A 63,453-nucleotide genomic window follows, 5' to 3' on the forward strand; every position below is an offset into this window, starting at 1 on the left:
TATAGATATTAGCTGAGCTCCAAGGGCACACAGGTAGTGTATAGTGGGAACTAAATCCTACTCCTGTCTCCTTACTTCGGATTCAGAGGAGGGGGCCGGCGGGGAAAGATGATGGAGAGCAATTTGAAGATATAGGGCGTAAGGCAATGGGCTCGGCTGCAGTGGAATGGTACTTTAGTGGGTGGACTAGGGAGGGATCCGGTCGGCTGGGGTGGAGTTCGCAGCCCCAGCAGGGAGGGCACAGTATTCCTCTCCCTGACTCAAGCAGCTGGAATAGATTGCAGCACCATCCCCCAGCCCTGGAGCCAGGGAACCTCTGACCCTGGGAAGAGGAGACGGGTGTTCACGGGTGTTCGGGTCAGGTGGCTAAGATGACGTTAATGATGACATGTTAGCAGGGGGCCTGCCTCTCCGTTGCTATGGCAACCGAAGCTTGACTACTGGGGCCTTGCAAGGTTGACCGAGGCGGGGGTCTTCGTTGTTAACTCGAAATTAGGGAAGGGCATTATGTGGTGTGTATGTGGATGCGCGCCGTGGAATAAAGACGAAACAGAGGTATGTTCAAGACCCTGTTTAGCTCACTGATTGATCCACCTCGGAAATATTAGAATCATCTGCGCAGTTTTAAAAAATCCCGATGCCTATAGCGTCCCCCGGACCAGTTAATTCCATCGCTGGGAGGGCAACTCGGGCATCACTATACGTTTGCGCTCCCAGGTGATTACAACCGAACCCAAAGTTGCAAACCCTGCTCGTTGGTAGTGGGTGAGATTCCTGCGACCTTCCCAAGATGGCGGCTACCGGGCCGCTTCCGCTTGGACGTGCGCCGGCAGGAGGAGGGCTTTCCGGGCGCGCACGCGCGTAGCGTCACTTCGCCCCTGGAGCCAAGCTCCCTTTCCCCCGCCTCCATTTTGTTCGCGGACGCTGGGGACGGTGGGAGCGGATCTATTTCCGGGTTGGCAAAAGGGGCGGCGGCGGCGAGAAAGGGAGCTCGCCGGGCGGGGGTCGAGCAGAACGGGACCCAGTCGGAGAGGAGGCGGCGGAAGGTTTGCTCCCGGAGCCGCTGTGGCCAGGTCGGAAGCGGGCCGGAGAGGCTGGGTCTGTCGCTGAGATGACCTGCGGACCTGAGTGGGAGGGAGAGCCGGGGGAGGGGGGATTGGGGCGTGGCTTCCAGAGAGAGAGGGGCATTGGAGGAGGGGCCTGAAGGAGAGAGGGGGCCTGGGGGCGGGGCCTGAGGGCGGGAGTCCTGGGCTGGGGCCGGAGGACCTGGGGGAGAGGGGGCGTGGGGAGTCCTGGTGGGGGGAGTGGTCGGGGATGGGTGTGGGGCGGACGCTGACCGTGAAGATGGGGAGGGAGGTTATTGAGAGGCAGGAATTAAGGGGTGGGGGTCCTGAGTTTTGGGTAAGGTGAGGAAGACGGCAGTTCTGGGTGAGGAACGACCTAACCGTGCGCAAAATGAGGGAGCCGGGGAGGGAAGACCTGCTGGGAACCGGTAATTAGCAGGATGCTCCGGGTGTCAGGAGGTCAGTGTGACATTTTGGGATTGAGTTGAGTGAAAACTAATGGTTGAGAGGTTTGACTCGGGAAACTGTGGACTCCAGAGGGGACGTTGAGGGCGTTAGTTTAGCAGGAATCACAGTTGAGTCCAGGTTGGGATGGGAAATGTTGAGATGGACCTGGCCGCGACCTGGAGTGGCGTGTTCTGCTTGGAGGGGGTGCCGTGAGGGACGGTAGAAAGCTTGGAGCGTTAAACGTGGGCAGTGTGTGCGGTTGAGTTAGACTGATCAGGAAGGAACATTCTTAAAAAGATAACACTGGGGTGACAAACTGGAAGAACTGGTGTGTACTGCAGTTCGTAATTTGAAAGGGATTGGAATAATCTGTTACTGCTTTGGGCTCTCCCAAGATCCACCTCCTTTTTCATGCTGTTATTTTTTTGCCTTAACAGTTTCTGGTTCTGAATGACTTACTGAGTGATTTCGGTGATTTTTTTTTTTCCTTTCTCCTTTTACAAACCGCAGAAGAACCGCAGGGAATAAGGACTGTTCTAGCACACCTATGGATTTACTCAGTAACTTTGAGGCAAATTGTTAAACTGTCTCATTTTTCCCCCCTTTGAAATATAGGTTTGGTCCCTCACGGCTCCTACAAGGTTGTGTTAACCAAATGAGATATTTATTTTTTAAATTTTAGTTACTGGTTTTAGAAAGAGAGCAAGGAGAGAGAGAAAAACACGGATTCCACGTATTTATGCATTCAGTGGTTGCTATTCTTGTATGTCGCCCTGACCAGGGCTTGAACCCCCAACCTGGGCATCGTGGTATGACGCTAACCAACTGAGCTACCAGGTCAGGGCTCCCAAATGGGATCCTTAAGTGGTTATAAAGAAGTGATCTCTGAAAACAAGATTGAGAGATACTGCTATTTAGAAGACATGTCTTTCTCGGTTTCTTCCTCTCAGCCCTCCTGCATTTCTGTGCTAGGGAAGAGTCGGTGATTTGATACATGTCCCCCTCATTTCCCCCCCCCCTTTTTTTTTAACTTTTCTCATCCTCAACTTTTAGTAGCCATAAATTTCATATTATTGTATTACATTGTATTGGCTGCCATCAAGATAGAGATAAGGAAGTTAGAGTTGGGGTGAATGAGGTCTGTTGATGGAGAATAGGGGAGAATGCAGTCTAGCCACCCAGAATAGTTTACTCTTTAAAAAAAATTTTCCCCCCATTTCTTAATTACTTTACTCTTGACAAACACTGATTTTCCTCATGATCGCTTTGAAAATTCACTGAAGTGTAATGTTTTAGACGGTTGAGCCTTTTGTTTTGGTCCATTCTCTTTGGCCCTGTTACCAGTTGGTGGAGACCAGTGTGCTTATGGCCAATTTGAACTTTATTGCTAATCCTCTGAAATCTTGACTGTTTTAGCTTTTCCTTTGGGCATAATACCCTAAATACTTTGCCCATAGGTGAACTTGTTTGGTGTAGAAGTGTTCCTGAAAGTCTTGGCATTTCTGCGGTCTGACGTGGATTTGCTTAAGGGTGGGCAGTTCCCAATTCTACTGTACACCTGATATCAGTGTTTACTTAGTTAATACTGATTAGTTATGTCATGTCAGCACAAAGGGGAAATGTCGGGGAAGGCGGAAGGGGTTGAGAACAGTGGAATTTTCAGATGTTACTTTTAAGAAGGGAAGAGAGGAATCCTGTTCCTATTAAGGAGAAAATTGTTAGGTGTTCTTTCTTGACCTCTTGAGCTCTTTGATAGTCACCAGGTGTACTTGAGTCTTTTTTCCTATTGCTCTTGAAGTAATTCTGAAATTTGTGGCTTGCTGGTTCAGGCAGTTCAGCAAACCATAGTTTAGGGATAGAGAGTTAGAAACATCGATGAGAGAGAAACATCAATCAGTTGCCTCCTGCACGCCCCCTACTGGGGATGTGCCCGCAACCAAGGTATATGCCCCTGACCCGAATCAAACCTGGGACCTCTTAGTCCACAGGCCGAAGACGCTCTATCCACTGAGCCAAACCGGTTAGGGCTGGGAAGGCTTTTTAAAAGAAATACATTTTTATTAATTTCAGAGTGGAAAGGAGAGGAAGAGAGAGATAGAAACATCAATGATGAGAGAGAATCATTGACCAGCTGCCACCGGGGATCAAGCCCTCAACCTGGGTTTGTGTCCTTGACTGGAATCGAACCCGGGACTCTTCAGGCCACAGGCCAACGCTCTATCCACTGAGCCAAACTGGCTGGGGCAGAAGGCTTTTAACATAGCCTGCTTGTTTAACATAATGATTTCCCATTTTTTTCTGTCCTGTTATGTTTTTCCATCGCTCTACTTGAGCCAGTCCTAAGTGGAAATGGCAAATTACATATTTTCCCCCTCCTTTTTAGTCTTTGGTGGACATCCTGTCTGTGTCACAGTTTGATACCACCAAATTGAAAGGATTCTTGATTTCTTCAAATGGGGTGGGTGACAGAAGCTGAGCGGGTTTCCTGGCCAGAGAATGGATTATGTCAAAGCAGAGAATAGTTGCAGAAACACAAACCGGCATCTTGAAGCTGTGACTAACATTTTGGCAACATACTTCCCTTTGCCAAATAACTTCTTTTCTTCTTGAGTGTGATTGTTGATCTCCTGCTCAAAGTAGGCTCTTGTTGCTACTGTTCTTCACACAACTCCCAGCAGAAGTTGGCAGAGTTCCAGTTGACTGTCTCTTGAGGGATATGCCCCGGATTAGAGTAGATGGAGTGTTCCATGTCAAAATGAGGTTCATTGGCAGAGCCCGAGACCTGCTCTGCAAGGAAATAGAGGCAGTACTCTTCACTGAATGTTTTTGTGCTCCTTTATGTTTTTCCTAAATTCAAATCTGTTTCTTATTCATCTGGTGATTAAATGCAGAATCATTGCCTTTGTCTAGCTTTGAAAGACCAGGGTATTGAGGAAGAGAGAGAAAAAGAGATTTCCGACTTGTTTTTCGTCCACTCTCCCTCCCAAGCCTTTGAATTTGGGGAGCCACAGGCTAACCTCACAGGCACTGCTTGGTATATTACAGAAAGGTATTTAAAATACTGCATAGAACTTTATGAAGAAAAACAATGTTAGTAGGAAAAAAAGGTGATATATTTGCTAATGTCTGTGTCAATCTTAGATTTTGACTTAACATGTGGAAAGAGCCTGTGGAGGCAAATAAGTTATCAAATAGAGCCAGGAATTGGCTTCTAACTTGCCACTTAGGCTTGGCAAAGTTATAACAATTTAGAATGGCTGTACTAAATACTTTGTTCTACTTAGTAAATGCCCTTTTCAGTATTGTCTACTTAGTAAATACCCTTTGAAGATAACAGTGCCTCTGATAGGTCTTGGGATAGATTATTATGATCATTTCTTGTACTATATGACAGTGGTTCTTGTAACATTGGAGACCCCAAGATAAATCCTCCTGTTGGTGGCCCTGGATTTGGCTTTCTCATGCCATCATTATTCCAGTGTATTCTGTTCCTGATATGCAGGTTTGGGAAACTCAACAGGTTCGGATCCAAAGGTTTTATTTTTGTGTGTGTGTTTTTTAAAAATCCTCATCTGAGGATATGTTTATTGATTTTTAGAAAGGGAGAGAGAAACATTGATGTGAGAGATAAATATCAATTGGTTGCCTCCCGTATGCCCCCCAACCAGAGACTGAATCCACAATGTAGGTATGTGCCCTGACTGGGAATCGAACCTGTAGCCTTTTTGGTGTACTGGACGATGCTCTAATCCAGTGGTCGGCAAACTCATTAGTCAACAGAGCCAAATATCAACAGTACAATGATTGAAATTTATTTTGAGAGCCAAATTTTTTAAACTTAAACTTCTTCTAATGCCACTTCTTCAAAATAGACTCGCCCAGGCCGTGGTATTTTGTGGAAGAGCCACACTCAAGGGGCCAAAGTGCCGCATGTGGCTCGCGAGCCGCAGTTTGCTGACCACTGGTCTAACCAACTGAACCACCCAGCTGGGGCCAGATTCAAAGGCTTTAACTCTGGTCCAGGGCTTTGATTGTGGTAACAAATGTGATTATTAGAGTTGTGTTTAAACAAGTCTCAGATCTTTCTTTCCTGAGGGTATCTTGAAGTTTGGCGAATCTGTATTTTTATTTATTTATTTTAAAATATATATATTCTATTGATTTTTTACAGAGAGGAAGGGAGAGAGATAGTTAGAAACATCGATGAGAGAGCAACATCGATCAGCTGCCTCCTGCACAACCCATATTAGAGATGTGCCCGCAACCCACGTACATGCCCTTGACCGAAATCGAACCTGAGATCTTTCAGTCCGCAGGCTGACGCTCTATCCACTGAGCCAAACCGGTTTCGGCTGTATTTATTTTAATTTAAATTCTTTTTTTTTTTTAATGTATTTTATTGATTTTTTTACAGAGAGGAAGGGAGAGGGATAGAGAGCTAGAAACATCAATGAGAGAGAAACATTGATCAGCTGCCTCCTGCACACCCCCCACTGGGGATGCGCCCGCAACCACGTATGTGCCCTTGACCGGAATCGAACCTGGGACCCTTCAGTCCGCAGGCCAACGCTCTATCCACTGAGCCAAACCGGTTTCGGCTGTATTTATTTTAATTTAAATTCTTTATTGTTTAAAGTATTACATGAGTCTCCTTCCCCCCCCCATTGGCCTCTCCCTGGCCGCTCCCACGCCCCAGCACATGCCCTCACCCCCCTACTCTCTGTGTCCATTGGTTATGCTCATGCATGCATACAAGTCCTTTGGTTGATCTCTTACCCCCCCTTCCCCCCCGCCACACCCGCCTTCCCTCATAGATTGGACAATCTGATGCTTCTAAGTCTCTGTTTCTATTTTTGTTCATCAGTTTATGTTCATTATATTCCACAAATGGGCAAATCTGTATTTTAAGGAATGTGTGTAGCTTTCCTCCCATTCTTGTAATTGATTAAAAAAATTTTTTTTAGTTTTTTTGAATTTGTGGATTCAAGTTAAGCTCCATTTAGATTTTTGAGGCCCCTCAGTGGAAATAATTTATCTTTAGTCAGTGCTTATAATATGTCATTAGTACAAATTCACCAACCTACTTTCTATGCTTATAGGGAACGCTGAATTCCATAATCCCTTTTTTCTCCCAATAATCCCTCTAACTGTGAACCCACAAACTGAGTATGTGCCCTGACTGGGAATTGAACTGAGGATCCTTTGCTGCACGGGATGATGCTCCAACCAACTAAGCTATATGGGCCTTGGCACCCTACTTTTGCCCACCCCATATAAGTAGAGTTGCTGAAGCTGATTTTTTTGGGAGGGGGACTTGTTATTTACTTAATTGACAAGAATTTTTTAAAAATATATTTTTATTGATTTCAGAGAGAAAGGAAGAGGGAGAGAGATATAGAAACATCAATGATGAGAGTCATTGATTGGCTGCCTCCTGCACCACCCCACTGGGGATTGAGCCCACAACCCGGGCATGTGCCCTTGACCAGAATCGAACTTGGGACCCTTCAGTCCACAGGCCGATGCTCTATCCACTGAGCCAAACCGGGTAAGGCTTGACAGGAATTTTTGAGCTGCTATGTGCCAAGCACCGGGCTAGGTGCTGGAGTTATAGCAGTGAACAAAACTGACTCAGCCCCTGCACTCATGCAATTATGGTCTAGTGGGGAAGATCCATTAAACAAATAACTACTTTTGCTGTGAATGCTTTGGAGCCCTCGCTGGTGTTTCTCAGTGGTTAGAGTGTTGGCTGGCACACTGAAGGGTTGCACATTCGATTCCTTCCCCCCACCCCTCCAGTTGGGGCATGCAGGAGGCAACCAATCAATGTGTCTCTTTCACAAGGCTGTTTCTGTCTCCGCCTCTTCCCCCGCCCCTTCCATCTCCCTCCCTCCCTTCCACTCTCTAAAAATCAATGGAAAAATTATCCTTGATTGAGGATTAACAACAACAACAAAAGACTTTGGAGACAGCTAATTGGAAGTCTAACCCAGGCTGATTGGGAAAGAGGGTAGGTAGGGAAGGTCTGTGAGGAATTGATTTTTTTTTTTTAATTGAGTTCAGAGTGGAAGGGAGAAGGAGAGAGAGATAGAAACATCAATGATGAGAGAGAATATTGATCGGCTGCCTCCTGCATACCCCACACTGGGGATCCAGCCAGCAGCCCAGGCTTCTGCTGCTGGGAATTGAATCGTGACCTCCTGGTTCATAGGTCGATACTCAACCACTGAGCCATGCCAGCTGGGCAGGAATTGATTTTTAAGGCTGAAACCTAAAGGATGAGGGGAGAACAAAAGACTGTTTTAGGTAGTGGACATGGCATAGGTGAAGATTCTGAAGGAGGAAAGAACGTGGCTGTTTTGAAGAATTGAAGGAAGTTGCAGTGTGTCGGGAGCTTAGGGAGTGAAAAGCAGAGCGGTAGGAGGCAAGGCTTCAGAGAGTGTGAGCTCTCCAAAAATGAATGAACAGCTTAGTGAATTTTGAGTGCAACCTTTATGGTAGAGATTTCTTTCTGTCAATTCTTCCCACAGATATTAATTTACTGGTGTTAATGTTAAACCATCAATATAAATAAACTTCATGCTTATATAGTGGAACAAGTTTTCTATAAGAATTTTCCTGGATAAATCCTATTTTAGTGTTGATTTTTTTTTAGGTCCTGCAAATTAAACTTGTGTGGCTGGATTAGGTCTTAAGATTTTAGGATCTTCGAAATTGGTTTAGATATTAGTGATTATTGGGGAACAATTCTTTTATTTTTAGAGAGATAGAAGAAGTGGGGGAGAGAGAGAGACGTTGATTTGTTGTTTCACTTATTTTGCATTCATTGGTTGATTCTCCTATGTGTCCTGACCAGGGATCGAACCTGCAACCTTGGTGTATGGGGACGACACTCAACTGAGCTACTAGGCTAGGGCCTGGGGAGCAATTCTTAGATTATGGGGATGATGGAGTGTTAGTTTGCTAAACCTACTATTTAGGAAACAAAACCTACTTCTAGGGAATACTGAGTATTTTTTTGGTTAGCCTTATGGGACTAGAGAAAGAGCACAGATGTTCTTATTATGAACTGGTGAATATAATAGTCTGTCATACCCTTCATCTAGACCATATGTCTTAACGTGACACATGGCTCTTGTTGGACATACAAATGAATCAGTAGCCCAAGGGCCATTATGAAAAAGCGTGAAAGCATTTTTATCTGCAAGTATATTGACTTTTTTTCAGAAATCACAGTACTCTTCCTTAAAGCCCAGATGGGTCTGTTTGATTTAGTACCTTTATTATGTAATTGGATCAGCTTGCCCTATTTTCATAACTTAAATTAGACTCTTGGTTTAGCTGCCCATCACTAGTGATCAAGGAATGAAAAATGTGCAAATTTTTCTAGCATTTCAGCCAGGAACATCTGTGTATTTGATGGCTTAAGGGTATTAGAGTGAGAGAGAAGAGACTCCTCAACAATAAAAGTCACAGCTTTGTTAGTAGATTATCTGTGGTGAGTTGGGACTTAATATATTATCTTTGAAACAAGGCATGACACTTCTCTCCATGTGAAGTCTGGATCAACATTTCATGGAACATCTGTTTAAGTTTTCTTTCAGGCCTTTTCATACTGGAGACTGTCATCACTGGATTTGCCTTACTTCTGACTGCTCTCGGTATATGCTTTCCTACTTTTACTAGAGGCCCGGTGCACGGATTTGTGTACCAGTGGGTTCCCTTGGCCTGGCCTGTGGGGATCGGCCGAAACCGGCTCTCCAACATCCCCCTGTGAGAGGGCGCAGGGCTTCTAGTATGCATATAAGATCTTCAGTTAATCTCTTCCCACCCTCTCCCCTCCCCCTTCCCTCTGAGATTCATCAGTCTGTTCCATGTTTCCAGACCTGTGTGTTGAATGTCAGCCCCCTGGTGGTCAGTGTGCGTCATAGCTACTGGTTGAACGGTCGATTAGGCTTTTATATATATATAGATTAGAGGCCCGGTGCATGGATTTGTGCACAGGTAGGGTCCCTCGGCCTGGCCTGCAGGGATCAGTGGACCTTCATGCCACTGCAGCCCAGCCTTATCTGCCATCTCATTGGGCTCCAGCCCACTGTCCCCGTCGGTCCCGCACAGCACTACGTAGTGCACAAAGTGGCAGGTGGCTGGGGAGGAACCCGAGCCCAGGCTGGGTGCCATGCTGCTCCTGCTCATCCCAGCCCTGCTGCGCCCGCTGCTGCTCAGGCATGCAGGGGGAGTGTCCGCAGGAGAGGCTCGTGCTGCCGCAGCTGCGCTCACCAGCCATGAGCCTGGCGCCTGGCGCCCTTCTGTCAGCTGAGCGGCACTCCCGTTGTGGGAGCGCACTGACTACCAGGGGACAGCTCCTGTGTTGAGCATCTGCCCCCTGGTGGTCAGTGTGTGTCAGAGCTATCAGCTGATCATCCGGTCACTTAGGCTTTTATATGTATAGCTAGATATTTGGGGTGTGCTAATGAAGAATGGCACATTGAAGTTGAGGGCTAGTAATATGATGAGATTTGGCTAGCCTAGAGTGAGAAGAATTTTTTTTTTTGTCATCAATAACTAGGTGTCAGCTCATCTTGCAATCACCTTTTCCCCCTCCCCCTTTTTTTTAAACCATATTTTTATTGATTTTAGAGAGGAAGGGACGGGGGAGAGAGATAGAAACATCAGTGATGAGAGAGAATCATTGACTGGCTGCCTCCTGCATACCTCCCACCTGGGATCAAGCCTGCAACCCAGGCATGTGCCCCTGACTGGAATCGAACCTAGGACCCTTCAGTCCGCAGGCTGACGCTCCATCCACTGAGCCTAATCAGCCAGGGCTTGTAATCACTTTTTAACCTAATTAATAGTTTCTTAGAACTTCTAAAGATGTTTGCTAACAGGTATTGGTTATTTTCTGTTTTTTAGTTAGTGCATTAATTTGAAAACAAGTCCTAATAAGGATCTAAGGTAACTTATTTTAAGATTTACCCCTCTATTTTTGTGCTTACCTTTACAATTAATTCTGGTCATGACCTGGAAGTTCCTCAGATATTTGACCTGTGGTGTAGGGTAAGCTCTGGTGTGGTAAACATTGTTTGGTTACACCCAAGTGGCAGAGATTCAGGTCACATTAGGCAGTCTGCTTCCATTAGCATTGAATCAAGTGTTATAGCCCAGGATCTCTTTAATGGTTCCAGGAGTTTCTAGCTAAATATTGGTACTGCATCTGTCATGCAGTGTGGGGAATCTCATCAAAGTGAATATTTCCACTGTGCTTAATGTTTTTTTGCTTCTGTCTCCTGGCAGTTCTTTGAGGGCTTTGATGATCAGGGCAGAGGCAGAAGGCTCTTCCTCAACCTCGGTCTGTTCTAAATGGTCAGTTTCACTGTAATCCTTACACCCTTCCATTCACGGGTTGCTTTGGCGATGTCATCACTAATCTTTTCTTGGAGACAGGCCCAGGGGGCCATTCTTAGGGGTCAGGGCAGATGTGGCACCAACTTCCTCACCAGTGCACCTCAGGTATATGACTTTGATCCTGTTGGGGCGGAACTTTAGTGGCATGGATAGTGGAGGTGGCTTGTGTTGGATGAACCCGGACTCAGGATGACTAAAGAAAGTTGCACCTAAGCCTCCTCTGAGCCAAAAGCCGAGAAGCTCAGAATTTTATATATACATATTTTTGTATGTTGTCACAAATTCTGTTTTGTTTACTTTGATTCCTACTTCTATGTCAGAGGTTTTCTTCATATGCCTGGTAATTCTTGTCTACCTGTTCATTTTTTAAAATGAGACGCTTGTTCTGAGTATGGAGCCCTGGCTCATCAAGTGGTGGGCGCCACTTCAGAGTGAATTGGTGGCGGGTCAATTTCCCCAGAGAGGATCCTCCACTCTTGCCTAGAGAGTATAAGCTCAGCAGCGGGTGTTTTTGGAGCCAAGGCAGAAAAGAGAGATGGGGGAGAGGAGAGTAAAAGGTAGATTTTTATTTGATCCCCCTATTTTCAACTTGGCACTCCTGCCCTTAGCTGTGACTTGTGCCTTGGTTCAGAGGCCTTCTGATTGAATTTCTCCAGTCTTCTGCCTGGCAGTATGGGCAAGGGAAAGAGGACGGAGGAATCTATTTCTTATATAGATTTTCGGCCAGTTCTCCTGTTCTAGCCCCTCTTCTTTTCCTCCATCCAGAGGTACTAGGTGCCTCCAATTTCTGAGCCTTTTCTGAAATTCTGTGATAGGAATCTGCTTCTTCCCACTGCAAGTGTTTAGCATTTTTCTTTCTGTAAAGTTATTTATCACTAGTGCTTCTGCTTTCCAGCTTCCAAAATTTTGTTGAGATCTCTCTTTCTGGTGTTTCTCCTTTCCTACTTTCTTTGTTTTTATGTGTGGGTTTTGTTTGTTGGTTTGTTTATGTCTTTAAGAAAAATATCTCTCAGCATAATTTTTTTTTTTTTAAATATATTTTATTGATTTTTCACAGAGAGAAAGGGAGAGAGATAGAGAGCTAGAAACATCGATGAGAGAGATACATCGACCAGCTGCCTCCTGCACACCCCCCACCGGGGACGTGCCCGCAACCAATGTACATGCCCCTGACCGGAATCGAACCTGGGACCTTTCAGTCCGCAGACCGACGCTCTATCCACTGAGCCAAACCGGTTTCGGCTATCAGCATAATTTTAATGGTGTTTTATGATAAAAATTCATGCAGCATATTCATGTTTAGCCAATATACTCATTAGCCTTTTCTTGCTGATAGCTATTCAGATAGTGTCTGTGCAGTTGATTACTAATACTCCTTTAGTATTTTCCAGACTTCCCTACCATCAAGAATTGTTGAATATCAATTCTCTCTTCTGGGAAACTTATGACTTTAGAAGGTCAAGGATTAGGGCACAGGAATCTCTTTGTGTTTTGTTTTGTTTTGTTTTTAACAAATGCCTTAGGTTGTGTGTTGACTTCAGACAAGTTTGGAAATTGTTTTATTTTTTTTTATTTTTGGAAATTGTTTTAGAAGGTACTTCTAAACCATTTATTGCTATCTTAAATCTCCAAGGCAAACTCCTTATGCTTCCCCTAATTTTGCTTTTGTATTCAGACTATGTTTTAGTCTGTCTAGCTTTGGTCTGGATTTCTTTTTTTTTTTTTTTTAATATATATTTTATTGATTTTTTACAGAGAGGGATAGAGAGTTAGAAACATCGATGAGAGAGAAACATTGATCAGCTGCCTCCTGCACAACCCCTACTGGGGAAGTGCCTGCAACCAAGGTACATGCCCTTGACCGGAATCGAACCCGGGACCCTTGAGTCCGCAGGCTGACGCTCTATGCATTGAGCCAAACTGGTTTCGGCTGGTCTGGATTTCTAAATTAGCATGTGTGTTCTTCATTTGATTAATTCCTCTCTTCTCTAGTTAAGTGCTGGCTGATGGTAGTAACTTTGGCCTTGTGTGACTCCATTTTTTAGCCAACATTTCTAAATCCACTGGTTCCTGGGATGTGTGGGTGGGGAGGAAATATTAGTTATGAACATTGAGCTACTTTCTGCATCATTTCACTGTCCAAATCCAGGAATCTTTTTTTTTTTTTAACACTTAAAGATTTTGTTGTTGTTGTTAATCTTCACTCGAGAATATTTTTTCATTGATTTTTAGAGAGAGTGGAAGGGAGACACAGAGAGAGAGAAACATTGGTGAGAGAGAAACATAGATTGGTTGCCTCCCACACAGGCCAACCGAGGCTGGAGATTAAGCCTGCAACTAAAATACGTGCCCTTGACCAGAATCCACCCTTCAGTCTGCAGGCCGATGCTCTATCCATTGAGCCAAACTGGCTAGGGCTGCCATCACTTTAGATAAGAGGATTTGGCTCCTGGGTTACCCTGTATTTGGGGATAACCTGTGGTACCTAATATTTACCACATCAAGTAGTATGTGAATAAGTAGATTCCTGACTTTACATTTTTAGGGCTTTTAAAAAGTAATTTGCGCCAAGACCGGTTTGGCTCAGTGGATAGAGCGTTGGCCTGCGGACTCAGGGGTCCTGGGTTCGATTCCGGTCAAGGGCATGTACCTTGGTTGCAGGCATGTCCCCAGTCGGGGGGGTGCAGGAGGCAGCTGATCGATGTTTCTCTCTCATCGATGTTTCTAACTCTATCCCTCTCCCTTCCTCTCTGTAAAAAATCAATAAAATATATTTTAAAAAAAAAGTAATTTGGGACGAGAGGAAAGAGTCATGGAGAAAAGCTGCATTATTGGGATGTATACTTATGTTTTTATTAGAGAAATTATATGTGAAAGGATTTCATCATGTAGTTATATATCATTGTTCGGCTTCCTTCCTTTTGTCTTCCAGGGTTATGTGCTGCTTGTAACTGAAAAATCATTGATCTAAAGAGTAAAACATCCAGGTTTAGTTGTAGAAGTCCTAGGATTTTCAGTTTAAAAATTCACAGTGGGTATGTGATTTTTTATTACTTGTTGGATCAATCAGATTTGCTGCATAGTTGAATTGTCCATGATTGAAAAATGCCTGCAGTTGGAAATACGACTCCCCCCCACCCCCCTTCCTGGAGTAACCTTGAAATTTTAATTAATTCCATCATGATAGAAATCTGTTTCACTAGAGGTTTGACTGAATTGAATTTCAAGGGGAGGTAGCACCTTCTCCATTGAGAGAAGAGTGCTGAGGATTATTTTCACATTATACAAAGCCTTTGAGGGTGGGGAGGGTAGTAAACTTTGTATAACATGGAAGTTATTCTAGTCTGTTTCCTTGTGTTTTAAACCAAAAATGCTTTAGTGGAGACCCTCTACTGCATTCTGCTGTAGAACACTTGGAGGAGTGTTCATAATTCTGTGTTGACATCAGTTCCCATGTAATTGTAGGGATCTGTGGCTCCTGCTGTTGGTTCGTCTCCTGGAGTGGCATGTGAATACTCTTAGGCACCTTCTGGCTCTTCTCCCATGTTGCGGTTCTTTAGCTTAGGAGCTGGATGCCATTATGCCTCTGTGGTAATGAGCTTCTGCCTCCCCATGCTATACTGCTTCTCAGGAGCAAAGTTGAAGGGCAGGTCAACAGGAAGGCAGATTATCATCAGGTAACTTTTAACCCTGGAAAGCTTCCAGTTGGTACATAGGTCCCTAGTTGTGCTTAAACCAAAAGATCAAGAGCAGTCTGGGATTAATGAAATCACTGGTTGAATTTATGGTTTCCTATAGGTGTGAATCTGTTGGTTCGTTTAGACTTCGGGGTATTATAGGCATGTTAAATGGAGAAGGATACTACTTTTGGATTTGGAGGATGACCTGTAAGGCCTCAGATTTCATTTCCTGCCACTCTTTTCACTGTATTCTAGCTACCCTGGCCTTCTTACCAGTTCTCTAACACACCAAGCTCATCCCCATCTCAGTGGCTTTTCACTTGCTGTTAATTCTTTTTGGAATGCTCTTCTCTCAAATGGTCATAGAGCTTGCTCTGCTCATGGAGACACTTCTTTGATGAGCCATCCACTCGTCTCTGGCCTCCTCTCCCTGCACTTCTATCTAAAAGAACACTATACTTCACCTTATCCCTACACTCTCCCTTTGTGGTTTTCTGGTGTGTGTGCTTTACTTATCAGTAACTGGGATAACGAGATTATATTTGTTTCTCTCTTCCACTAGATTGTAAGCCCAAGATTGTAGAAACTTGTTCAGCTTCTAGAACAGGGTTTATTCACCTTAGCATTATTACTAGTATTAAATATTTTTATTGATTTCAGAGAGGAAGGGAGTGGGAGAGAGAGATAGAAACATCAATGATGAGAGCACAACCTCTTTTTTTTTAATATATCTACTGATTTCTAATCTGATATTACTAATACATTGTGAATAGCTTATCATTTCATTAAATGGTTAATGATATTAAAATATTTTTACTGTACTAAAACTATGGGAAAAAATAGAGAATACCAATAAACATAGAAAATGTTACAAGTATAACTTTTGTTAACATTGATTGGCTGCCTCCTGCACACCTCACACTGGGGATCGAGCCCACAACCCAGGCATGTGTCCTGACTGGGAATTGAACCATGACCTGCTGGTTTATAGATTGACACTCATCCACTGAGCCACACCAGCTGGGCAACCTCAGCATTATTGACATTTTAGCCTGGATAATTCTTTGTTGTGGGGAGGGGGCTGTCCTATGTGTTATAGAATGTTTAGCAGCATCCTGTTTTCTGTTCACTAGATGCCAGTAGCATCCCTCATTGGTATCAATCAAAACTGTCTGTAGCCAAAACCGGTTTGGCTCAGTGGATAGAGCGTCAGCCTGCGGACTGAAAGGTCCCAGGTTCGATTCCGGTCAAGGGCATGTACCTTGGTTGCGGGCACATCCCCAGTAGGGGGTGTGCAGGAGGCAGCTGATTGATGTTTCTCTCTCATCGATGTTTCTAGCTCTCTATCCCTCTCCCTTCCTCTCTGTAAAAAAATCAATAAAATATATATATATAAAAAAAAACTGTCTGTAGACATTGCTAATTGTCTCCTGGGGGACAAAAATCACCCAGCTGAGAACCACTGTTACAGAACAACTAGAGGCCCGGTGCATGAAATTTGTGCACGGGGCGGGGCGGGGGGGGGTGTCTTCCCTCAGCACAGCCTGCACCCTCTCGCAGTCCGGGAACCCTCGTTCCTTACCGCCCACCTGCTCGCTGCTCTTTACTGCTTGGCTCGCTGCTCCTTAGCGCTGCTGCGGAGGCAGGAGAGGCTCCCGCCACCGCTGCTGCACTCGGCAGTCGTGAATCTGGCTTTTGGCTGAGTGGCGCTCCCCCTACGGGAGCACACTGACCACCAGGGGGCAGCTCCTGCATTGAGCGTCTGCCCCCTGGTGGTCAGTGTGCATCATAGTGACCGGTCGTTCTGGTTGTTACGCTGTAAAGGTCGCTCAAGCTTATATTATATAGATAGATGCTTTGGCATCTGATGGGTGCTCAATAAATATTTATTGGATGGTAGGTGAATTCATGAATGAATGAATTCAGGAAGTTAACAAATTTTAGAACACTGAGCTGTGTGCATAGCCTCATATTTCTCTAGATACCGATTCTTCTGTCTTTTCTGTTTCTGACACATTGAGCCACTACACACCTATTAGAATGGCCAAAATCTAAAACACTGACAACACCAAATACTGACAAGAATGTGGAGCAGCAGGAACTCTTCATTGTTCTTGGGAATGCAGAATGGTACAGCCACTTTGGAAGGCAGTTTGGCAGTTTATTACCCTGTGATCCAGCAATCATGCTCCTAAGTATTTACTCAAATGAGTTGAAAACTTATGTCCACACAAGTATGTTTATAGCTGCTTTATTCATAATTGCTAAAATTGGAAGCAACCAAAATATCCTTCAGTAGGTGAATGGATAAATAAATTGTGGTACACCCAGACAGTGGAATATTACTCAGCGCTAAAAACAAATCAGCTATCCAGTCCTGAAAATACATGGAAGAAACTTAAATGCCTAAGTAAAGGAAGCCAATCTGAAAAGGCTACCTATTATGATTCCAACTATATGACATTTTGGAAAAGGCAATTCTATAGAGACAATAGATACGTGGTTGCCAGAGGAATAGATAGATCACATTATTTTAGGGCAGTGAAACTCTTCTGTATGATACTACAGTGGTGGGTAGTTGTCATTGTACATTTGTCACAACCCATAGAATGTACACCAGGAGTGGACTCCAATGTGAACTATGTACGTTGGGTGATAATGAGGTGTCAATATAGATTCTATTGTAACAAAGGGACCACTGCAAGGTGTAGATAGTTGGGGAGGCTTGTGTGTGTGTTGGGTGGCAGGGGGAGGGTACAGGGGTATATGAGTGCTGTTTGTACTTTCTGTTCAGTTTTGCTTTGAACCTAAAAAAATAAAATTTATTATAAAAATATTAAAAACAAAAAGAATAATAGGCATCAGAGACTGTATGCGCCTTACAAAACCTAAAATATTTATTATCTGGCCTTTTATAGAAAAAGTTGACCAAGCCCTGGACTATATCACAGTGGAACTAGTAAATGAGGTGCTTAGTTTCCCTGATGTCAGGCCCATTCCCCTCGTTCTCTTGGTACTCAGTGTCTGTAATGGCAAAGTTCTCATGAATTTTTATTTAATTTGCAGGTATATGAGTGACCTAAAGCTGCAAATTAAAACGGAGAGAGAGCAGTGTCAACTGCGAGCTGGGCAAGGATGCCAATTCCTCCTCCCCCTCCACCCCCTCCTGGTCCTCCTCCACCTCCCACTTTTAATCAGGTGGGTAATCCTTCCACTCAGCTATCTCAAAACCTTAATGGATATTTAAGGCTTCCTGGTATAAGCCATACCTTACTCTCAAAGACTTGTGGTGCAGGAAGATGGAGAATAAACAAGTCAAGTCTTATCAATTAGTTCTGATTTTTGAGAAGTCTTCTGAGGACCATAATAGCTTCTTGTTTTCTTGTCCTGGGTCAGTCTAAGTGGATATTTGGACAGGTGGCATCAGAGTAGGAACTGATGTTTCCCTCCTAAAACTTAGTTCTTAAAGGTCAGTACATCATTTCTTTGGCATCTTTGAGAAAAGGAGTAGCAATTTCTGGTGGATGATTCTTTGCTACCATTTCATCTTCTCCAAATCAGTTCATTTTAAAACCAAATCCATCAAGTCTAACACCCCATCAAGAAAGAAAGGAGTTTATGGAATGTATTAGCGAGAAGACTTAAGTGTCAGTAATGAGATGTTTAAAACCAGTGGAGCAGGGAGAGGCGGAGAAGCCCTCAGGGCTGATCGGGGTGGCAGCCGGGTACCCGCAGCGGGTGTGAGTGGCAGCTCCAGTGCCGGCTGCGGGTGCGAGTGGGGCTGGTGCTGGCAGCAGGTGTGAGAAGTGGCTGCCAGCCCCAATCGCCCTTCAGGAGCTGGGGGAGGTGGAGAAGCCTTGAGGGGCGATCAGGGCCAGCAGCCACCGCTTGCACCCACTGATGCTTGCACCCACTGACGGCGTCAAGTGATCGGGGCCAGCAGCGGCACCCCGGTGGGACTGCAGCACACGGGAGCAAAGAATTTTCAGTAACCACCAGAGGCTCGCCCCTGGTCTGGCCCCCTCTCCTCCCGCCCCCACCATTCTGCTCTACCATCCCACCGCTGCTGATGCCCGCCATGTTCCGTGCTCTGTCATCTGCTGCTGATGCCCGCCATGTTCCATGCTCTGTCATCTGCTGCTGATGCCCGCCATGTTTTGCGCACGCCCCCTGGTGGTCAGTGCACGTCGTAGTGACCGGTTGTTCGGTTGTTCCGCCATTCAGTCTATTTGCATACTAGCTTTTTATTATATAGGAGATTATGGGAAAACTAGAAAATACAGATAAACATAAATAATTCTTACCAGAAGTTAACTTTTGCTAGTATCAGTGTGTATCCTTCCAGAAATTTGCTGTGTGTGAAATGAAATCTAGCTACTATGCATTGAACTTTTTTGTTTTGTTTTGTTTTGTTAATCCTCACCTGAGATATTTTTCCATTGACTTTTAGAGTGGTAGGGAGGGGAGAGACAGAGAGAGAGAAACATTGATGTGAGAGAGACACATCAACTGGTTGCCTCCCATAAGCTCCCTGACCAGGGCTGGGGATCTGAGAACAAGTCTACAACCAAGGTACGTGCCCTCGACCCTTTAGTCCAAGGACCTACGCTCTATCCACTGAGCAAAACCAACTAAGGCCATTGAGCTTTTATTATACACCAGACACTGCTAGGCTCTTGAAAAGTATTGTCATTTCTAAAAACTACCTTATGAGATAAGTTCTTAGGTTAATATAGAAGAGAACACTGGAATCACCCTATATATATTGTTTTATACTGTTTTGTACTTGATTGTGGTAAACATTTACTATCATGAAAAGATATTTACTTCTTTAAGAGCTTATCTGGCATCCCATTGTATGGTTATCATAGTTCTTTTTGGTTTAACTTCTAGATTATTTTCAGTTTTGTGCTATTATAAACTGTGTTTTTGCTATAGTATTAACATGTTTGTGCACTTAATCAATTGTTTTCTTTTTTAAAAAAATATATTTTATTGATTTTTTTACAGAGAGGAATGGAGAGAGAGAGAGAGAGTTAGAAACATCGATGAGAGAGAAACATCGATCAGCTGCCTCTTGCACGCCCCCTACTGGGGATGTGCCTGCAACCAAGATACATGCCCTTGACCGAAATCGAACCTGGGACCTTTCAGTCCGCAGGCTGACGCTCTATCCACTGAGCCAAACCGGTTTTGGCTCAATTGTTTTCTTAAAGTCATTTCCTAGAAGTAGAATTCCTGTGCTAGACTTTTAAAAGGTGTTTAACACACAAACCACTTTCTAGAAAGATCATACCAATTTATCTAACTGCAGGTAGTACAAAAGAGTGCCTGTTTCCCTGAATCCTTATGACCACCATTGGGCAGTTAGTTATACTACACATTTTTTGAACATTTGCCAGGTGCCAGGCACTGTACATCATTGCTCACTGTGGTTCCTGCCTTCAAAAAACTAGCATTTTTTTGTTTGTTTGTTAATCCTCACCCAAGGATATTTTTCCATTGATTTTTTTAGAGAGTGGAAAGGAGAGGGAGAGACAGAGAGAAACATCATTGTGAGAGAGACACATTGTTTGGTTGCCTCCTGCATGCACCTCAATCAGGGCCAGGGAACCTGCAACCAAGGTATGTGCCCTTGACTAGAATCGAACCCAGGATCCTTCAGTCCTCAGGCTGACATTCTATCCACTGAGCCAAACCGGCTAGGGCAAAGCTAGCATCCTTTTTAGTTACAATTTTAACCTTCACCAATGTCATAGGTAGATAATGATAATGTGTTTTACCTTGTACTTTTTTATTGTTGTTGGTTGTTGTTGTTTTTTCATTTTTGCTGGCTTTTTTATTTCTTTTGTTTTAAATATATTTTTATTGATTTCAGAGAGGAAGGGAGAGGGAGAGAGAGATAGAAACATCAATGATGAGAGAGATCATTGACCGGCTGCTTCTTGCAAGCTCCTCACTGGGGATTGAGCCAGCAACCCAGGCATGTGCCCTGACTGGGAATCGAGCTGTGATCTCCTGGTTCATAGGTCGACACTCAACCATGGAGCCATACCAGCTGGGTTCTTTGATTTCTTTTACATAGTGTTGTTCATATTCTTTGTTTATTATCCTGTTGATTCCTAAGTCATCTTTTTATGTTAATGCTCTATAGATTTAGGACACTATCTTTGTGTCTATCATATGTTACATTTGTCACAGATGATTTTTCCTTCCAGTATATCACCTGTTTATTTGCTTATATTCCTAATAAGTAATTTGTAGTAAACAAATCTGTTGATCTTTTCCTGTATTATTTATTTATTTATTTTTCTTTTCTTTTCCTGTGTTTTAGTTGTCATGTTTAGACTGTTCTTCCCTTAGCAATTTTTTTAATATAGTACTTCTGTAGTTTTTACACTTAAATATTATAATTCAGCTAGAATTGTTTGAGAATAAGCTGTGAGGTAGGAATGTATTTAACTTTATTTTTCCCCCCAAAATTACCAGTTGTTATTAACATCTTGTATTTAATAATCTATTCTTTTGGTTATTTCTTATATAGACCTGGGCCATTTATCTTGCTGCCTCTCCCTGTGCTCCTGTTGTAGTTCATCATAGCCTGTTTCAACATTTAAATGAGATAATGAAAGTAACGTGCTTAGCACAATACCTAAAGCCTGGCAGGGGTTCAGTAGATGTTTGCTTGATGATGCTGATACATCTAAAGCATCTAACACACAAGCCTAGTGCATTAGGTATTCAGTAAGTATTAGTTGCAGGCCTCCAGTCAGAGACATCTGAATAAGAGGTACAATAGGAGCAAAAGGACTAACAAGAATGGTAATGTACATTACCATTGCGTGAGGTGTGGCATATATATCTGATTAAGTTAGATAGGTGTCACATGGAACCCTCAGTTCGGCTTAAGGCATTATCCCAAGCTTGTGATGAAGGGGACTGTTTATGGTGAACTTCTTATCTATTCCTCTTCCTCTAGGGAAACACAGAGCAGATCAAGCTGAGTAGAGATGAGCAGCGGGGTCGAGGCGCCCTCCTACAGGACATCTGCAAAGGGACCAAGCTGAAGAAGGTGACCAACATTAATGATCGGAGCGCTCCCGTCATTGAGAGTGAGTCTAAGCCTAGGACTGATTTGGAAACTTGGCGGGGCTGTCATTTTTTTGCTGGGTCTTGAGTGGGCGAGTTTTTTCCTGGGATGTCCCTTGAGTGTCTTCCCGTCCCTTAGGAACATCTTTTTGACTTTTGGGAAGCATTCTCAGTAAGACTTCCATCTCCTACTCTCACTAGTGCTGCTTATGCTTGTTAGGGCACATCCTTGGCTGTTCTCTGAGGAGACAGGTCCCTTTGTTACAGGCCTAAAAACCGCTCAGCTGAAGCCAATGATGATTTCATAATTGCTGCAAGTGTCCATTCTGAAAGGCCACTGGAGAGTTTGTTCACACCTGTGTTCCTGGCCATTAGACCCCTTATAATCCCAGACTATGAGAGCAGAGCCCAAAGAACTCTGTTGAACATGTCTTTATCCAGGTTATCCCTCCGGCCCAACCAAATAAGGGAAGGTTGGCTCCTTGTTCCTTTCGTTTTTCTTTCATCAGAGCAAAGACTTGCGTCCCTTCATGAAGCTGTGGAGCAGAGAGGCTTCACTTTTATTTTTTTAATGGAAAGGCAAAAGCAAGATTGGTTTGTTTGCAAATTAGAACCCAAATAGAGGAGGAGTTTCTCCTCAGGATTAACTTGGTCACCAGCTTGGAGCATATGAAATGACAGCTCTAATGGTATGCTTTCCAGAACCCAAAGGAAGCGGTGGTGGTTATGGCTCCGGAGCAGGTGCCCTGCAGCCCAAGGGAGGTCTCTTCCAAGGAGGAGTGCCGAAGCTCCGCCCTGTGGGAGCTAAGGACGTTTCAGGTATCTGATAAGTACTTTCTTACAATATTTCCCAAGTGCATTCATTTCCTTCTGGTCCCAGGTGGTTCATCTGGGGTTGAGGAATGTGGTAGAGGTGGGAGGAAGGAAAGGGAGCAGAAGTGGAGTTACAGAGTATATTAAAGCAAAGGCATTACATAAAAATGTATTCAACTTATATCAGCAATATTTTTTAATGGGCCAGATTAAAACCCAGTACTATACAAATACTTCCCCTGCTGCTGTGCAAGGAAATGAGGCTGGGTGACTTAGAGATACTAAGCAACAGATCTCTAGCTCTATTGACCCAGCGTGCTGTCTGGTCTGTTTGTAGAGAACCTAGCTGGTAAGCCAGCCCTGCACGTTCCCAGTTCTCGAGCTGCTGCCCCAAGGCCTCCGGTGTCTACAGCCAGTGGGCGCCCTCAAGATGATACAGACAGCGGCCGAGCCTCACTCCCAGAACTGCCCCGGATGCAGAGACCTTCATTACCGGACCTCTCTCGGCCTATCACCACCAGCAGTACGGGCATGAAGCACAGCTCCTCTGCCCCTCCTCCGCCACCACCAGGGCGGCGTGCCAACGCACCCCCTACACCTCTGCCTATGCACAGCAACAAAGCCCCAGCCTACAACAGAGAGAAACCCTTGCCACCCACGCCCGGACAAAGGCTTCACCCTAGTCGAGATGGACCTCCTGCTCCACCCCCTGTCAAACCACCTCCTTCCCCTGTGAATATCAGAACGGGACCAAGTGGCCAGTCTCTGGCTCCTCCTCCGCCGCCTTACCGTCAGCCTCCAGGGGTCCCCAATGGACCCTCTAGTCCCACTAATGAGTCGGCCCCTGAGCTGCCACAGAGACACAATTCTTTGCATAGGAAGACACCAGGGCCTGTCAGAGGCCTAGCACCTCCTCCACCTACTTCAGTCTCTCCTTCTTTACAGAGTAATAGGCCACCTCCCCCAGCCCGAGAGCCTCCCAGTCGGGGAGCAGGTAAGTGCCTGCAAACACCTTTCTTTTTCCTAACACACTGGGAGTTGAGCTTCTCTTTTCTCTTCACTCTTTCCCCCAGAGCTCTCCTTTAGTGATTGAAGATAAGAATTCACTTACTCATTCAACAGGTTTATTGAATGCCTTTTTGTGAGTCAGACTTTATTGTTAGGGAAGCAGCAATAAATAGAAAATGTAAAAAAAAATCCTGTTCTACGATATAGTCAAATAAATTAGTAAAATATATTTAAGCCCTAGCCGGTTTGGCTCAATGGGTAGAGTGTCATCCTGTGGACCGAAAGATCCCAGGTTCAGTTCCAGTCAAGGGCATATGCCCGGTTGTGGGCTCCATCCCCAGGAGGGGGTGTGCAGGAGGCAGCCAATCAATGATTCTCTCTCATCATTGATGTTTCTATCTCTCTCCCCCTCTCCCTTCATCTATGAAATCAATAAAAATATATTAAAAAATATATATATTTATTTTAAAATATATATATTAGTCTGTAAATACATAGTATGTAGGTGCTTTAGAGAAATACAAAGCAGAGAAGGGGGATAGGATAAACGGGTGGGGTAGGGTGATGATATTTCCAATTGCAGGGGTGGGGATGAGGTTAGGGTCAGGGAAGGCCTTACTAATAAAGCAACAATTTGGTAAAGACTGAAGACAGTATGGGAATAAGCTAAGCAGGCACTGAGAACAGCAAATGCAAAGACCTTGAGACAGGACTAGAATGAGTGAGGAGAAGAGTGGCAGAACATAGGATCAGAAAGCTAGATTTGCATGGGAGAACATTGTAAGACTTTGTAAAGACTTAGGGTTTTACTTTGTTTAATATTGGAAGCCACTGGAGGGGTTGGAACAGAGAAGTAGCATATATTTACCTTTAAAAAGGACAGCTTAGTCAAGCTGGTGTGGTTCAGTGGTTGAGCATTGACCTGTGAACCAGGAGCAGTCATGGTTTGTTTCCCGGTCAGGGCACATGCCCGGGTTGTGCTTGATCCCCAGTGGGCAGAAGGCAGCCAATAAATTATTCTCTCTCATCATTGAATTTCTATCCCTCTCTTCCCTCTCCCTTCCTCACTCTGAAGTCAATAAAAACATACGTTAAAAAAAATAAAAATAGCAGCTTTTATGTTGAGAACAGACTGCAGGAAGAAGGTGGCAAAAAGATGCCACTTATGAAGCTATTGCAAGAAACTGGGCAGGTGGGTAGGACCACAGCGGGTTTGGAGGAAGATACTCGGTTTTGGACAACTCAAGTTTGAGATGCCTGTTAGACTTTCAAGAGGAAATAATTGGTGATTGGCTATCAACTTAGAAGTTCAGGGGAGAGGTCTAGGCTAGAGAGAGAAATTTGAACGATATTGAAAACAACTGAGTGAGATCACCCAGGGAGAGAGTATAGAGAAGAGGTCTAAGCCTGGGGGCCCTCCTAGATTAGAGGTCAGAGAGATAAAGACTGCCAAGCAGGGCAAGCTGCGAAAGATCCTCTAGTGAGGAAGGAAGGAGGGAAAGGAAGAAAGAGTGATGGAGAAATTCCAAGACTGAGTGAGCCAAAATTCCTGGATATGAGAAAGCCCCAGACAGCTGTCCTGGTCTCCCTCACTGTGTGCTTTCATGCTATTTTGTAAAGAGAATACACAATCTCATCTACCTCTTCTAGGGTTGTGTCCAATGCTACAGCTAGGTCAGTTAAGTTGAAGCCCGAGATGACATTGGTCCCAACAATATGGGAGTCATTTTGGGGGACTCCAAACAACATGGGATCTTTTTGGGTATTAGTGGAGTGGTGGAGGGAAGGTGAAAGTAAAAGTCTAATTGGAATGAGTTCACAAATGCAGGAATGAGAGAGGACTTGGAGATAAAAATATGGAAATCCCTTAAGGGAGTTGGGGGGCATCGACCTATGAACCAGGAGGTCATGGTTTGTTTCCAGGTCAGGGCACATGCCCGGGTTGTGGGCTCGATCCCCAGTGGCGGGGGGAGGGTGTATGTGTGTGCAGGAGGCAGCTGATCAATGATTCTCTTTCATCATTGATGTTTCTATCTTTCTCTCCCTCTCCCTTCCTCTCTGAAATCAATAAAAATATATATTTTTAAAAAGTGACATCCCTATAAGTGCTTTGGGAGACCAAAGAAGGAGGAGTTCGGAATAGAGTAGATTGCTTTGGGAAAGCCTTGAGAAGATGAAACTGGAGTTGAACCTTAAAGGAGAGCTAGGGTTTGGTAGTAAGGGGAGAGGGATGGCATTCCCGAGTGTTGTGGAGGAGTCACAAGAGCAAAGCATAGGTAATTTGGTGTGTTCAGCAAAGGTTGATTGAATGCCTGCCATCTGCTGTACATTTGGTTGTGGTTGGGTACTTAGATGAATGGACAATGCTCTGACTTTAATGAACATACAGTATATCAGGAGGTGGCACATCTAATGAATAAGTATAGTACAATATAGTAGAATGGTTGAGATACAGAGGTGGGAGTGCAGATGAGGGGTACCTAACCCAGCTTAGGAATCAAGAAAGGAAGAGGAGAACTGGCTGGCATTGCTCAATGGTTAGAGCATTGGCCCGCATACCACAAGGTTGTGGGTTTGATTCCAGGTCAGGGGCACATACCTGTGTCCGAGTGCCTGCAGGAGGGAGGCAACCAGTGGATGTGTCTCTCTCACATCAGTGTTTCACTTTCTCTCTCTCTGCCTCACTCCCTTCCACTCTGAAAAGCAATGAAAAAAACATCCTCGGATGAGGATTAACCAATAAAAAAAAAAGGAAGAGTACCAGGTGAGATCAGACTCACTGAGGTAAAGGGTTACTGTATAAAAAAGGAGGATAATTGGGGGAAACCCAATCGGATTGAAACTTTATGATGTAGGAACTGCAAAGCTCTTGAAAAAGTTTGAGCCAAGTTGGGGAGATGAGTGAGTTGATGGTGCACACAGTGGATTGGTATAAAAGATTAGAAGCAAAAAGAACATTTGGGAGGCTTTTTGTAGTAGAACAGACTAAGTATGAGACAGTCCTGAATTAGAATTGTGGAGGAAGACATGGAAAAGCAGGACAAAAATCAAGAATACAGAGAGTTCTTAACTGACTTGTCATGGGAAATGAAAAAGAGTCACACATTTATTCTGAACTTTGGTAGAGCAGGGATGGGAGGAAGGTGAATATGATATTTAACATGGTGCTCAGAGGCTCACACAGCCTCTACAGCCAAACCTAACTGCATTGGATTTTAATTGCAGCTCCTCCACCCCCGCCACCCATGATCCGAAATGGTGCCAGGGATGCTCCCCCTCCCCCACCACCATACCGACACGGGTCAGAACCTCTGAGCCGAGGAAAGCCCCCACCTCCGCCCTCAAGGACGCCAGCTGGGCCACCACCTCCTCCTCCTCCACCCTTGAGGAATGGCCACAGAGATTCTATTACCACTGTTCGATCTTTCTTGGGTGAGTAGCTAGCTGTTGTAGTCTCATAGTTCCTGTGGTGACTTACTAATTCCAGTAGAATGGGAATGGTCACTTATATCTGTTGTTCACAGCAGTTCCTCTCCTGACTTTACATCTGACTTCTAATCCCTATCCATTGATGTTCCTTCCCTTTTGTAAATTCTAAGCATGGGTTGCTTTGGGATAGATTGAAGTAAAATCAGCAGGTGTCATGCTAACTCTAAAGCCATTCTCTTGCTCCCTAAGGATCATTAGCTGTGGTTACCTTTAAGTCAGAGACTTCATCTTCTTCAGGATTACTCAGACAGGAAGTGAGTATTCCCCTAGGAAGGAGAGCTCCTTTCTGGCCCTTTAAAAACAAAATAAACTTTCTTTCCAACTTGGGCCTGGCATAATGGCTCCCACAAAGAAGGGTGGCAAGAAGAGGGCCCCTCTGCCATCAGAGAGTTAGTGACCATCAGCATTCACAAGCACATCCATGAAGTGAGTTTCAAGAAGCACTCGAAGAGATGCAAAAATTTGCCATGAAGGAGATGGGAACTCCGGATGTACACAGTGACACCAGACTCAACAAAGCTGTCTGGGCCAAAGGAATAAGGAATGTCCCATACCATAGTGAGGATGAAGATTCACCAAGCAGTCTCTGTATGTTGGTTACCTACATACCACTTTTAAAAATCTACAGTTAATGTGCATGAGAACTAACTGCTGATTGTTGAAGAAAGTTATAAAACTGCCACACAAAAAACATCCCACTATGTAGAAAATATTTACCTAGTAATCCAAAGCCACTAACTAGCTGTGTTACTTTAAGGAAGTTGCTTCACGTCTCTGGGCCTCACTTCCCTTATCTGTGAAATGAGGAGGTTGACTAAATCAGGAGTGTGTCAGATGAACTTTTCCAAGGTTATCAATGAATCTTAGGCCCCACCTAAGATAATTTTTTTAACCTACCTCTCTAACTCGTATTTCTTCTCCTTAACTTCTTTAGTTATTTATTCTTAAAATCTTTATTGTTGAAAGTATTCAATATGTCCCCCTTAACCCCCATTGATCCCTTCTAGCCCGCCCCTCGCCTTCACCACCCTATTGTCTGTGTTCATGGGTTATCCAAAGGTATCATTAGACTCCTGGGAAGATCTGTACAATCCCTTTCAGACCTAACACTCTTGTCTACCCTTGCTCTCTAGTGTATTCTGACTAGACCAGCATTTTTGCTTCAAGTCCTTTGGAATGTCATCAAGCCACACCCATAGAGCATTTGAGCCTTCTTATAGAGGGGCCATGGAAAGTGGGCCCGGGGGCCGTGAGATGGCTATCCCAACTGTGTTGCAGAATTATATGAGGGTAACCTGGGCCAAAAGGGAATTATCTGGTCAGAACTCTCACTCGTTGGTGACAAATATTCCCATTTTAGGTTAATTTCTACCAATTCGTAGATTCAGTTCAGTTGGTATCCCATGGTGATAGTCTCTAAGGTAGCTGTGTTAAAGAATTATATTTTTTTCTCCTCCCATTCAAACAGCTGTGCTCCTTTCTTGTTACATGCCTGATTTTTGGTGGAAATACTTTTAAAAACCAGGTCAAGCCCTAGCCGGTTTGGGTCAGTGGATGGATCATCGACCTGGGGACTGAAGGGTCCCGGGTTCGATTCCAGTCAAGGGCACATACCTCGATTACAGGCTCCTCCCCGGCTGGGCCCGGCTGGAGACAACCAATCAACGTGTTTCTCTCACATCGATGGTTCTATCTTTCCCTCTCCCACTCTCTCTAAAAATAAATGGAAAAATATCCTCGAGTGAGGATTAACAAAACAAACAAACAAAAACAACCAGGCCAAAGACTAATCCCTTAATGTAGAGAGCCTTTGAGCACATCTGGGCATACAAGGCACATAGAGCGATGCTATTGCTGTCCTTAGAAACCTTGGTTTAGTGGGCAAGGCAGGCCCTCACGTACATCAGAATGAATGGAGACCAAAAAGGGGAGGGTCAGAAGTGGTACAGAGGGTCAGAAGTGGCACAAAGAAGGGTCAGAAGGGTGAAATGAATTAATATTCTGTTTCTTTTGTAGATGATTTTGAGTCAAAGTATTCTTTCCATCCAGTAGAAGACTTTCCTGCTCCAGAAGAATATAAACACTTTCAGAGAGTATATCCCAGCAAAACAAACCGAGGTGAGACGAGTAGTCATGAAAGTTTTTTCATAATTGCATAAAAAATAGAATCAGTGTGCTTTTCTTAGAAATTTTCTTAAAATTTGTTTCTCCTCATCTCCATTTTCTTTAAAAACAAAAACGAAACCTAATCCCTCAGTGTTAAAGGTTAGCTTAGAGAGCCTGTCTCTCATTTTAGGAATGTTTGGGTTATTCAAGATCTGGTGGGTAGTCTTGTGTACGTGGTTTTTATTGTTAATGTTTTCCAGCTGCCCGTGGAGCCCCACCTCTGCCACCCATTCTCAGGTGAAGCCTGGGCGGGTCCTGTTCCTCAGGAAAAGGCTGGACCCTCTCCTCCTCTCAGATGGTCCCTCCCATTCCCCCGAAACCTGCATGAGAACTCCTCACGTGTTTCTCCAGTGCAACCAACCTCTAGACTCCAAGCGTCCGCCCAGCTCGCCTCCATCTATGCATCTCGTCTTCTGGACTTGGTGATTGGACTCTGTATTGACAGTAGGGTCTCAAACCCTGCGTCCATCCCTCCCTCTAGCAATCCCTGCTAGCCAGATGAGGAAACAGCTTCATGTCGCCTGCTTTCCTCGTGGGGAAAGGTGCCTTGTTGTGATGAATTAACTCATTGTTGGGGCAGGGCGGAGAATGGTACTCCTACCTCCTCCTACCCACTTTGGGGGAAGCTTGGCGGGTATATTTTATCATTTAGGAGGCTGACATGGCCAGGACTTGGGGGTTGGGGACATTTTTAGTGAAACAAGAAAGGAGTTTGCAGAGAAGTGATCTGTTTTAAAGGTCAAGTTTGAGAAAGGACAAGGGAATGGGTCTGCTTTATTTTCGGGGGTATTTTGGTTTTGCTCTTACCCTACCCCATACCCTCACTCCAGAGATAAGTTGGATATAAACACTAAATACTAATCAGTTGAACTAAACATCTAATAAAAAGGGAGGGTAAATAAACTGGCGAGCCTTTTAGTGTTAGTCAGTTTCTCTGCAGCAAAGGGACCTGGAGCCATTTGAGTCCTCTGGGACTCTCTTTCCCCCTCCTCCCCCCCATCTCCATTTCCTCAGGGTGCTGAGGCTGAGGGATGATGTTTCCTCCCACCACCACCCAGGCGCTCAAGAGGAAAGTCACTTTTGTTCATTCCACGTTCACAAACTCCAAAAACTTCTGGTGGGAGATAGGAAGATAGGGCTGGGGTCTTGGTCTTATGTAAGACCTTGCGTCCACCTCGGTCTTTTCTGGCTGGCCCTGAAGGACAGGGATCCACTCAGTCCTGTCCAGAAACTACACCCCTTGATGGGTACGCCATGGTGACAAAGAAGGGAAGGTGAAGCTTGTTGTAGAGTTCACAGCCCACTGACTGAAAAGGAGCTTCCTCTTCTTTTCTCTCCATCCTTGCCTTTCCAAGACGGCAGGGGTGAACAGCAGAGTAGAGAACAGTGAGGAGGCTCATGAGTCAAAGATTCCTCTGTGCCAAGAAGCACAAAGACTTTGGTGAGATGACTCTCAGCCCAGTTACCTTCTTTGGCAGCCAGCAATATGTTGTTTCTTCGTCTTCCAGGTCCTAGTTACAGAACAGCAGAATAGGGCTCCTGGGCTCCACACACAGGTGTTTGGTTTGCTGCTGCCAAGTGCAGAGGCTACTCAAAGCTTGAAGTAAGAGCAAGGAGGCCAAGGTGATTTTTTGGAATGGTTGGGGAAAGTCTGTTAAAAAATTACATCACAGGCTTGAACTATTTTAGGGACCTTTCCAGCCTATTGGATCATAGACTGAGGATCTGTGCGTGGTGCCGGATGAAACCCAAGTCTTCCCAGTGCCAGAAGAGAGAGGGCTCAACTTGGGTTATTTGTATGGGTTCTGCTATCCTTGATCATCTCCTGGACCATATTGACAAACAGTGATTAGGTCTGTCATCTCACTTCTCTAATCATTATCATTATTTTCAAACCTGTTAGTAGTTACCTCCCAGTAATGTCCCTGGCATCCTGAAGTGAATAGAGCTGAGAGAGGGGACACTAATGGAGGGAGAACAAGAGTGGTTACTGCAGCAGAGTTCCAGGGTAGATGCTGATCAGTACTCAACTTGGACTGTGAAGTCTTCCCATTTATTTTTGAAATGGGAGTTGATGCCTTTTGTATAATGTTATAGAAATGTATTTTTTTCCCCTTTCCTCAAACATAGAACATCAAAATCAGTATCACAAGTAAAAGCCAAACCACAGCTTTTCATTGGGGCTGATATCTTCCTCCCCTTGACCTGCTGCTCAGATTCCCCAGCATTTGGACTGTGTCACGTGGGTATTGGTGTATTTTCATTTTCTTGGCCTCATGGGAAAAGGCCTCAGTCTAGATCTAGTTGGATGCATTTTCTTCAGCGCATGTTGGTGACACAGTACTTATTTAAATGTCTTTTGCCTTATCCATATTTGGTCCCTCTGTTAATAACAGATTTATCATGTATATTTACTATTGAAGAATGGGAATGTGATCCTCATAGTTATTGATCTATTTTGTATGTTGTAAAAAGCTTGTAATATAGATTGAAGGTGGGCTGGCTGCAAAAGCACTACAACTGCTCACCTTTTAAATGGCTTTTTATCTGCTTATGGGAATGTCGTCTCTTCCGAGGGAGATGGCTGGTCTCATGTTGAGGCTATTGCCCAGTCCCATTAACCCCCTTCTCCCCTCCCAGAAGGAGGAGACATTGCCCAACTAAGCAGGAAACTGTGTTAAAAGCCCTTGTGTGGGTTTGGCTTCATGATGTTTTTCTCTAGTGGGGAAAACTTAATACTATAGTTGTTTCTTACCGCCCTTTCTGGGAAGTAGGGCAGTGGCCTCCAGGTTTTTAAATGAGCTTAGATGCCCTCCTTCCCCCCTCTTCTCTGGTCACCAAACCTGGATCAAAGCATTTCGATATTCCAGGTGTGGTTTTCTCTGTCATGGGGATTTCCTCCAGCAACAGAGCCCTATTATTTTCCCAGCCTGGGTGCACAGAGAGAGGGTCGAGGGCTACCCCACCCAGTGGATGTGAAGCTGCTGTCTCCAGAAATTCATCCCAGGCCTCCCAGCTGGCAAAGGCAGAGACTAGCCACTGGCCATTGCACTGGGGGCACCCCCTCACCCCACAGTTTCCCAACTTGAAACCCAGATTTACCTCCAGGGAGAGGTGAGGAAAATTGTAAATAGACTTGCTACAGAGCAACTCAGGTTGCGGTGTGTTTTAATTCTCCTGGTCACTTGAAATAATCTGTAGGCTGAGTGCTTATGGAGTGGGGGAGAAGGGTGACTCCAGGGTCTGCTGCAAAGCTCTGGGGGTGGAGTATAGGGCATCTGAGGCCCTTTGATGGCACTACACTGAGCTGTCTGTCCTTCTGGAAACCCAACCTACAATCAACCACAGATCAAATTCTTCACATTCCAGTTGTAGTTTCTTTCCCTATTAAATCTCAGTCCCTGGCTATGTAGTTAGGGTAGCTTTCTGGGCCACCCTAAACTTAGGGAGTGGAAGGCATTACAACTCTGCCTTCAAGACTCATCAAAATGAAACTAAACTACAACCACCTTCAAAACATACAAAAAAAGAAAATAATAACTTTAACTGAAGGAAGGGTTTGGTTCCATTCGACTCCACGTTCATTGTGCCTTTACTTGTGTTAGATTTCTGTGCTTTCTTCCTCTCTCCCTCTTTGAAGCAATTAAAATCTTCCTTGATAACTGCTGTTTCCTTCTTTCTACTCTTGTTTCTAACATCAGTGGGTTCCCTACATGTCTTAAATCTCATTTTACTGATGGCAGAGGGGCCATGCCTACTTTTCTCACATCTATCTTTCGTCATTTCCCAACACTACCAGCATGGAAGTCAGTCAACACTGAATAAAAGACTAGAATGCATGTGTGAAGAGTGTGAGTGTGTATATGTGTGTCAGTTTTCTTTTTAAAAAATAATTTATTGTATGATTTATTTTGGAGTTGTATTCTGATTACAGTGCTCCCTCTCCCAATTAGCATTGATTTTTTTCCAACCCCCTCTAAAATGTATAATCTGGTCTCAGGTTGGATTCTTTGGTACATTTGTTTCTCCTGGATGCCGTGCAGTTTAATTAAATGTTGCTTACAAAACAACAACAACTGAGAACTGTGTACTCTTGTCTGGAATCCCGCCTCCTGTGGTGGCATAGAGAGGGGAGGAGACCTGTGACCTCATGTTCCAGATTGTGTGGTCGTTGACCCCAGGTCCTCTCCGGAAGTAGGTACACTGACTTGGGCAGAAGCATCTGCAGCTCCTTAAGGGTTTTCTGTCCTCCCCTCCTGTTATGTTTTGGAAAGCACAGTCTGGGTAGCCATACTGACTGGGTGGTTCTGATAGAGTTGGCCATTATTTATATTTGCCACCTAACTCCCTTTTGCTTATGATTTCAGGAAACCCAGGACGCCTCCTGGCCTTGTGTCCTTTCTTTGTATCCCTTGTGATTCTTTCTGCCTGTGTTGCACGCCAGATTCTCACACTGAGGCGTGGAAGCAAAGGTGGGGGCCGAGCCTGTAGATTGTGTGTGTGTGTCTGTTTTTATGTGGGTGTTGGCTGTTTTTCTTCACAACTGTTTAAGTTGAAATCTTAGCAGGCTTTCTTGAACTTTGACTTCAGGTGTAAAAATTAAACCAGACATTCTCTGCTTACTATGGTCAGCTGACATAATCACCACTGGATTATTGAGCTTAACTTGCACTCTCATCATGAGCAAAGGTCTTGCAATTGTTTCCCATACTGATTTCAGAATGGGTGTGTATATGAATCACTCTCACATACTTTAGATATCAAAATCGATGAGGCTCCTTTAATTTTCATCCATACTTGCCAAATTGGTCTAATTCCTGATTATTTGACCCATCGTTATTAATATGATTAATAAACTACCTATTTTGATTTGTTACTCTTGTAACTTTCAGTTGCCCTCAAATGGAGCTTGCCTAAATGACCCTCAACTTCCTAATGCTATAAGCTTTCTCCATCCTATTGGGATGGTACTGCTAATGTGTGTGTATGTGTGTGTATGTGTATATGTACTTGTACAACAGGATGCCGGACAGGTCCTTCCAGTGTGATCTGATTCCTTCCCTCATGATACTGTGTATGAATTAGTTGATAAGGGCAGTAGTTTGCCCAGTCTAATGACTACTGGGACACCGCTGCTCACTGTGAATGTGCCTCTTAAGTATTTCCTGCCCCAACCCAGCCACAAGCTGTGTGGCTCACTGTACAGAAAGCTGCTTGTCTCTGACTTCCTATTACTCTGCAGAGGTAAGAGAACTAAAATGTCAACCTCAGGATCCTGACTACCCTAGAGGATAACTGGAGGGGGAAATACTTCACCTTTGACATCACTGGAGCCCAGTCTGGATTGTATTTTACATATAATTGGATTATTCTCCACTTCTAGGTTTAGGTGTGTGAGATTTAAAGGACTATATGGTATCTTTCCACAAAAAATCTTCATGAGAAAGGTGATGCCTCACTTGGCAGGCATGCCCTTTCCATTCAGCAAGCATTTATTGCATACTTTACTCTGTGCCAGGCATCTGTAATATGAAGATGAAGAGGACAGGGCCTTTGCCTCCAGGGAGCTCAGAAACTAGTAGAAGACTTCAGGACAGCAACCAAGAGAAACCTCTGCAGGCTATTAAAAACGCTTCATGGGCCCGGCCAGAGTGGCTCAGTGGTTGAGTGTTGACCTATGAACCAGGAGGTCACAGTTCGATTCCCGATCAGGGCACATGCCTGGATTGTGGGCCCGATCCCCAGTGTGGGGCGTGCAGGAGGCAGCCAATCAATGACTCTCTCATCATTGATGTTTCTATCTCTACCTCTCCCCTCCTCTCTGAAATCAATAAAATATATATATATATTTTTAAAAAGCTTCATGGTAATTAGCCAGGGAAGGAAGATGGCGAGCAGTATTCCAGACAGGAAATAGCAAGGACAGAGGCACAGAAGCAAGAAACCGCATGGTGGTGTGTGCAGCATGCTACTGGAATATTGGAAAGGGAATGCCTCAAGTCGGTAAGCTTTTAGAGACCTTTCAATCTGACATCCTGTGATTCTCGGCCTGCTGCTACAGTGGTCATTCACTCCTGCAAGCTTTTTTATAGACCAGTGCTATCCTTCCTGAGGTTTTCAAGGCTCCACTATGTATGCTAAGTACTTACAGCTTCCTCTGCTCCCTCTCCCATGTAACGGAGGGAGGTTGTTCACTATCCCTTAAGGCTGGCTGGGCACATGTTACCATTTCAAGTTACTAAGGACAATTTTCAGGTGCCCAGTTATAAAAATAAATATGAGCAGTGAAGGTTGCTTTTTAGGTTCTATTGCCCTATTAAGATATCAAAAATATCATCTGGTCAAAAGCCTCCATTTTATTTTATTTCATTTTAAATATATTTTTATTAATTTCAGAGAGAAAGGGAGAGGGAGAGAGAAAAAAACATCAATGATGAGAGAATCTTTGATTGGCTGCCTCCTGCACGCCCCACACTGGGGATCGAGCCAGCAACTCAGGCCTGTGCCCTGACCAGGAATCGAACCGTGATCTCCTGGTTCATAGGTCCATGCTCAATCACTGAGTTATGCCAGTTGGGCAAAAAGTCTCCATTTTAGGCCCTTAATGGTTTGGTTTGGTGGATAGAGCCTCAGCCTGCTGACTGAAGGGTCCCAGGTTCGATTCCCATCAAGAGCACATGCCTGGGTTGCAGGCTCGGCCCCCAGTAGGGGGCGTGCAGGAGGCAGCTGATCAGTGATTCTCTCAGCATTGATGTTTCTATCTCGTGCTGTTGCTTCCTCTCTGAAACCAATAAAAAATATATATTTTTAAAAGCCTCCATTTTAGTATAACACTTTACAGTCATGGCTGCCTAATCTCTTCACTCTTACAGTTTCGGCTCCTGGAAAGCCTTCCCAAAACGTGCTCCTTAACCATCTCTCCCTATTTAGGCCACTGTAGAACCTGCATCGGTCTAATCCTCCCCCATGTTTAAGTGGTTGAGAGTTTGATTTCCTGTCAGACTTTCCCAGTTCAAATTCCAGCTCTTCCACTTAGTAATGTGTGCCCTGGGTAAAATTTACTCAACCCCTTCTATTTCCCTTTCCTCATTTGTAAAATGGAAATAATGCCAACTTCATGGGGTGCTTGTGAGAATTAGTAAGGTGACATAGGTAAAATGCTTGAACTCAGTCCTTGGCATACACTTAAGCACTTGGTATTGGCTCTTATCTACTATATGAACTAACTACAATTAACTGACGATTGTAATATTGCTTTCCTGTTTCTCGGCTTTATTGCTCTATTTTATTTGATATTGAAGGATGAAAGATAAATGCTTACCATCACCTAGAATTGGGTTTTGGCCTTTAACAGAATCTGGGGCTTAGCTATGTTATTAGCTTTGGAAGCTGGCCTATAAATTGCTGCTCTAATTTATATTTTTCATTAAAAGCTCAGCTTGCCTCTTCTATAGTCGTCTTCTCTGGCCCTGAAACCCTAGTGTTTAGCTATAAAATTTTTTTTTTAAATGAAGGGGTCATAATTCTCTCCACTCCCTGTTGATTAATGGGATTAATGATAAGAAGGTACACAATATATTCTTACCTTTAACAAAATAAAAGCAAAGGCCTGGCTTTATTTCTCACCTTTGAAATACAAATCAGGGGGATATTATAATGAGGGGTAGTATATTTGCATGCGTAGAACTTTACAAAAAAATTGGTTTGGGTGTCAGGAAATCTGGATCCTAGAGCCTTCAACAAGATGCTGTGACCCCTAATTAACCCTATGCACATTTGTTTTGTGCCTTGCAGGGTTGAGTAAAGCTCCTAGCATCAGACCTGACACCCAGAACCGTCCCCAAAATGATAGGTATTATATAGTAGCTCTCTAAAAATGTAGCCCATTAGGATAACGAAAATGGGTTAAGTGCAGCCCTGAGAAGGAGCAACCACATCTTTGTACTTCCCATCGAGAGAAAGGCATAGAAAAAGAGTGGCGTGCGGCAAAGACTACACCTCCCGCCGAGCTTTGCGGCGTGACCAGTTCGCCTTACCCAGTGTCGCTCCCTTCACGTCTTTCCGGCCGAGGTCCCGGATGTAGATGGGTACACTCTGCTCAGTAGGCGTGGCCTTAAGAGGGCTCCGAGACCTGGGACTCTCTCATTGGTTGTGCATTGGACGCGTGGGGAGGGTGGGCGTTGGCCTAGGCGCGCGGCATTCAGGCGACAGCCAATTAGAAACCTGTCTGGACTTTGGCGGGAGGCCGGAAAGCTACGGCTGTGCACATTTGGCGCGAATGTGTCTGGACTTCGCTGCCGCCGGTTTGTTCAGGAGCTTGTGAAGAATCCCTGGAGCCTTGTGCGAGAGAGGAGAGAAGGATCCGGCATTGAGGTGACGCATCCCTGCGGGGTGGAGAGGAGAGGATTGCTCCGGGAGGCCTGGGGGCAGGGAACTAGGGGTGTTGAGTGACAAGGCCCGAGGGTGCAGGGAGCGGAGCGGAGCCCAGATCGCGGGAGATAGGTCGGGGATAGGCGCTGTCCGAGCAGTCTGGCAGTTGTGCGTAGATGAGGTAGGAGGGAGATGTGCCGGGTGGAGACTGGGTGCTGAGTGGGGTCTGGGGGTGGGGTAGGGCGAGACTGTAAGTCTGGAAGGTGGTGGGCTGGGGTGAGGGGATTAGAAGTGCGATCGAGATCAATCAGGATAAACCTCTTGCATCGCTCCACCGGGTAAGCACTGGGAGCCAGAGTGCCCGGTTCGCTGTGACTTCGGGCCTCTGTGCTCTCAGTTTTCTCGTCTTCAGGGTCATTTTAATAATAGTACCTACCCCTAAGGTAGTTATATTTGTGAAACTTTGATGAGGCGATACCCAAACTGTTCTTAACAGCTTCGTACACATAGTTGGTGGACAAGTTTTTGCTATTATTGCATAGATTTGGATGGGAAGCAGAACTGGATGCTCAAATATTGTTATCATTTACGTATGAAATAAGGGCTGGCCATCGGTATGAATTCCATGTGAGGTATTTTCCCTTCAGTTTTACATGTTGACTGGCTTCCTTTCCTGTTCTCTTTTCCGGGCCCAGTGTGTTGCCATCATGCCTCAAACCCGATCCCAGTCACAGGCTACCATCGGCTTTCCAAAAAAGAAGCCGGCTCGGACATTGGACAAAGCTAAAGACTCGAGTGACACCAAAGTAGAGCTGACCAAGGTCCAGGCCGTACCCCTTACTCCGTGTGCAAAAGGTCTGCCTCTCAGCCCCAGGAAACGTCTGGGTAAGCGACCCTCTGTGCGCCCTCTGTGGCCTCTCCTGACTCAGTAATAAGAATGCCTCGTCCTTTGAAGCAGGGAAGTTCTGTGAAGACCACTCGTTTACTTTGGGGTTTTTTTCAGGACGGTTGCTACGTTCTCACTGAATTTCAGAGTTAAGATCACTTTCCGAAGTATTTAATAGGCCTGATCGTCAGTGTCTTCATTGAATGTAGTTCTGTCGGTATTTTAAATGACCTTGCATGTATAGTCCATGGACCCAGACAGTGGTGGGGTGAGGGCTTGTGGGGTGGGGTGGGGGGGTGGGGTGGGGGCAGGGTGGGGGGAAAATTGGGGACATCTGTAATACTGTCAACAATAAAAGAAATAAACTTTTTAAAAAAGTGACCCTGCCGTTAACTGTACTGCATAGTATTTTTGAAACTTGCCTTAATGGTGGTGAAATTAAGACACACGGGTGATGCTTTTGTTTTAGAAAGGTAGTTGGTAATCCTTTCTTGTTTTAGAGAGTTTGTTTTTAATGAGGGGTGATTGGATAGTAGTATCTGGAGACATTTTTGGTTGTTGAAACTGGGGTGTGCTACTGGCATAATGAATAAAGACCAGGGATGCTGCTAAATATTCTACAGTGAACAGGGGACACACCCAAGGATTATTTGGCCTTATATATTAGTGGTGCTGAAGTTGAGAAACCCTGTTTTAGAACCATCCCACTAAAACCCATTTGGTTTCTACCCTACAATAGTAAGACTCAGTGTCGCCATCTGGTGGCCAGTATTTGCTTCTAAAATGAGAGGCGTTTTATTTTGGTGGCTTTGGCTGAGGTAGAAGTTCACCTCTTTCTGGGGGAGGCAGGGATCTTTGCAAGTCCTTTACTAATCACTGCCACGAATGACCATGCTTTGATTTTAATGTGTTTCAGGTGATGACAACCAATGCAATACTCCCCGTATATCACCCTGTTCTCCACCAAAGCTGGGCAAGAAAGAGAATGGTCCCCCTCACTCACACACACCTAGGGGACGCAAACTGGTATTTGACAATCAGCTGACAGTTAAGTCTCCAGGCAAAAGAAGACAAGCCAGAGTTCACCAAAACAAAATATGTTCCTCTGTTCGCAAAGGTCAAGACATCACAACACATTCTGAGCAGAGACGTCCACCGGAGAAGGAATCTGCGTGTCTGAAGCTGTTTAAGCAAGAAGGTTCGTTCTTTCACAGCAGCTATTCGTGCAGCCTTTAAACAAGGCTGGGAAACCCAGATGAAACCCATCGGGTCTTCTCCGTCGCCTCTGTTGTATCTAATTGTCCTTTCATGTCTGGCACAGGCACTTGCTACCAGCAAGCAAAGCTGGTCCTGAATACAGCTGTCCCCGATCGGCTGCCTGCCAGGGAAAAGGAGATGGATGTCATCAGGAATTTCCTGAGGGAGCACATCTGTGGGAAAAAAGCTGGAAGTCTTTATCTTTCTGGTGCTCCTGGAACTGGAAAAACTGCCTGCTTAAGCCGAATTCTGCAAGACCTCAAGGTACTTTGAGAGTCTGAATTATGATGCTCTTGCTAAAATGGCACTTAGTTATGAAAGGTTAAGAAAAAGTAGAAGTCTTACGTGAAATTTTCCCAAAAAAATGACATTTTCAGTTTCATTGTCTAAATCTTTCCAAATGAAAGCAGAGCTTATTCTTTCGTACGCTGTTAACGCCTCAGACACGTCAGGTTCCATCAAGTCTTTATCCAAGGCTAAAATTACTCCTATGTTTGCATTTTTCTAGAAGGAGCTGAAAGGTTTTAAAACTATCATGCTGAATTGCATGTCCTTGAGGAGGGCCCAGGCTGTATTCCCAGCTATTGCTCAGGAAATTTGTCAGGAAGGAGTATCCAGGCCAGCTGGGAAGGACATGATGAAGAAACTGGAAAACCATTTTACTGCAGAGAAGGGCCCCATGGTGTAAGTATTGCTCTGCTGCGTGTTGCTCTCTAAATCTGCAAGGTCTCACCCACAAACTCACATGCTAATCTCTTGAATTGAATTTATCGGTTTGTTCATAAAAAGATATCCTATATAATAAAAGCCTAATATGCTAAGTATCCAACCGTTTGTTCGACCAGTCACTATGACACGCTCTGACTGGTAGGTTAGCTTGCTGCTGGGATCCGGCCAATAAGGACTGGGTGAGACGAGCCGGACATGCCCTAGAGCCCTCCCTGGCCCCGATCATGCACCTGTGGGGTCCCTTGGCCTGGCCTACACCCTCTTGCAATCTGGGACCCCTCGGGGGATGTCGGAGAGCCAGTTTCGACCCAATCCGCACAGGCCCGGCCAAGGGACCCCACCTGTGTACCGGGCCTCTAGTTGCCCTATATTTGCTCTATGAATGGTAGTTACATAAGCTTAAAGGGAAAGAAGAAAGGAAAATGACACCTAATTTTAAATTGGAAAAATGTTTTTAAACTAAGTGCTTGAAAAACCTATAATGGTACATTTTCATGATGGTGGAGGTGGGATCATTTGTAACAGTGACTGGAGACAGGACAAATTATGATCTTCAAACTGATCTCTGCTGTAGGAATGTGACCTAGAGCCAGCCCAGACCAAACAGATTGGCGAGTTAGGAAAGTGGACACGGGTACTAATTGTTTCTCTTTCTGTGTAGTGTGTTGGTGTTGGACGAGATGGATCAGCTGGACAGCAAAGGCCAGGATGTGTTGTACACACTGTTTGAATGGCCGTGGCTAAGCAATTCTCGATTGGTGCTGATTGGTTAGTGCTCAGTTGTTACTGTTACATGGTGATTCTTAAGAATTCTTTTTTAATCTCTTTAGTTTATTTATCACCTATTATTTTATTTTAAACCAGCTTTCTTATCAAAATAAGAACATTACTCTAAAATAATAGTAATTTTCATCTAAGGAAAGTCAGTTTTGTTAAGTCTGAATAGAAATGACATAATACTACATTTCAGAGACGTGCAGTGTTGATTTTTGGAGTATCTGATTCTGCTTATCGGTGAACAATCCTAACTTGAAAAGTGCATTCTGTGCTGACTATATACATCTTACCTAATGAGTATTGGGTGGGGACAAGGGGGCAGCAAGTGGGAAGCAACAATTGGAACGCTGGATTATAACTAGAAATTTTATTCAGCTTTCAGATGGCTTATTTTTCCTTGTAGGATGATTTGATGGTTAGTGTTATTTATCTCCTCCACAGGCATTGCTAATACCTTGGATCTCACAGACAGAATTCTGCCAAGGCTTCAAGCTAGAGAAAAATGTAGGCCACGGCTTTTGAACTTCCCACCTTATACCAGAAGTCAGATAGCCACTATCTTGCAGGATCGACTTAATCAGGTGAGTGACAACCATTGTACCAAACTGTGTGTTCCTTGGATCACCTGTGTTGGAAAAATCTAACAATAGCTCTAAAATATTTTGTTTGGATGGCATTACTAACCATGGAGTTCCTATGGGCCGTAGGGAGAACATTTTTATAAGAATTTCACCCATGGCTCCATTTATTGGGTGCCTCAGTGTTGAAATAAAAATAAGAGAGGAATCCCTCAAATACTTCTCTTTCAAATATGTTCTCTTTGGAAAATGACCAAATAGGTTTTATTTTAGTTTTGCTAATTTAAGGTCTGATTGCTTTCTTTTTTCCATTTATGAACATACTAGTGGCCCAGTGCATGAAATTCATGCACATTAAAAGGGAATTAATTAGAGGAAATATTTTAATATTGCTATTTGCCCTTTCTCTATAATAGAAGTGTCAGAGAGGAAAGAAAATTAGTAAAATGTATATGAAAATCTTCCTCCTGTCAGAGTCTGGGGTGTGCCGTGGGACCCAGAGTCAAGTCCCCGCCCACCCGCGCACGCCTTGAAATTGCGCAAGACCCAGACCCGGCCAGTCCCACCCCTGTCAAGACCCACCAGGTGGGGGGTGCACCCTCAGGTCCCCTGGCCCAGGGTGAAGGGCACGGCCAGAGGTCCCCTCAGCCTGGCACCGGGGCGTGGGGCACACAGCCTGAGGTCCCCCAGCCCGGGGCGGGGGGCGTGCCTTGAGATCCCCCGTCAAGCCTCAGGTCCCCCGGCCCGGCACCATGCAGCCTCAGGTCCCTGCTGATCGCTTGTTACGGGAACCCCATCTCCGCTGTGGGTGCAGCCATCTTGTGATGGTGTGAGGGTTAATTTGCATATTACCTCTTTATTATATAGGATATACCAGTCTTATAAGTAAATCTCCATTTACTTTTTAAAATATATATATATTTTATTGATTTTTTTACAGAGAGGAAGGGAGAGGGATAGAGAGTTAGAAACATCGATCAGCTGCCTCCTGCACGCCCCCTACTGGGAATGTGCCCACAACCAAGGTGCATGCCCTTGACCGGAATCGAACCTGGGACCCTCATTCTGCAGGCCGATGCTCTATCCACTGAGCCAAACCAGCCAGGGCAAATCTCCATTTACTTTAAAGCAGAAAAGGCATCTCTTAGACCCTACAGGGTGGCCAATCAAACATAGACTTAAATGTGAAAATATTTATGCCTGGGATCTAACTTACAAAGCGGGGGACTCTCGTAGTTCAGACTGTCACCGTCCGTGTTTTGTCCGAAGGTGTCCAGAGATCAGGTCCTGGACAGTGCCGCAATTCAGTTCTGTGCCCGGAAGGTCTCTGCTGTTTCGGGAGACGTTCGCAAAGCACTAGATGTTTGCAGGTGAGTTATGGCTCTGGTGGCGGCTTTTATTAAAAAAAAGAAATGCTGTTTAATCGTCTCGTGTAACTCAAGTGAATGTGGTTTAAGAGGCTCCGTTCTGCCACTTTTTTATGCTCAGAAAAGGGGACTTGTGTCTCAGTGGGGAGTTCTGCATTTCTACCGTGTTAATGTCTGAAACATTATCAGTCCATTACCTACCGAGGGAGGAACAAATGAGATGTTGCTGGCACTCCCTGTGGTGATTATAGATTGGTTAATTACACTTGTATTAAAAAAGACTCCAGTTTACTTTTCCATTAGCTGGTCTCAAGCAGGTTTATTTATGGACCTGAACCATCTTTGCCTTTAGACATTTTTTTTCCTTCCTTTGCTTTTTTTGTGAGCACCCCTTCCTTCAGTCAGGGGTCCCCACAGTTGTACTCCAGACCTCTCTCCCTTCCCATCCCCCTGTCCCTCCTGCTGGGGAAAGCCTCTGTGCTGACTGATGAAATTTCTTCCTTCCCAGTAGGGGCACTGGGTCCATTAAAATGATACTTGCTGTGCTGGCCCGCTGGTCCTACCTCCCTCTACTGCCATACAGAAGATCCAGGTCTGGCTTATGGCTTCCTGTGGGCAAAGCAGTTTGGAGAGAGCAGTGGGAGAGGAAGCTCTTCCTACTGCTAGATGGCATGATCCTAGCTGGATCTGGAAGTTTCCCCTAGTCAGCAAACTGCTTGGGTGAAAACCAGCTCTGAGCAATAGTCCTGTCGGCTGGTGTGGTTTAGCCTACACATATGGCAGTGTCTAAAACAGAGGACTCCCCTTTCAGGTCTGGTGTGGATGGCTGGTACTGGCTGTCTTTAGTCCACTGCCCACACTCTGTGTTCTCTCTCCTATCCGTGACATTTCTCCTCATCGAAGATGTTATCATTGGCTCAACGTATGATGGCCTACTTGGCATCTATAAGAGGAAACGGTAGTGTTGAAGTTCTCGAATTGCCTGGTCTATGAATTATTTCAGGACAACTAAGTCTCCTTTAGCTGAGACATAGCCTAGTTTTGTTTGGGGGCTTTAAGATTATAAAACGTGTTTGGTTTTTTTTTGTTAATATGTCTGTTTTCGAGCTGAGTGGTTTGGTGTGGTGTTTGGTTTGGCTCAGCCTAAATTAATCTTAGAAATATTTTTTTATAGGAGAGCTATTGAAATTGTAGAGTCGGATGTCAAAAGCCAGACTATCCTCAAACCACTGTCTGAATGTAAGTAGTTTATCTCCTTCCCATCTTCCTTTGTAATAGAAGCTTAACTTTTTTTTTTTTTTTTTTGAAGCTTGCTTAACTTTTCTGAGGAAAGAGCTAGAAAGGTGTAATGAGCATGGTTAAATCTACACCCATTTTTGTGTGTGTGTCTGTGTGTCAGCTTTATTTCAGTCTTGCCTGCAGAACTAAATTTTGTGCATTACTGGAAATGAGTTACTCACAGTGTTACATAAATGGTTGGGACAGAGTAAATTTTCTTTTCAAGCTCTAAGAGTGGGAACTGTAGACAGTAAGGCTGGGTCAGCTTCTCTTCTGGGAGCTTAAGTTGTGTGCAGTTTAGGTCTCCGCGTAGGTAAAAGCAGAGCCTGGTAAATAAGAGTCAGACAGTGAAGGAATTGAGTTCAACTTGGGATATCTCAAGCCTTTAAACAAGTCTAGGAGGGTGGAGGTATAAAGATGATATTGCTGCAGTAAACAGCAAGCTATTACAAAAATGGAAAAATTAATTTTCCTTTTCCTTAGCGGTGGCAGATATAAAATAGCCGTGAACTACATACCTTGGCAGTGTTTATTATCCAGGGTTAATCTTTAGAAGCCCAACACCCTGATTTGATTGTTTCTCCATTCCTGCACTGGTTGAAAGTTATTAAAATTGTTTCTAGCACTGTAGTGCCACAGAGAACACTTTCTATTTTTCATCACCTTGTTGAAAGAAAATTAATAAAAATACTTCAAAAGTAGCCAAACTTAGTGCTTAGGATTATCTCCTTTTTCTTTCTTCTCACTACCAAATGTGTCAGTGACCCCCTGCCGGCACACACAGAGCTAAAATAGGTTATAAGTTCCTGGTGTAAATTGTTAGACTAATCTAATTCCTTGACCTCTGGTATATGTGATTAGCTCTTAATGGCTCTAGAAAGCTATAAGGAGACTGACTTCAGCTATATACAGGGTGCGGCAAAAATAGGTTTACAGTTGTTCATATGGAAAAATAATACAGCCCTAGCCAAGTGGCTTGGTTGGAGCATTGTTCCAATATGTCAACGTTGCGGGTTTGATCCCTGGTCAGGGCACATACAAGAAGCAACCAGTACCTGGCTGGTGTAGCTCAGTGGTTGAGTGCTGACCCATGAAGTAGGAGGTCCCAGTTCGATTCCTGGTCAGGGCACATGCCTAGGTTGCAGTCTCGATCCCCAGTAGGGGGCATGCAGGAGGCAGTCGATCAATGTTTTTCTCTCATCATTGATATTTCTATTTCTCTCCCTCTTCTTTCTTCTCTGAAACCAACAAAAACATATTTAAAAAAGAAAAGAATCAACAAATGAATGCATAAATAAGTGAAACAACAAATTGATGTTTTTCTCTGTCTCCTTTTTCCTCTCCTCCCTTTTTCTCTCTCTAAAAATCAATAAAAAAAGATAAAATAACACAATAATGAATACAAAAATAATACAAGAATAAACGCTGTTTTGGGTACTCACAACTGTAAACTTACTTTAGCCTCACCATGTATAAGAAGATGCTTTCTAATAAGTAGCACTGACTGAGCTTTTTTTTTTTTTTTTTTTTAATATAGTTCTTTTATTGATTTCAGAGAGGAAGGGAGAAGGAGAGAGAGAGAAACATCAATGATGAGAGAAAATCATTGATTGGCTGCCTCCAGCACATACCCCACTGGGGATTGAGCCTGCAACCCAGGCACATGCCCCTGGCCGGAATCGAACCCGGGATCCCCCAGTCCACAGGCTAACGCTCTATCCACTGAGCCAAACCAGCTAGGGCTGACTGAGCTTTTTTGACACATCGTGGGTTCCCCAGCATTGAAGATACTCAAACAAAAGCTGGATAGATGACCGCTTGTTGGGGTTGTTTTAGAGTGGGCTCAGCCATGGGGTCAAGGAGCAAAACGAGGCCTCTGAATTCTTTCAGCCTTACGATTCTGCTACTTGATCAGTGAGCTCCGGTTTCTCCGCTACTGTTTGCCCTCTGCAACATCCCGTTGGTTGCAATAAAATAGAAGCAAATGGTTGTGGGACAACGGCGCACGATCTCAGGAAGTAACTTTAGGCAAAGGTTGTTACCGAGCAAATCCCTCCTGTCTTGCAATTCATGCATCTCCAAACAATGAGGCCACAGTCCCATGCAGCTTGTTGGCCGTTTCCCAACCTCCGGCCTCTGAGATGGTGCTATCTGCTGAGATATCCAATGACTTTTTCTCAAGTGGAGAGATCAGCTTGGGCAAGTGAACCACACCTCAAAGGTCATTTGTGGAGGCTCTCTCGAAGACGTACATAGACTTGACTGTCCTGCCCACATCTAGCCACTTGTTTGATTCAACATATTAGGTAATTCTCCCAGCTTTTTTCTTCCTTAATAACTGGGCATAGCCATCTTTGCCTCAAGGTTCTGTTCGTCTTCACCTTTGAGATCTTAGGAACCCCCAAGGCAGGATACAGTAGTTCTTTGTCTGGTCCTTATTCTTTTATGAGGTGGGTTTTGTCTCTCTGAGAATAAGTTGTGTTCTACAGGGCAAAAGAGCTCACCATTCTGCCCAGGAAAAGGATAAGCCTCCTTTGAAGTCCCCCGCGCTATCCTGGTCTCTTTGTGAGGACAGCGTTGTCTCATTCTTTAGTTTCTAGTTACAGAGCTGGAACCTCTGCTTTGCCCCTCCATGACTGCACTTGAATTTTCTTCAGCTAAAACTTAGCATCATCTGTCGTAATGCACTCCATTTTAAAAATCTAATTACGCTCGATGTATTTATTTATAGGTAAGTCATCCTCTGAGTCACTGGTTCCAAAGCGGGTTGGCCTTAGTCACATATCCCAAGTCATTTCAGAAGTTGATGGAGACCGGATGACGTCGATCCAAGAAGGAGCACAAGATTCCTTCCCTCTCCAGCAGAAGATCTTGGTCTGCTCTTTGCTGCTCTTGACCAGGCAGTTGAAAACCAAAGAGGTCACTCTGGGGAAGGTTAGTTGGGGATGTCGGCAGATGGAGCTGGGGGAGAGGTGAGAATCTGCTTTGCAGAGCAGATATTTTCCAAAAGGCCTATCGTGCTCCAGCTGATAGGAATTAAAAATGGATTTTTAACCGTAGGAATAAACACCGGAACCATGTAAAAGGCAGCTGACTTTATTTCCCTTGGGTTGTGGTTGAGAATTCACCATTAATCTTCTCCCCTTCCATGTCTGCCTCAACGAAATATAAAGCCCCTTTCCTGCATGACCGTAGAGGTTTTTGGCAGTATCTACAGGATGCCCGTTCAAGGATCCTGTTGAAAAGAGGGAGGATCGGGTATCGAGATAACTTTTGTTTGCAAACCCAGACTCACATTTTTTAAAAGATTATAAATAGGTTACAAGGGATAGGACTTATAAACAACACTTGTTCTCCCTTGTTTCCTCCCAGTTACACGAAGCCTACGGTAACGTCTGTCGCAAACAGCAGGTGGCAGCTGTGGACCAGTCCGAGTGTTTGTCCCTCTCGGGGCTCTTGGAGGCCAGGGGCATTCTAGAATTAAAGAAAAACAAGGAAGCCCGCCTCACAAAGGTACAGCCAACTGCTTCTTTGTGGCATTCCTTTCAGTTGTCCTGTTTTGGAGAACTTGTGTTTTGCTAGAGGAAAGAGTTTAAAATGACCGTGATTAGATAAACAGTTCGTTTCTGGTTACGTAGAGTTTAAGATCTGTGAGGATGGGACTGGGGCTGAGTGAGGTTTTTGTGGGGGGGGGGGCGGGGGGGCATTGAAAAAGCAGCGCTGAACCTGCTTGCCTCTTGTGAGAACGGTTTAACATGGCAGACCTTTCTGTACTACAAACTTTGCTTTTGTGAGTTCTCCACTGTGAAAAGCGTTTTTCTCTTCTTTCCAGGTGTCTTTGAAGATTGAAGAGAAGGAAATAGAGCATGCTCTGAAAGACAGAACTTTAATTGGAAATATCTTAGCTACTGGATTGCCTTAAGTTCCTTTAATTTTCACACTAATACCCCACCTGAAAGTATCCAGTGTTATTTAGACCGTTATAAAGTCTTCGTGTCAGTACTTTAATATATTCAGGTCTGAAAACAATCCTTTTTTTACTTGAAAGTGATCAATTTTAATTTATAGATTCAAGAATGTTTACACAGAATATAACATCCTTGGGTCTTATTATTTTGGGGGGAGTGTTATTTTTTTATGCATTAAAAATGAGGGTCTTACTATTCTTATGCATTAAAAATGACCAAGTAGACCCTTTTAAATTATATTTACTACCTTAGTAAGCTTGCAAGGATATAGATTTATGTTGTGGAATGTGCATATATTTACCTCTTTGTTCCCTCAAACATTGGTGTATTTGAAAGAACTTTGGCACTAAAATCAGAAGAATGAAAAAGGGTGATCCAGCAAAATAAGCAAGTCCTCGTGGCGATGTGGAGGACACTTCGTGATCAAAGGATTTCTTTCTTCTTGGAGCTTCCTGTGTTCACGTTGCAGATACTTCCACATTGTGACATTTTAAAGACTCACTGAGTTTCTTAGGCCCTCCCCAGGGAGTGGGGGTAGTAAGCAGAATGTAACTCTACAGATTGCGAATATATTTATTTTCAAGTTGCATTCTTTGTCTTTTGAAGCAATCACATTTCCAGAGAACTCAAGCTTTCGTAGTGGAAATTCCTCCCTAAAGTGTCCCAACGGTCTTGTTGCCCTCCGATGAAGCTGTTTGTCTCAAGACGCCTTCGTTTGGGGTTGGATTTTTATCTAACCCTCCCTTTTCTAGTCTTGTTAGATAAATTAGTTCATATGGTTACTCTAGACCAGTGGTCGGCAAACCGCGGCTCTTTGGCCCCTTGAGTGTGGCTCTTCCACAAAATACCACGCGCAGGCGCGCACATATAGTGCAATTGAAACTTCGTGGCCCATGCGCAGAAGTCGGTTTTCGGCTCTCAAAAGAAATTTCAATCGTTGTACTGTTGGTATTTGGCTCTGTTGACTAATGAGTTTGTCAACCACTGCTCTAGACTCCTCTCTTCTGGGTTTGTTTTCTGGTGACATAAAATGGCAATTTGAGATGGGAACACCAGAGGGCACCATCACAGCACTGACTGCCTTGAGAGTGCAGGCATGGGGCTGCCGTTTTGAGAAAAGGGGGAGGCTTACGTTGGATTCATTTGGGAGATGGCTGTAGTTTTATAACTCGAGCAAATCCTTGGAATGCAAACCATATGTGACATGGATGGTCTGAGAACCAGTGACCAAGTCTGTTCCCTGAGCTCTTCTGCCTCCTGCCTTTCCAACATGGACTTGAGTTTGGGAACTTGATACGTGTACAAATGATCTGTTGGCCACTGTTTCATTCATGCTGCCCACTGTATCCCTGCAATGTGATCTGGGCTACAGCAGGTGGTACCGGATAGGAGAAGGGCACGCAGAGAGCCCTCTGAAATGCACACTACCCACGGGTGTGGAGCAGAGCACAGGCTATAGACAGGAGTCTGAATGTTCTCACCCTCTTGGCGGAGAAGTCGTTCCCTCTGAGGGTAATTTGCGAGCGGAGAACACCGTTTTATACCTCGAAGCGTGGAAAGTGTCTGGGGCTACAAGGGTTAACAAGCATAATTGCAAAGATTGTCCGAAGGCTGATGGAAAGCAGAGACTGTATGGGATTGAGAACAGATGCGAGGCTTGATTTAAATTACATTTTATTGGATGCTGCAGCCTTAAGAGACGTGACTGCTTTACAGTTTGTTTCCACACTGTGGGCAGCTGCTGTCTGTTCTGTGTCCACAGTAGGATCCTGCCCAAAGAGGAGTGGCCTCCCCACCTCGTTGTATTTGAGGCTCGGCGCCTTCCTCCTCACTGTGGGGCTGGAGTCAGGAACATGGCTTGACTCGCAGTGGGGCTGCTATGCATCCTCCGTGGCACGGAGCCAGGATTGCATTTGCAGATTCAAAGGGGCCAAATTTCTTTCCCTTCTACCTTCTTTCCCTCCCTTCCCCCTGGTATTTGGAAATAGGGTTTTCTGCGTACTGGTTTGTTGGTTTATTTTCCTTCAGTTCTCCCCCCCCCCTCCCCCCGTCAATTTCTAGGTCACTGCTGCTCTTAAGACTTCAGCAATCGGAACAGGGTTGGTCTGTCAATGATGCGTGAAGCAGACTTAAGAGTCCCTGCGCGGCTTCCGCTGCCCTGTGGGAGCGAAAGCTGATGTACGTTTGTCAGTGAGGTCTTCAGTGTCATTCCGACAGCCAGGGAGCAGACGGAGAGGAGGAAGAAAGTCCTTCTCTTGCGGGGTTTTCTCCCTGAGACCCGAGAGCTGTGGGGAGGGGTGGGATTGTTGGCGGGATGGGATGGGATGGGTTTGTGGTTACTGGTGTTTGCCAGGATCTTAGGCTGTTTCACATAGTGTAGTAGCAAAGATGCTGACCTACATTCTTCCTCGTGAAGGTGGTGGGGGCGTGTGTCTATATCCTGGTTTACTTACGTCTTTTCCTTCAAAGAAGCAGACGAAGCTTCCATAGCATGTTGTTGGGTATTGCCATGGAGAGAACAGACACAATAAAGTTGGTGTGAGTTTCAGCCCCAGAGCTGCCACTGATCTTTCTGGCTCAATGAAGACTTGCCTGTGGCTAGATAACTGGCAAGAGTGTGTGAGGTCCAAGCTACCCAGAGATCAAAAAAGTTGGCAAAGCTCTCTTCTCTCTCCCACCACCCGCTATTGCTCACGGCTTTTATTAAGTGCCCTTCTAAGATACACCAGTAAGAACTGGGAAGTAGGAATGAGATAGACCTGGAGATCTTTTCTTTTGTAATCCTCATCTGAGGGTATGTTTTTATTGATTTTTTTTATTTATATTTTATTGATTTCTTACAGAGAGGAAGGGAGAGGAAGAGAGAAACATCCATGAGAGAGAAACATCCATCAGCTGCCTCCTGCACACCCCCACCTGAGGATGTGCCAGCAACCAAGGTACATGCCTTTGACCGGAATCGAACCTGGGACCCTTCAGTCTGCAGGCCGACGCTCTATCCACTGAGCCAAACCGGCCAGGGCTGTTTTTATTGATTTTTAAAGAGAGAAACATCAACCAATTGCCTCCCATATGCACCCCAACCAGTGATCAAACCCACAACGTGGGCATGTGCCTTGATGGGGAATTGAACCCACATTTTTTGGTGTGCTGGATGACACTCCAACCAACTGAGCACCTGGCCGGGGCCAGACTTGGAGATTTTTAAAAATATATGTAGCCCAGCCAGTGTGGCTCAGTGGTTGAGCATTGACCCATGAACCAGGAGGTCACGGTTCGATTCCTGGTCAGGGCACAAGTCCGGGTTGTGGGCTTCATCCCCAGTGTGTGGGGTGTGCGGGAGGCAGCCGATCATTGGTGTTTCTATCTCTTCTCCCTCTCCCTCTCTGAAATCAATAAAAATATATATTTTGAAAGTATATTTGTATTGTCCCTAGTGCCTGGTACCTGGTAGGTGTTCAATGGACAGATAAATAAACCAAATAAAGTGCTGCCTTTCCCTCCATCTCGACAGTTCTAATCCGGAGGTAAACCTCGCTAGTGCTTTCGCACAGAGGTGGAGCAGGCCCCCGTGAAGGAAAGGTACTTCATCTTTAAAAAATACGCCTTGGCACAGTTGTGAAGCTTTATTGGCCTCACAGATGCGTTCCAATCGCTCCCTCTGATGTGGTATCTTGCTTGAGGCCATTTCTCCCTTGCTCCCAGCAAGCCTTGGCTGTGGAGGGCGTCCTCCCTACTGGCTGGGAAGAGGGGTGCCTGTCTGGCTGTTACCTAGTGTCCCTAGACCCTGGCCCGAGGCAGTGCCTCTAGCTGGCAAGGGATGAAGGGAGAACTCACCTTTGATGTCCCCCTTTTTAACTTTTGGGGAACGTTGTGACCTCAGGTTCCTCCTGAAAAGGTGTCCTCTAGACATTCTCTCTTAAGCTACACACAGTGGCCGGTCTCCCCCTTCTCAGAAAAGGTGCGTAGGGGGAGAAGGGGTTCCCTCTGGCCTCCCCTTGATTTTCAACCCCAGCCCCAAGGCACTGGCAGTAGAAACTAATTGGGTGCAAGAGGCCTGGGTACAGGCTGTCTGCAGACTGGCAAAAGGAGAGCCCTCGCTCCTTCTTTAAGAAGCTCTAATTGAGTTCTGAATCAGCCTCGCTCCCTTTGATCCCACCTCTTTTTCCCACACTGCCCGAAAGCGCTGGATCAGCACTTTATAACAAGGGTGCGCCTGCTCCCCACACCCGCCCCCCTCTCCTGACGCTCTCTGCTGCCGCCATCCACTGCTTGTCTCCTTCAGTTAAGATAATGAAGATGCTGAGAGATAAAATGTGTATTTAATAAGGGTGGGGGTGGGGAGCCAGAAGGGGGCAGCCAGGGCCTTCCCTAGTTTGGGGCCTAGCCAAGACTTGAGCTGAAAGCAAAGCTAGAGTAAGACTTGGCCCCAGGGTGTGGGGGTTTCTGGGCCTCCATCCAGCTGACTTCACTGCCTGCTGTTTGCCCTAAATTCCCCCACCTCCACCCTCTCACCCCCACACTCCTTTCTTTCCTCTCTCCTTGCTCCCAGCGGGAAAAGGGAGTCTTGCTTCAACTCCAGTTCCAGTTGGTAACTTGGCCTTTGGTGTGGTGTGCCCCCACCCCAGAGTCAGCTGCAAGGTCGGGCTAGGGCAGCCCCCTCTAGCCTAAGCCTGTAGAAGCTGTGGGTTCACAGTGTGGGGTGAAACACGCTGGAGCTAATGAAGACCAGCTGCGCGTCTGGGTTCTGCCTGCAGTGAGCTGCAGGCCAGCCTTTGGTGGCGGTTAGAGGTATGGGGGTGCATGACCTCCCTCCCTGGGCACAAGGCTATCCTGTGGCAGCGGAGGCTGGTGCTCCCTGAGCTGGTTTCATCCTCCGTTTGTAGGAGAGCAGTCTGTTTCCCTCTTCCCCTGCTCCGCCCCTCCCCAAATAACACTCAGCCCTTCTGGAGCTTTATAACTGTAGTGGTGGCCCAGCTGAGATCTGAGGATCTCCCAGGTCTTCTGTAAACACTCATTAACTCCCTGGGAAGCACCAAGGGCCCTGTTTAACAGCTGGGAGGGAACTGAGGCACATCAGGGTGAAAGGCTTGACCTGAGCTCACCCTAAACGGGCTCCACCCTGGGGCCCTCCATCCTGGCTGTCTAGTTCCTCCCCCAGTTCTCCCTGCAACACTCCCCTTCTAGGAAGAGGCCATGCTTCCCCCGTTCCCTCGTTTCTGTCTCTGACTTTCCCTGGCCCTTCACCCCATGACATTTCCCCAGCTCTGCTGCCCGAGCTCTGCGCAACGCTCCTTGCAAAATGCTCTCCCTCCAGCCCTCCCCACCCTTCCCATCCACCTCTCCCTGGCCCACCTGGCCCACCGACCCTGAGTTCTCCCTTCTGAGCTACTGAGGTCAGCCATCCTAAGCTGGGTCTGTAACCTTGAAGTTGATGTACTTGTGTTAAGAGGCCCTTCTGCCCCCCTTTATTTATCCCCAAGGGTACCTGGGGAAATACTCTCTCACTCATTCATTCTGGAAAGGTTTCAGGATCCTATCAAGGACTGGGACCCTGGCTGGTTTGGCTCAGTGGATAGAGCATGGACCAGCAGACTGAAGGGTCCGGGTTCGATTCTGGTCAAGGGCATATGCCCGGGGTTGCCAGTCGATCCCCAGTAGGGGGCGTGCAGGAGGCAGCAGATCAATCATTCTCATCATTGATGTTTCTCTCTCTCCCTCTCCCTTCCCCTCTGAAATCAATAAAATTATATTTTAAAAAACCTACCAGTTTCCAACCAACATCAAGTTGTGCTGTTCCTTTTACTTGCTGGGGTGGCCTCTGAGGCGTTTAGGAAGAGCGGGGAGGGATGGGGAGACTGCTGTGTTTGTGAGGGAGGGTAGACGTGAGGACCCACCCAAAGTGAATGTCTCCTTCCCCAAATTCTCAATAACTGAGCAGCTTAGCAGGAGTGGTAAGGAAAGCGATATTAACCCCATCTTCAGCACCAAAGCCCACACTCATTTCCTCTTGGGGGGTGGGGGGGGGCAGGAAGACATGCCTAATTTCTCCAGCCTCATCCTCAGCGGAAGTCACCCATGGACTGTGTATGTGAGACGGGACTGTTCCTGCCCCCGGCCCGTGACTCAGACCCCTGTCTCTCTCCCAGTGCGTTCCTCCCCCATCGGTCCCCGGCGCTGCCTTGCACCCGCTGACCCAGTCTGGGCTGCTGGCGGAAGGGCGGGCTTGCCAATGCCTGCAGAGTGGGCTTTAGGACCCAACGGAAACCCGTGCCTCTTGCAGCAGTCTAACCCAGAAGCAAGGGGAATCCTGAATCGAGCTGAGAGGGCTTCCCCGGTTCTCCTGGGAACCCCGTTGCCCCCCTGCCAGCACACACCTGAGCAGGTAGGACCACGCGCCCCCCCTCCCCACTCCCCCTCGGTCGCCTTCCGCCGGGCCTCTCCTCTTCTGATCTGGCGGCTTCCTCCTCGCCGGTGCAGGCTTTCCCCATCCCTCCTCCCCCACTGCTCACTGTAGTCCTGGGAGGTGGGAGCCTGCGAACCGTGGGGTGTCCGAACGTTCAGAGCACCCCCCTCCCATCCCTCCAGCCGCCCTCCCTGCACTTCCTCGAGGCAGTCCCCTTCTCCGGCTCAGAATAGAAAGTGGGGGGGAGGACTGCCCAGGCCCCACGCCCTTGCACCCTCCGTTGCAGTATTGCCCAATACCCCTCCCCCCACCTCACCTCCACAGCCGGTGCCGGGGTGCTGGAGAGCCGAGGGAGCAGGGAGCCTGCCCGGGGATTTCTATCTTGCTTCCTCTTCGCCTCCCAGCCTCCAGAGCTCAGGACTTTGCCCCCCACTCCCTACTCACCTTGAAGGAGAAGTAACGTCTCCTTTCGGGCACACCTCACGCTGGGGTGGCCAGGGGCGGTGCTGGAGGGTAGGGGGAGTTTGATGACCTCTCCTCCAGGGAAAGTTCTTTCAGCTTAGGGCCCCATGCCTGCCAACACCCATTGCAAAGATCCCCCACCCTCATGCGTGTGTGTGTGTGTGTGTGTGTGTGTGTGTGTGTGTGTGTAGACCATGCGTTCGGTTGTAAGACCTATAAGCTTTGGCTGGAGGTGGCTGAGTGCATTGAAGGGGAGAGGTCCCAGAGGATGGCGCCGGCCAGAACAGGCTCAGCCCAGATGGCCGGGGAAGGGGGTGTGGACCAGACCAGGGAGGACACCCAGCCTTGCCAGCTCCTGGGCTCCTTGGCTCTCAGAGCCTCAGCTCCTGTGTTACCCCCGAAGCTTCTCCCCTCCTGCAGGCTCTGGGGAGAGGGCTGCATGGCACCTACTGGTCACAGTGGCTTCTTTTTCCCTCCAGCCTGGGCTCTGCTCTCTGCAGATCTAGGGCATCTCATTCTGGTTTGGTGGGTTTGCAGGAGGGGTGCCTGAGTTGTCTGAGTAACCCTGTGTGAGTATGCACATCGCCTCTGGGCATGGTAGGTAGACTGGGCAGGGAAGTGACGCAAGAGACTGGTCACACTTTGGGGGAAACCCCACTGGGTGGTGGGGGTGGGTGGCATGGCGTCCAGGTGTGTGTGGGGGGGGTGCTCTGTAGTCCTCTGCAACTCCCTGGGTTCCCCAAGGATTGGTCTTGGAGGAAAGGGTGGATACAGATGTCGCTCTGCTCTTGGCTCGGAAAGCAAAGTAGAGATGCTGAGTGTGAGCAGTGAACTGAGACTCAGAGGCCTGCATCTGAGACTCAGCCAGGTCGTTTCACGATGCACATGTGTACAGTCTCTTCGTTTGTAAAATTGGCTTGACAGGATAAGGCTGTAAAGACCCCTTAAGACAATTTATCCTGAAGCTCCTGCAAATGGTAGTTATGGTGGGGGGAGGGTACCGGGATGGGATGCTCTTCCTAAATCTAGGTCAGTCTCTGCCTTCAGTGTCCTTCCCCATCCTTGCCCATGGGGGGCGGGGGGGGGGGTGGAGGAACCAGGCAGGGCTGCTGCCCCAGGGGCTTCGGAATCCCCCAGGACAGGTGGTAGCTGTCGCCAGAGAGCCCGTGGTCAGAGAGGACGCATCCTCCACCCATCCAGGCTTTTCTTCCTCTGGGCTGCACACCTTCTCCCCTGAGCCCTGTCTCCACCGTCCTTCTGCCATTCCTGCTCAGCGTCCTTGTCCCTGTCTCTCCCCTGCCCGGTGGCCTCCTTGCCCGGCTCACTGGGCAAGAGACCTAATCAGGTTGGACAGCTGAGATATGTGTGGCGGCTGAGAGCAGGCGGGAGGGAAGCCAGTGGGAGGATGGCATGAGGGCTGCCCCTGGCACTGCCCAGGCCTCCCAGGCACCACGCGGAGCCCTGCTGACTCCCGGCTTGGCGTGACTCCAGGGAAGGTATGCCCGAGGGAGCGCAGGAATGAAGGGGCCGGGGGCTGGAGACGAGGGGAGGAGGAAATACACCTCTTTGAGATGTGGTGGCCTTCATGTCGGCATCCCTGACACGGCCAGGGCAGAGAGGACAGCAGGTGAGAGCCAGGCTCGGTCCATCCCCAGGCCTCACCCTCTTCTCCCTCCTTATTCAGAAATGGGTTCCCTTTCCCACCTAGCCCCTTGGGCCATTTCCTCCTGGTGGGTCACATCTGGGGGCTGCTGGGCCATCCTGACTCTGGGCTGCTTCCTGCTCTCCCAGGTATTTCTCTCCCTCCCTCTGGGCTGGGCGCCAGACGTCCTGGGGTTCCCGCCTGCCTCCCGGTGCAGCAGCCGGCCAGCAGAGAGTGGCTAAGCTGGTTTCCTTCCTCTGTGTGGGGCGGGCCTTCTCCCGGGGCTGGGAGGGGCCGGGGATCCCAGGTGGGAGAGGGGGGGCGGCCCTAGAGCCCCCCCCACCTCTGACTTAGTTGGGGGCAGCACATGCCCAGCCTGTGCAGCGCGGGCCTGTCCCAGCCTCCAGGCTTCCGTCTTGACATGTGGGTACCCCAGCTCTTCTGCTGTCCTCTTCAGCTTCTCCCCATGGCATCTGGGGGTGGCTGCTGAAACCCCTATATCTGCACCCACACACGTTGGGATTAGCCTAATTGAGGCTGGGGCACGATTTTGTCTTCCCTCCAGCTGGGCCCGGATGAAGGGAGCCGGTACAAACTTCCCCACACCAATTCCCTCTGCCCTCAAAAGACCAGTCCCTGCAGCCAGACCCTGCCCTCTCGGTGCCCACAATGTGGCTGGCACTGATTTGTCAGGAATTGGGAAGGTTTCCCTGTAGACCGCTTGCCTCCTCTCTCTTCCTCTCCCGGGGCTGGGACGGCTCAGTGACTGTAGGCCCTTACGGGCAGGCCCCCCCCTGGGGAAGGGGTGTGGGATGCCCCCCGAGATGGCCAAGTGGGCACTCGTCCCAGGCTGGAGTACTGGCCGTGATTCCGAGTTCGGAGTTTGGGGGGGAGAGCAGGACATGGGCGCCCTGCCCCCCTCGCTTCCTGCTCTTTGGGCAGCTGTGGGCGAGAAAGGCTGCGGGACTATTTTTAGTTGGTCTGTCCCCTGGCAGGAGGGACGTGCAGAAAAGCACGGGGCAGGGAGAGGGGCTGGCCAAGGTGAGGGTAAGGAGGCCGGCTGCGGCCTCAGGAAGGGCCAGAGGGGCCGCAAGGAGAGGCATTCGGCAGGGGCGGGACCTGGTGGAGGGGTGCTCACCCAGGGAAATGGGCCGGGCCGGGCCGGGCGGAGGAGTCCTGGGGATCCCTCAGGGTTGACTCTGTCCAACTAGGACTGGACTTAGAGCCAGAGGGGCTTTAGAGGCCCTAGCTCCCCTTACAGAGGGGGAAACTGAGGCACAGAGAGGGGACGTGACTCACCCCAGGACACTCAACTGGTCATGGGCTGCCCAGGTGCCTCGCATGGCCGCTCACCACACCTGTCCGTGCCTTCCTGCAGCCGGGAGGGCCTAGGCCAGGCGCCTGGCCTGCCTCCCTTTCGGCGGGTTTGCGCGGGGTCTCTGGTAAACCCCAGCTGGGTTTGTTTATAGGTCTCCGCCATGTGGAGAGAGTCTGGATCCAGGTTGGAAGGAGGTCAAGGTTGGGGTTTGTTGAGGTGGCCTGTGGCCACTGGTGTGAATGGAGGTGCTGGGCAGGTGCCAGCAGGCTCCCAGGCTGCGAGCTGTGGGGCTTGGCGACAATTTAGAGGAGGAGCTTCCTGTCTGACTCCATTTAGACACCCAGCAAGGGCCACAGGGGTGGGTTGGGGACAGACCAGGGACGAGGATCTCGGATGTGGGTTTGCAGGCCCTCCAGCCCCCTCTGTGAGCCCCCATCCTGCCACACCTGCGTCACGGTGGTTGTTTGCCAATCCCCTCAACAAAGGAGGGGAGCAGGCTGAAGAGCAGGGAGCTTATCAGAGGCTCGGAATCCCGGGTCACAAGCGAGCCCACCTGGAGGCTGGGAGAAGGGGGTTGAGGGGCTGCAGGGAGAAAGGACAGTGGAGAATTGTGGTCCCTCACATTCAGTCTCCTGCCGCAGCCTCATTCCCAGGGCCACCATGTTGCATGGCTGCAGGAGGTGCCATTCCATCGACTGTGATATCAGTGGCGCCCTCTGGAGTTGTTTCGGGGGGCCCTGCCTGTGTAGCCCAACATGGCGTGCTTTGGCGCCCTCCCCCCCTCTTTCTTCGAATCAGCTTCAGATCCAGCGGGAAGGAGATGCTGGGACTGGTCTTAAGGCAACACCCACTCCCCCACCCCTGCCTCCTGCCACTCAACCTATTCCCCTGCCGCCCACCCCCTGCCCCCAAGCCCATCTCACTGGGCCACAAATTGTGGTGAAGTAGCCCCTCCCCCCTCTCCACTCAGTTTCTGTCTCTGGGGGGCTGATTTATCATGCCCCCCCCCCATCAGGCCTGCTGCAGTGTGTGAGAAATCAATAGTGCAAATGGATTGAGGTTGTTCAGCCTGTCAACCCCCTTGGGCCCCCCCCTACCCCCCTGGGACTTGGGGAGTTACTCTGTCCCCTCCTGGCTTATCACACAGACATACACACCTCCACCTGGTGGTTGCAGCCAGAGCGCGGAGCACAGAGTTATTCTTTCTTTCTGTCCATCTCTGTCTCTGTCTCTCTCTTTCTCTCATATCCTGGGCTGGTCTTAGCGTGACAAATACTCTTGAACATCTCTTTTCTAGCTTGGGTGGAGTGGGGGTGGAGGGGCTTAAAGGGCAGTAGGCTGCCAGCCAGAGGTGGGAGGGAAGCAGGTGGGTGAGGGAGCCGGTGCCCAGGGAGGAGGACTAGCGGGGGAAGGGATTGGGTGACAGCCCACCCCATCAGCCTCTGGTAACTCAATCCCTGCACCCCACCCTCCCAATTCCCCTCCTGCTCAACAACTTCAGCAGCTGCTGGCTGGAGCAGGGCTGGCAGAAGTGTGTGTGAGTGCATGTTGTATGTGGGGGTGGGGGTGGGGTGAGAGGGGCTGTGGGGGCAGGAGGTGCTGCCAGGACATGTTAAAGGAGACTCTTAGCCTGGGTACAACTTGGGTGGCAGGAGGCGGTAGGGCTGGTGGGAGAGTGGGTGGTGAGTGATGGGCAGGGGGCAGGCTGTGGAGGGGGGCAGGGCTGCCCAGGGGTCTCACAAAACTTGTCTGCACTGGAGCAGGGCCTGGTGTGGTGAGGGTGGGCATGGTGAGGGGGCAGGGGCAGGGGCAGGTCCAGCCATAGCTCACCCCCCAGGATTCCTGTTCTTCGCCAGGGGGCGCATGTAACCATGAAGGACACAGCCTGTCTCTGTCCCCAGTGCCCCGGCTGTGCCTGCTGAGCATCACAGTCTCGGTGACTCAGTCACTTCTGTCCCGGGGCTGGCCAGGTGCCAGCCACAGCTCTTCTCCTCTTCTCGGTAGGTGAGTCACTGCCCTGGCATCTCCCCCGGATGCAGCTGAGTCACCCGGCTGTGCCTGCTGGGCAGGTGGGCACCAAGCTTGGGGTGGGGCTGGGGGGGCCATATGCATAGTCCCAGTGTCTCCTCTGATCTCTCTCTGGCATGTCCTGGCCCCACGCATAGACCGGCAGAGCCAGCCAAGGATGGGGTTTCTCCCATGTGCTCTGCTGAGGGGAAGAGGTGGCGGGATCTGCGTGGAAGTGTGTTTCCTTTGGCGTGAAGGGGGGTGAGCTAAAGAGGTGACTGTGGGTTTGAATCTTAGCTCTGCCATTGACAAGCTGTATGACCTTGGGCAAGACGGTTTCCTTTTTGAGCCTCAGCTTCCGCATCTGTACAATGGAAGCAGGAGCCCTGCCCCAGAGTACCCTCCTGCACTGTGAGGATCCGATGGGGCGGGGCCACGAGGGTGTTTGTGGGAGGAGCTCCTTTGGGGATGAGCTGGGAGGCTGGGGAGGGAGGAGTCCACTGAAGCCGGGCCCAGGTCCTGCAGACATCTCCCATCGCACCTGCACAAGCGTCCAGGTGGTCTTGGCCTGCAGTGCCGCCCAGCCTCTGTTCACGTGACCAGCAGTGTGATTCCCTAGGACCGTGGTCGGCAAACGGCGGCTCTCGAGCCACATGCGGCTCTTTGGCCCCTTGAGTGTGGCTCTTCCACAAAATACCACGTGTGGGCGCGCACGTACAGTGCGATTGAAACTTCGTGGCCCTTGCGCAGAAGTCGGTTTTCGGCTCTCAAAAGAAATTTCAATCGTTGTACTATTGATGTTTGGCTCTGTTGACTAAAGAGTTTGCCGACCACTGCCCTAGGGGCTCCCCAGAGACTGTGGGGGAGGCCTTGTTTTGCTAGAAGTGAGGGCCTTGTGGGGTGTGTCAGAGCTATTTTGTATCTCCTTGGACTGCTGGGGGCTGTCACTGGCCTCGGATCCTCTTGTTTGGAGAAAGATCACTGTCTTGGGAAACAAGTAACCCAGACTCCTCCCTGAGCCCCCTTCCTGTGTGCTGGAGGGGCAGCTAGGCCCCAGGAGAGTCTTCCCCAAAGAGCGAGCAATCCCCAGGCCCTGGCTTTCCCCCCTCTGCTGCCTCCTGCTGCCTCCTACACTCTTCTCCCTCCAGCGTTAAGGACCTTAGAGGATGGGGGTGGGGGGAGTAGGAGTCCCGTTGTGGCCCCAGCACAGCTGGAGTGCAGCTGCTGCTGCAGATTGGACTCCTGGCCCCCCTCCCACCTGGGACCTCTCCTGCCCCCGGGAGTCAAGCCTGGGGAAGGCTAGGTATTGGACAGGCAGGCCAAGGCGTGCAGGCTGTGTGCTGGTTCACCCGGGTGCCAGTCCCAGGTGCACGTGTGTCTGACCCCTGTGGGGAGCAGGTTTGTGGATGCATGAATTTCTTCCCTCATCGGCACGTGGGTCTAACTGCTATGTCTGTTCAGGAGTGTGCCCCACCCTCTGCCTCATGTCCTTGTGTGTGCACAAGTGCCTGTCTTGTTTTTCTTTTTTTAAATCTAGTTTTATATATATATATATATAATTGATTTCAGAGAGGAAAGAGAGAGAGAGAGAGAGAAATATCAATGATGAGAGAGAATCATCGATTGGCTGCCTCCTGCACGCCCCCCACTGGGGATCAGGCCCACAACCTGGGCATGTGCCCTTGACTGGAATCGAACCTGAGACCCTTCAGTCCGAGGCCAATGCTCTATCCACTGAGCCAAACCAGCTAGGTCCTGTCTTGTTTTTCTTTTGTAAGAGAGAAAAAGAAAGGGAGAGAGAAACATCGATTTGCTGTTCCACTCATCTATACATTCATTGATTGACTCTTATATGTGCCCTGACCGGGGATCAAGCCTGCAACCTTGGCATATCAGACAACGTTCCAAACAACTGAGCTACCCGGCCAAGGCACTCATGCCTGTCTGTGTGCTCATGGGCGTGCATACATGGGTATCCTGGGCATGCACGTGGGGGTATACACATGTGTGCTCTGAGCGTGTATGTGGGTGTCCAGAGTTTGCATTTGCACACCTGACTCTCAGGGTGCGCACCTGACCCCATGTGCTTGCAGGTGTATGCGAAGGGTATGCCTGTGTTTATGCACACTTCCATTTTTGTGTCCGTAATCCTCACCCCCTGGCCTCAGCTGGAAGGAAGACTGGTAGAATCTAGGCCAGGGGGAGCCTGTGCAGGCTAGGGGTAGCTGACGCTGAATCCCCCCTCCACCCCCCTACCCCCGCTCCCAGGCTGGTCCCTCACCAGGTGGCGCCCCCTGCTGCTGGCTGGGCTCATGCTGAAGGCCTTTGGCGGCGGGGGGGGGGGGGGGCGGGTTGGAGGAGAAGGGGTTAAGCGTTGGCGTCCACATCTGGGAGCCATTGGCGCATTCCTGCCGGCTGAGCGCATGTTTGCGGATGGATCTGGACGGGACAGGGCGGGAGGGGCGGGGCGGGCGGTTCGCACCGGCGGACGGAAATCCAGACGGGAGCGGGAGACCGCCGGCCCAGCGGGCGGGAAGGGGCCGGGGCGGCGCTGCCAGGCGCTGTCCGGGCACCTTTCCCCGGCGCAGGACCTCAGGGCACGGCGTCCCCCGGACCCGGCTTGTCTTACCTCCCGGAGGCGGGGGGCTGAAGCTGGAGAGGGACCGTCAGATCCCTCCCGCCGAGACCTGGCTGTGCAGCCAGGGCGACAGTGGACCCAAACCCGTGTCCCATCCCCGCCTGGGGGTTCCCTCTTGGGAGGGTGGCACTTCCCCTTCCAGTGGGAAGTCCTGGGGGGGCACTCGTGGCCACTTCTCTGACTGGGAAAGGGGGTTCCCTAGTGATTCCGCTTTCTGCTCCCCCCTCCCCTGACTGCCAGAAGAGCAGCAGGCTGGGAGGGGGCCAGGGGCTGTGTTGGGGACTGGGGTCCTGCAGATGGAGAGTGAGTCAGATCCTGCCCAACTGGAACGAGAATGCGAGCTTTAGTGGCTCCCCAGCCTGGGCCGGGAGGGGGAAGCTGAGTTCTCTAACATGGGGGTGGGAGGGTGTAGGGGTGTGTGGGAGGGTGTAGGGGGGTGGGGTCTTGCCGCCCCTGACTTAGCCTTTGGGAGATCCAAGAACCACTGCTCTTTTTTTGGGGGGGGGGGGAGCTGCTGAGCCGTTGCGGTAGGCCAGAGTTCCTCTGACTGACGACCCGCTCGAGCTGGAGAGGTTTTGGGGGGGAACTGGGAGGAGTGCACTTGAG

At 47.4% G+C, this 63,453-nt stretch overlaps 2 protein-coding genes and 1 long non-coding RNA gene across 3 annotated transcripts; 2 read left to right on the top strand and 1 right to left on the bottom strand.

The window, feature by feature from the left end:
• Window positions 1-573: 573 nt before the first annotated feature.
• Window positions 574-31,531, top strand: WIPF2 (WAS/WASL interacting protein family member 2). The gene is made up of 8 exons (XM_028152907.2): window positions 574-1,073; window positions 17,666-17,797; window positions 21,579-21,711; window positions 22,391-22,507; window positions 22,839-23,495; window positions 26,735-26,941; window positions 29,015-29,116; window positions 29,365-31,531. The coding sequence occupies exons 2-8, from the start codon at window positions 17,735-17,737 to the stop codon at window positions 29,403-29,405; spliced, it is 1,320 nt and encodes a 439-aa protein (XP_028008708.2). The 5' UTR covers window positions 574-1,073; window positions 17,666-17,734; the 3' UTR covers window positions 29,406-31,531.
• Window positions 31,532-37,479: 5,948 nt separating this feature from the next.
• CDC6 (cell division cycle 6) lies at window positions 37,480-48,418 on the top strand. Its single transcript, XM_008144848.3, has 12 exons — window positions 37,480-37,537; window positions 38,230-38,419; window positions 39,337-39,618; window positions 39,742-39,941; window positions 40,186-40,361; window positions 41,068-41,174; window positions 41,625-41,764; window positions 43,031-43,131; window positions 44,303-44,367; window positions 47,138-47,340; window positions 47,779-47,919; window positions 48,239-48,418. Exons 2-12 carry the CDS (start codon window positions 38,242-38,244, stop codon window positions 48,326-48,328), a joined length of 1,683 nt encoding a protein of 560 aa, XP_008143070.2. The 5' UTR covers window positions 37,480-37,537; window positions 38,230-38,241; the 3' UTR covers window positions 48,329-48,418.
• Window positions 39,502-43,122, bottom strand: LOC129147475 (uncharacterized). Its single transcript, XR_008554831.1, has 2 exons — window positions 42,978-43,122; window positions 39,502-39,798 (listed from the first exon to the last, which is right to left on the bottom strand). It is a non-coding gene; the product is annotated as an uncharacterized LOC129147475 (long non-coding RNA).
• Window positions 48,419-63,453: the final 15,035 nt, after the last annotated feature.

This window comes from Eptesicus fuscus, chromosome 20 (assembly GCF_027574615.1).
Source record: "Eptesicus fuscus isolate TK198812 chromosome 20, DD_ASM_mEF_20220401, whole genome shotgun sequence".
In the NCBI taxonomy this organism is placed as follows: domain Eukaryota; kingdom Metazoa; phylum Chordata; class Mammalia; order Chiroptera; family Vespertilionidae; genus Eptesicus; species Eptesicus fuscus.

Excerpts from the sequence above, each read along its gene's own strand:
- WIPF2 (XM_028152907.2), top strand. The coding sequence starts at position 17,735 with ATGCCAATTCCTCCTCCCCCTCCACCCCCTCCTGGTCCTCCTCCACCT. Across the intron at positions 22,508-22,838 it reads GGGAGCTAAGGACGTTTCAG|AGAACCTAGCTGGTAAGCCA; the intron begins GTATCTGATAAG and ends GTCTGTTTGTAG. Across the intron at positions 29,117-29,364 it reads TCCCAGCAAAACAAACCGAG|CTGCCCGTGGAGCCCCACCT; the intron begins GTGAGACGAGTA and ends AATGTTTTCCAG.
- CDC6 (XM_008144848.3), top strand. The coding sequence starts at position 38,242 with ATGCCTCAAACCCGATCCCAGTCACAGGCTACCATCGGCTTTCCAAAA. Across the intron at positions 41,175-41,624 it reads TTCTCGATTGGTGCTGATTG|GCATTGCTAATACCTTGGAT; the intron begins GTTAGTGCTCAG and ends TCTCCTCCACAG. Across the intron at positions 47,920-48,238 it reads AGGAAGCCCGCCTCACAAAG|GTGTCTTTGAAGATTGAAGA; the intron begins GTACAGCCAACT and ends TCTTCTTTCCAG.